Genomic DNA, 72,089 nt, shown 5'->3' with positions numbered 1-72,089 from the left:
TGGTCACCATGGACAAGTTTCCTCTCTTTATTGATTATAATACACCCTTTAGGGTTGTGCTAAAATAGGACATGACAACATAGCAAAATGACTGAAAAAAAAAAAAAACCAACCCTATAATTCCCTTATCTAGAAATAATCATTTTAACATTTTGGTATATACATTGCTGAGGTATACATGTGTTACTAAACCACATTTTACTTTGCACTTTCTTTCTTCGCCTAGTACTATACAGAGTTCATTTTTCTAAGGTAATGCACATCATATAACCACACAAATTCAGCTTTTCAATACCGAACCTCTGTTGTTGTTGTTGTTTTTATTGTTTAATAACGCTTCCTTAACTCCCTGAATAAAAAGAAACCTCTCCTTCATACATACCTTTCTGTGGCATTATCTCTTTTTTTTTTTTAAAACGTTTATTTATTTTTGAGACAGAGAGAGACAGAGCATGAACAGGGGAGGGGCAGAGAGAGAGGGAGACACAGAATCTGAAACAGGCTCCAGGCTCTGAGTGGTCAGCACAGAGCCCGACGCGGGGCTCGAACTCACAGACCATGAGATCATGACCTGAGCCGAAGTCAGATGCTTAACCGACCAAGCCACCCAGGTGCCCCCATTATCTCTTTTTTAATTCAGTAGGTTCCTTATTCTGTTAGTAACTGTGGTCTCTGAGAGTAGGATCTGTTCTCGACTTATCCTTATGTTCCTTAAATTGTAGCTGCATAATAAATACTTATTGAATTAATGAACTTTAGCAATGGGAATTGAAATCCTGAACCTTTATGTTTTGATCTTAGTTCTGCTTCTGATTTTAGTTGGTAACTGTTTACCCAGAGACAGAAGGAAAATAAAGCAATTTCTCTCATATTTGCTATGAAGTATGCTGCAGAAGGTAAGTTATTGGTATGATTAAAAATAATTTCTTAATAACCATTTTGGAATAATGGTTTTCATCAATTTATATCCTATGATCTACATCTGCATCTCTTTCTGATGCACTACAAGCTTTATTACTTTTTTTTTTTTGGAACTGAAACATACTAGAGTAAACAGTTTGAAAATATAAAGGAGAAAAAACAACCAATCTATAATTCTACTACCCGGAAATAATCTTTATTCTTATTTTGATGTGTGTTTTTCCAGCCTTTCTTTTCTGTGTATTCCAATGCATATGAGATATGATTTTCACTTAGATTTTTATCAAAATGGGACCATAACAAATTACTATTTATAAGTGCTTTTTTCTTAAAAATTTTTTTTAACGTTTATTTTTTGAGACACAGAGACAGAGTGTGAGCAGGGGAGGGGCAGAGAGAGAGGGAGACATGGAATCTGAAGTAAACTCCAGGCTCTGAGCTGTGAGCACAGAGCCTGATGTGGGGCTTGAACCCATGAACCATGAGATCATGACCTGAGCTGAAGTCTGACGCTTAACCGACTGAGCCACCTATGTGTTCTTATAATTGCTTTTTTTCTCATTAACAGAACATTTTTACATGATGAGTTTATGCCTAATCATCAGTGTTGATGGTTGTATAGTATTCCACGATGGAGATATGCCATGATTTACTTACTTATCCTCCCCTTATTGGGTATTTAAGATGTTGTCTACTTTATGCATTATACAAACAACATTGTAACAGATACCCTGGTTCATACATCTGGGCACTTGCCTACAAAAGGTTTTAAAAATCCTCTTTTAAAATATCAGAAGTTAGGGGCGCCTGGGTGGCGCAGTCGGTTAAGCGTCCGACTTCAGCCAGGTCACGATCTCGCGGTCCGGGAGTTCGAGCCCCGCGTCAGGCTCTGGGCTGATGGCTCAGAGCCTGGAGCCTGTTTCCGATTCTGTGTCTCCCTCTCTCTCTGCCCCTCCCCCGTTCATACTCTGTCTCTCTCTGTCCCAAAAATAAATAAACGTTGAAAAAAAAAATTAAAAAAAAAATATCAGAAGTTAGGTAAGCTTATAGTCCCCTTTCCTTACATCCCCAAATTAAAACAAAATATGCTTATATGTATTTCTTTAGTGTATGATATTGCTTAAGATTTAAATAATTATTATTAAACCAGGGCATGTTACCCTGGTTGGTGATAATGGAATTACTTTCTGTTTCAAATTCATTCTAGAAGACTTGTTTGGCTTCATTTGATCTTTTGTGACATACAAATTGTACTTTTTTTTTTTTTTTAGAGTTAGTCCTATATACAGAAGAAATAAAAATTTAAATGTTCACATTTTCTGGAAGAAGCTGATATATCTAGCTAAATCTTTGTGTCATTTCATAAAACTATAGGCTTGTAGGGAGATTGGTTTCTGTGATCCACTCTGTTCTCCAGTTTCCAATTTTGTAAGTAGGGATACTACTAATCATGCTTCTTATAGGGCTGTAAGAGTAACAACTAATGACAACAACAGCAGAGTTATCATAAATGGCTATGAAAATGTGGGCAGTATTACAAAAGTGCCTTCAATTAGAAAACACTGTGCAAACTGCATCCATACCGGTGGGACTTTTTAAATTCTTGAGAAAAGCATTTGCATTTGCCTCAGCTCTTGCTTTAATGCTAAGTAATGTTTATAGCTAAGCTAGTGTTTATACAAGATCGAAATATTTACTAGATCAAAACATTTGTAAGAAAGAGAATGGCAAAGTCAAGTCACTGATGTAGACTGGGAACTCTAGGGCTCCGTGTGTTGTCACACTGAGTAAGTCACATAACCTCCCGGCCTTAACCTCTTAATCTGTATTTTAAAAAATTTAATATTTATCAAGTGTTTACTAAAAGATAGGTTCTGAGTGTTTCTCCCAAATACGTATTTATTATTATTATTATTTATTATTATTATTATTACTATTATTATTTATTCCTCATTCCATTTTATTGCTTCCTAGGAGTCAATTGTAAGTATCATGGTTTATTCAGTCAGTCTTCTCTGGGCACTTGGGTAGCTTCTGATATTCTGCAAATACAGATATGGTACAATGAAGAAGTGTACATATATAGTCATACGTATTATTTCTGGAAAGGTAAATGCAAAAACCATTCATTAGACATTGGCAAATGACCCATTCAGAGGGGTTATACTATTTTCCATTCTCTGTACTACTATTTGTCTCCCCATAACCTCACCAACAGAGTGAGTCTCTAGATGTCTGTACAGTCGTCCCAAGATCATATTAAAAAGCCCTCCTTTGCCTCAGTTGTTTGCTTACCATACACTAGATTTCATATGTAGTTGGACTATTTCTCTACCTTCTATCCTCTTACATTGGTCTGCCTATTCATTTGCCAGAACCACATTATTTTCACTCAAGAGGCTCCATAGTAAGTTTTTATATTTGTTAGAGCTTCTCATCTCTTGTATTTCTTCTCAGTGTTTTATTAGCTATTTTTGCCAAATACGTATTATTTTACTTAGTCCTCACAAAACTAATGAGGTAAATGTCATGATTACCCTATTTTACAGATGAGAATACTGAGCTACATAGAAGATAGTCTACTTGACCAACTTCATAGAATGGAAGATGATGGAGTCAGGATTTGAACTCTGGCCATCAAATTCCAGAGCGTGAGCTCTTAGCCACAAGACTAGGTTGTGTGTGTGTGTGTGTGTGTATATATATATATCTTTTTTTTTTTTTTTGATTTTTAAAAATGTTTATTTATTTTTTTGGAGAAAGAGAGAGAGACAGAGTGTGGGGGAGAGGGTCGCTCAGAGAGAGGAAGACAACAGAATATGAAGCAGCCTTCAGCTCTGCGCTGTCAGCACAGAGCCTGATGTGGGGCTTGAACCCATAAACCATGAGACCATGATCTGAGCCAAAGTTGGATGCTCAACTGACTGAGCCACCCAGGTGCCTCTATCTTATTTTTTGAAAGAAGGCTAGGACTATATGATCTTTATGGCCCCTTATATCTATAACTCATATGAAACTCTAACTTCAAGTATCTTTGTGAAAAATAAAAAATGAACCAGTCTCCTGATGACTCATATGCTCCCAACATCCAGATATCTGCCCTTTTTAAGCTTTTTAATTCCGATGCTTTACATTCTGTGTCCCAGCCTTTGTGGTTGTATTGCCATGATTTTGTGTTTTAACACTGGGTAGGTCTAGGTGAAAAAATCAGACTCTGTAGGAGATGACCACCTGGAAGTATCATAGTTGAACTTCTAGAAAGAAAATGACAGTTGTTACTAGGAAAGAACTTTGAAAATCAGGATTGCAGTGTTTACCCATTTTGATGGCATCTGTCATGCTAGGTTTTTAAAGAGCTTCAGCCCTCTAATTTGGGGTAGAGGAAGCACTAAAGTAACATTATGCATTTTTGGAATGAGTGAGAAAATAAAAAGTTGCTACTATTTTTGCTTAAAATGAATCACTGTTAATTGGGGACTGTAAGATTTTACAATTGGGAGCTAGAGAATAAAGAGAGATCACTACTTTTGCTTTTTTATTTTTTAAATATTTATTTTGAGAGAGAGAAAGAGAAAACGAGAGTGAGGGGGAAGGGCAAAGAGAGAGGGAGAGACAGAATGCCAAGTAGGCTCTATACTGTCAGCACAGAGCCCAGAGCCCAATGCAGGGCTTGATCTCGAGTCAAATGCTTAACCTACTGAGCCACCTAGGTACCCAGCTATTTTTATTTTAAATAAATCAATGCTGTTAATTGAGATCTGGTTCTATTCAAAAATAGGGGGAAATAGGAGATTACTATTTAGTATTGTTAAGTAACACCAAATAATATTAAGTTTGGTTGATTAGAGACTCCCCCCACCCTACCCCCAATAACCTGCCAAGAGTAAGTGGCCCAGGCTGTGATGTCTTAGAATTAAAAAAACCAAAAACTTAAAAAACAGAGATTAAAAAAAAAAACTTTAGAAATTGACAAATTTTGTCATGGTTTCAGTTAGTAAAATCACTATGTTAGCAGAAATAAATCTACAAACACATCCTGGATTTTCACACAGCAATTTGGAATATTTAGGTAAAAGCAGTGGTCCTGGCTACCCAGGATTTTTCTCCAGCAGTTGAGCAGTTGTATGGTTGTTGACTTTAACCATTCTGTCACACCACAGAAGAATGATCTGCAAAGCAGATGCCAGATAGGAAAGAGGTAGGAGGTAAGAAGGGAAGAAAAGAACCATGGTTGACCAATGCAGTCTGAAAGGAAAGGTGAAAGATGTCTGAGCCTTAGGCCAAAGTGTCAAGGTAAACCTAGCTCTTGCGAAAAGGATCTTTGGGCCCCACAGAGCAGATAGGCCTCTGCTTTGTAGGTCTTACTGGGAGCCACTCGTGCAGTAAGTGGTATGGGACTTGAATTTGAATTTGCCTACCTTAGAAGGAAGCTATGTGAACCTTGCTTGAATCTGCAAACTGATGGCTCCAGAGAGCCAATGCTTAGAGGGCTGAATTGTGTAGAGGAAGAAGCACAGGATGGGAAGAGGGTTGGCTGGATTCTAATGTCAGTGCTGCCACTCACTGGCTGCGTTGCCTGGACAAGTCTCTTAGTCTGTGGTCAGGTTCTTCTTGCATAGAACAAGGAGTTTGATATCAAATCCTGGTACAGTGATCTCTGAGATCATTCCCAAGTTTTGGGCATCCTGGTCACAGGTAGCCTGTGTCCCCAGGACTGGGGATTTTGTTTGCTGTGGATGATTACAGTGACTAAAAGACAAACTTTGTCCTGAGGCTTACACTTTCTGTCACTGTGATACTCAAGGTGGGGTGCCTACTGACATTAATGTTGAGGTTTTTGAAGTTTATTTTGATATGTTGGTACATGTTATTCTTTCCTAAATTCTTAAACTGGTCTTGTGTATGTACAAGCAGCACATATTCCCTGTGAACCTATTTATGTTTTGGAATTTCAGTAGAAAGAAATGCTATCAGTTAATGTTTGAGGTCGATAAGGCATTCTGATAAAAAGGAGTTAATTTTGTTCTTTATTCTTTTTAAAGTTTATTTATTTAGAGAGAGTGTGAGTGGAGGGGGCAGAGAGAGAGAGAGAGAGAGGGAGAGGGAGAGGGAGAGAGAGAATCTCAAGCAGGCTCCACACTGTTAGCATGGAGCCCAACATGGACGTCACACTCATGAACCGTGAGAACATGACCTGAGCTGAAACCAAGAGTTGGACACCTAACCAGCTGAGCCACCCAGGCACCCCAGGAGTTACTTTTGTTTTTGATCTGACTCTAGAGTTATCAAGAAACAAAGAAGGTTATGCTAACGTAATCCTCGGGAAACTACTTATAAATAAACTTATGGATATATAATTTCATTAAATATTATTCTTAGCCATTTACCTTTATCATTTACCTTCTTACCATTAGAATTAAGGTATTTACAATCCTTTCTATAACAAAATGGCAAGTTATTTAAAATTTATTTAAATTATTTTAAAACAAACCATGCTAGTGTAATATCTAACAATTCTATTGAATAAATACTTTAAAAAATGTTTACTTATTTTTGAGTGAGAGAGAGAGACAGACAGAGAGAGAGAGAGTGGAGGAGGGGCAGAGATAGAGAGGGTGACAGAGGAGCTGAAGCAGGCTCTGTGCTGACAGCAGAGAGCCTGATGCAGGGCTCGAACTCCTGAACCGTGAGATCATGACCTGAGCCAAAGCCAGATGCTTAACCAACTAAGCCACCCAGGCACCCCCAGAAATACGTTGGTATTTGAGAAGTTTAGAAAGCAAATTTCCAAATAAGCAAGTGTTTCTTTACTTGTTTATGTAAAAATGGCTCATTAGTTATTTGTTTTTGAACTGGTATGGATCCAGAAATACTTCTTATGAAAAATCCTGGCTTTGCATGCAGATTCTTCTTTATCCAATTCTGCAGGTAGGAGAATAGCCAGAATCTTGTTCAGACTCACCAATGTTCCCAAAAGTTATCAATTTTACCATCAGTTCATTTGATTACTAATGCTTACAGATTCACTTCAACTGCCAGTCAGGAATATTTATGATTTAAGTCACTTCCTAGTAGTACCTGTTACTCAATTCCTATAAATTCTTATCAGTTTAAAGCAGGGGTTGGCAAACCTTTTCAACAAAGGGCCAGATAGAAAATATTTCAACTTTGTCAATTATATGGTCTCTGTTGCAACTATTTAACTTTGTTGTTGTGTAGTGCAGACTGTATTGTGTTCCAATAAAATTTTATTTATGGACACTGAAACTTGAATTTTATATAATTTTCACATGTTGAAAATTATTATCCCCCTTTGCTTTCTTTTTCAACCATTAAGAAATGGAAAGACCATTCTTGTGAACCATGTGAAAACAGGCAGTGAGGTAGACTTTGCCTGCAGGCTGTAATTTGCTGAAGCTTGGTATTGAAAATTGTTTATGAAGAAATATTTGAAAGACACAACAGATCATTTGTGGCTGAGAGTATTCTAAGTTCTAGCCAGTGGAATGTGAGCAGAAGTGATGTGTTGTTACTTCCAGGCCTGGCCCATAAAAATCTCCCATGCATGGTCCTCTTTGTCTTTTCCCATATGTTGAATATGGTGGAGACTCAAGATGGAAGGAGGCTGGTTCTCATTTTGGCTTTACATGAATGAAACAGACTGAGGCACCTGGATGGCCCAGTCGGTAGTTCTCAGGGTCATGAGTTCAAGGCCCATGTTGGGCACGGAGCGTACTTAAAAAAAGAAAGAAAGAAAAACGCTTCTATTCCCCAGTTCCCCAAATTCAGAGTTAAGCTACTGAGATTTTCAGGGGGTTCTATGTCAGCAATTAGTGTTATCTTAACTAACTTGTCATTAATTCTTCCAGATGTTTTTGGTTTGAGTCTTACACTAAATTGAAGTCTAAAACACTGCATGCTTGGATAGACTTTTCTTTGGTCTCCTTCTCTCCTCTTTATCTCCTCCTCCTCACATTTAACTGGCAGATGATAGACAGGGTTACTTTCCATGTTTGATAATATAGTTTGGTGGCCATCAGCTTATACAGAAATGTTACAAGAAATGAGATGCATTGCTCTGATAGAGATGTCAGTGAGGGAACTGTCCCCAGTGTGAAGCCCACCTGAGAAATTCTTTTAGAACTCAGAGAGGAAAAGTTTATCTTCCCCCAAGGACCTTGTATGTTTTCTTATCAACAAAGAGAGTATCGTTGACTGTGCCTGATTGTATTCCCTTTTCCCTTTTCCCTCTGGTTGCCAAGAAGCTCAGAGACAAATTTTTGGCTCAACATTAATAACTTTATCGAACCCTGTGGCCTACATGTCTGCATTCTTAGTTTCCTCCTGGTCTTGACCTTCTATTCTGCTGTGTGTTTTCCTTGTTCCTGATTTTTTGGTTATTTATATTTTTCAATTTTATTGCTTGTTTTCTTGTAAGCTTCCTCAGACCCTTTGTGGAACAAGGTTGGGTAAATAAAAAATGGCTTCAGCTTATTAATAGAATACACCAAAAGCATTCCTTAATCACCAATTTAGTGGTCTGGGAATTAGAACTTCAGATTTATTTATTATCAGGCTGTCTCGTTAGTCATTGTGTCTCATAGTTTGATGAAAGAATGGTTTTACAATTATAAAAGCTGAAGGCCTTCACATTTTTCCATTCTACTTAAAAAAAGAAAAAGAATGTCATTTTATCAAAAGTTCCTATTGTAGAAATTGTAGAAAGGTCATAGATACATTTGACTGACAGATGATAGACTGGGGAAAGATATTTGCAATGTTTAAAAGGAACCAAATATAGACCTTAATATAAAGAATATACAATGATGTACTGCAAATCAACATGAGGAAGATAAGAAATCCACCAGAGAAATGGTCAAAAGGTATGAATAGGTTATTTTCACAAGAGGATCATGGAAAATCTAACAAAACTATGTATGAACAGATGCTGAAATTTATGAGTAATGAGAGAAGAGCAAACTTAAATAAGTTATCACTCCATACTCATCCAACTGACAAAAATTAAAAGGTGGATAATAACAAGTATTGGCAAGGATGTGGGCAGTGGGAACCTCCAAGTACTGTTGATGGGAGTCTGGACTATATAGCCATTCTGGAAAGCAATCTCTTTCAGTATTTATTTAAAGTTTGTAAATATCTTAGGACCCCTTCTAGGTATATGTATTCCAGATAAATCCTTCCATAAGTCCAGTAAAGGATAAACAAAAAGTTCATCACCGTCTTGTTTGTGGTAGCAGGGTGTTTGAAGCATCTTACATGTCCATCACAAAGAGAGCAAATGAATAAAATGTGGTGGATGCATATTTTGCAGTAGTTAGGAACCATATAGACTTACAGTAACATCTTATGATTTAAAATTTTTTTTAATGTTTATTTATTTTTGAGAGAACAGAGCATAAGCGGGGAGGGGCAGAGAGAGAGAGAGAGAGAGAGAGAGAAAGAGAGAGAGAGAGAGAGAGAGAGACATAGAATCCAAAGCAGGCACCAGGCTCTGAGCTGTCAGCACAGAGCCTTACGCAGGACTCGAGCTCACAGACCGCAAGATCATGACCTGAGCTAAAGTTGGATGCTTAACCAACTGAGCCACTCAGGTGCCCCTAACATCTTACGATTTTAAAAGATAGTCTTCCGTGAAAAATGTATGAGAGAAATTTAAAACAGCCACAGAGAAAACAGGGGTGTCTGAGTGGCTCAGTCCACTAAGCGTCTGACTCTTGATTTTGGCTCAGGTCATGATCTCACTGTCATGAGATTGAGCCCTGAGTTGGGCTCTGTGCTGATAATGGAGCCTGCTGGAGATTCTCTCCCCCTCTCCCTCTGTCCTTCCCCTACTCGCTCTCTAAAAAAAAAAAAAAAAAAAAAGAAAGAGAAAAACAAAACAGCATAGTTTGAAAGGATTCAGACAAATTAATGTACCAAGCCCATTGTACTATGTAGGCATACAGTGGAGAAAAGTAGGAGGGACAGATGATCATCTACCATGAGTTCAACCATCTGTACTGAAGTTAAAGAAGTGTACGCCACCCTGTAGGAAGTGGGCACTATAGTGTTGCCTTTCTATGTCCTCCGACACTGAAATCTAATATGATAATTCAGTGGGTGTGGCAGCACAGAATGTAAGGGTACATTCAGATTCACCAGGCTTTCATCTTAGCAACAGCTTTGAATTTACCAGTGTAAATGTAAACTTTGTGAAAGTCTCTATCTTGGTAAAGGAAGCACCTCTGACTTTATGTATTTATTCCTAGTGTGGCATGATGGCTGGGGGCATGAACTCTGGGGCCAGCTCCTGGCTCTGCCATTACTTAATGTTAATGACTTAATCTGACATGCCTAAATTTTGTCATCTGAAAGATGGGCATAGGGTTTGTTGTGAGGATTAAACAAGTTGATATTTTTAAAGCACTTAGAATGATACTTGGTACATAGTAAGCCTTTTACAAGTACTTATTAAATAAATAAAGCCATTTAACAAATATTGGAGTACTTAACATAGGTAACCACTGTGCTGGGTTCTGAGAATACATCTCAGAAAAGAGGACCTTTGTGGTTGCTCTCATCCTACCCTGGACCTGCGTTCCTGGATCTTAGTACTTGCTTCATGGCTTGTCCCCAAGCTCCATCTTTTGCTATTTCTGGGTCTTTGTTTTTTTCTCTCATGCTTGAATCTGTCTTTGTTCTCTGACAAATATCCTAATTACTGAAGGTTTGGGTACTTGGGGAGGTGCACTGATGTTTGAGGACCCACTCCAGATTACTAGACTCTCCTAGTGTTAAATGCACACCTGATAACTGCTTTTGCAGTTCCTACCTGGTGGTTCCACTTGCCGCCCCTCCTTTTGCTGGGTACTTGCCAGAACACCAGCAGGTCTGTCCAAAGATTTTGTCTTTGCTAGTCTTTCCCATTACAGTAAACGGTCCTTTCCAAAGGTCCTTTCCAGAAACCTAGGAGTCAGCTTTGATTCCTTCTTCTTTGCCTACCTAATCGAATCCATCAGCACATCTTGTTAACTCTACCTCCAAAATATCTCTTGAAGCTGCCCAGTTGTGTTGACCTCTGCTGTCATCACCCAAGTTCAACTTATGACCTTCTTGTACCCGGACCCCTGAAGTAGCTTCCTAACTGGTTTCCCTGCTTTCACTCTTGACCCCAGCATTTTATTTGTTACATGGCAAAAAATGCAAATTGTATTTTAAAAATACAGATTGGATTATGTCTGACTTCTGCTCACACCCTTCAATGTCCTCCCATTGCACCAAGAATTAGTGCTACTAAATCATTATTTAATTGATAGAAGCAGGGTTTTTTTTAATGAAATAAATTTGGTGTGTAATATTGTGTAAGTTTAAGATGTCTAGCATGTTACTTTGATACATTTATATATTGTAATATTCTTGATGTAGTATTTATCATATTACAGCATTATAGTACAATACTATTGTGTATATTCATTATACTGCACATTAGATCCTATGACTTATTTATTACTCTTTACAAGTTTGTACCCTTAAACACCGTCTGTCTCATCCACAGCCTCAATCCCCTGGTATCCACCATTTTACTGTTTGCTACAGATTTAACTCTTTTAGATTTCAATGTAAGTGATATCAAACAGTACTTGTCTTCCTATGTCTGACTTGTCTCATTAACACAATGTGCTCAAGGTCCATCCATGTTGTTGCAAGTGGGGGATATCTTTCTCTCTTATGGCTGAATAATGTTCCATTGTGTATATGTACCACATCTTTTTTGATAGGAGCAAGTTTTAAAATCATTGTTTTCCAACACTTGGGTCAACCCCAGAGATTTTTGCTATGAAATTTTCAAAATTAAAAAGTGCACAATTGCAATTTTTAATAGCTTCATATTCTTCTCTGTTATTATATATTTCACTGCTAAAGTTAATTGGCATGGGAAGACATATGATTGAGGCATAGCTGCTGGCACCCTCAGGTCTGAGAGGCCAGTTTCTACATTTTTTTAAAAAAAGTTTTATTTAATTAGATAATCTCTATACCCAATGTGGGGCTTGAACTCACAACCCCGAGATCAAGAGTTGCACACTCCACCAACTGAGCCAGCCAGGCAACCCTGGTTTCTATAGTCTTCAGGCAGATAAGTATCCCTCCCCAGCTCCCCTAGTCTTTGGGGGGAAGGGTTTGTATTGTTTCTTCCTCAGAGCCATGGCCCTCAGAAAGTCTCTTCTAGTTCTGATCAGGATCGGGATAAGGACCAGCCCTGGGTCAGAAGCAGGAGATGTGGGTGAACAGGCAGAAGGGACTGAGAAGTCAGGACCTGGGCGGCAGACAGTACCTGAACCAGGGATGGATGGAACTGGAATGGAATGGACAGTGAGGGAGTGAAGGTGAAGGTTCCAGGCCAGAGTCCAAGCAGCTGGGTCGAGATCTGAGGGTGTGTGTGTGAAGGGCCAGCACAGGCCATCACAGCCGAGGGGAGAACAGCAGAAGTCCTACAAACCTGACAGGGCTTACTGGAACCCTTTCCTCAAGTTACAGATGAGCTGCTTTTTACTGACCCAGGTTCTTTTCCCAGTGAGCCCAGTCACCACAAAGACCTTGTCAGAATTTCATGCTGTCTCTGAGCATATGGGTCTCAATCTTGTGAAAATTACCCTGGAATATTTTTTAAATACTAGGATACCTAGGGGCACCTGGGTGACTCAGTCGGGCGAGCATCCAACTTCAGCTTAGGTCATGGTCTTGCAGTTCATGAGTTCGAGCCCTACATCAGGCTTGCTGCTGTTGGTGTGAAGCCTGCCTCAGATCTTCTGTCCCCCTCTCTCTGTCACTCCCATGCTCCTGCTCCTGCTCTCTCTCTCAAAAATAAATAAAACATTAAAAAAAAAATAGGATGCCTAAGTTGCACCCACCTGAAAAATGTGTCTCTGGGGGGCAGGGTGGCTTAGTGTGGGGGGTGGTTGGGTTTAGGTGGGGTTGGGCCTAGCCATGTGGGATTTCTCTTAAAACTCACACTGGGATTCTGATGCATAGTGAGGGTAGAGAACCACTACTTTAAGCACTCTTGTTTCAAGGAAACAGGATCATTCATATCATTTGAAATCGTTCTTATTTTATTTTATTTTATTTTATTTTATTTTATTTTATTTTATTTTATTTTATTTTATTTTATTGTGAGAGGGGGGAAGGGCAGAGGGAGAGGGAGAGAGAGAATCTTAAGCAGGCCCCATGCCTGGCAGGGAGCCCAACTCAGCACTCAATCTCACAACCCTGAGATCATGACCTGAGCCGAAATCAAGAGTGGATGCTTAACCCACTGAGCCACCCAGGTGCCCTGAAATCATTTTAAATTGGAGAATGCTGCAACTGGGAAATACTCTAGAGTGGTGCTTCTCAAACATTAATGTGCTGTTGAATCACCTTGGGGTTTTGTTAAAAAGCAGATTTTGGTTTAAGTGGCTACAAGTGGGACCTGAGATGTGGCATTACTCAAAGCATCCATGTGATGTGGGAACTGCTGACCAGAGGAGTACCTGGAGCACAGCAGGCCTTTAGATCTAATAGTTACGAAGTGCTGACTCTGTGTCTGGCACAGACACACTAAAGCTGAGTGCTTTATACTCACTGGATTTTCACAAGCCTGTGAGAGAGGTCCTGTTTTACAGATGAAGAAACTGACCCCTAGATAAGTTCAGCAACTTGCCCAGGATCGTAATGCTGGTAAGTAGCAGAACTAGAATTTGAATCTAGGCTGACAGAGGCACCTGGGTAGCTCAATCTGTTAAATGTCGACTCTTGATTTTGGCCCAGGTCATGATTTCACAGTGGTGATATCGAGCCCTGCATCAGGCTCCAAGCTGTGTGTAGAGCCTGCTTTGGATACTCTCTCCCTCTCTCTGTCTCTCAAAATAAATAAATAAACACTTAAAAAAATGAATCTAGGCTGACATTTTCAGACATTTTCAGAGATTGTGAGCTTAACCACAACTTCAATGGCACGATGGATTGTTCAGGGATTTGGCCCCAAAGGTGTGTTTAGAGAACATTATTCTTACAAGGTTGTGTGTTTCTTTGATATGGTGCTGGAAGAAGGGGATAAAAATGGAGAGGGGCTAAAGAACAAATCTTTGTTATGAACAAACCTGTGAAAACATCTATCCATTCTCCACTCAAACAGTTAGTAGTTATCTACTGTCAGATAATGTGCTGCACACTGGGGAAATGGAGATGAGTCCACAGGATTCCTCCCTCCCAACAGTGCACTTTCTTGTATCTGGGTAGCAACAGTGCAATGTGTTGTGCTGTAACAGAGGTCTGCCTCAGTGAGCACAGGAGGGAAGAAGTGTCAGGGAGGGATTCACAAGGAAGCTAAGTTATATGCACACAATACAGAACAATAGTGTCAGAAGGCAAGGGTAACATTTCAAACAGTACTGAAGGGATAGCTCCAGGCACATGAGGTATGATGTGTTTGTGTATAATAAAATCCATGATACATCATCGTGGAGTTTTACTAGAGACCCACTCTCAGGAAATCCCTAAAAGAAGTAATAGTAATGTTTCAAAAGGTGTCTAATTGACAAACACATGGAAAAATCTGGCTTCATATCTCTAAGTAGCAGAAACAGTTTGCTATGAAAGCATTGAGACTCTGTTGCTTATGGTTTTGTGTACTAATCAGAATAGGCTAGTTGTGCTTGCAATAAAAATAACCCCAAGTATCAGTGGCTAAAACAAGAAAGGTTTATTTCTTGATCTGTAGGGTGATGTGTAGGGTGGATTGGTACATCTGTGGGCAGGGAATTCTGCTACCTGTGGTCATCTCCTTCACAGATGGCAATTTTACCATCTTAAGATGTGACCCACCAGTATGATGCTTCAGGTCTCATCAAAGCAGGGAGGACAAGTGTGGAGTCAAGAACTGCCAATTAATGCTTTTGCCTGGAAGTGAAATACTCACTTCTGCCCTCATTTCAGTGGTCACAAATAACTACATGGCCATGTCTAAGTTCAAAAGGGTGAGAGAGTTAGAATCTTTGTGTTCCCTGAAGCGGAGAACAGCTGAATATCAGGGAATGTAACTGTGTCTGCTAAAGCCAGTCTCTTCAGCTCCACTCAGATGTGTTGGAAATAAAAGGGTTGTGCTTTTCCCACATGAAGAAAAAAATGACTTCGTTACTATTAGTTATTATTCTTTTTATATTTTAATATATGTGGAATTGTTGGCAGAGTTTTATTTAAAAGCAGTAGCCGGGTACCTGGGTGGCGTTCGGCTCAGGTCACGATCTCATGGTTTGTAGGTTTGAGCCCCATGTCAGGCTCTGTGCTAACAGCACAGAGCCTGCTTGGGATTCTCTCTCTTTCTTTGCCCTTCCCACCATCCCGTTCATGCTCTCTGTCAAAAGTACATAAATAAACTTAAAAAGGTTTTAAAATAAAAAAGTATTAGCAAGATCCTTCTTCATCAATATTAAAACTATTATTTTAAAGCTTTAAAATTAAACAACCATGGCTATTACTTGAGTCAGCATGAATACAAATGCCAAATTCCAAACAGTATGATGGCAAAAACAATTATAACATATAAAAATATAATATATTAATTATATAAATAACATTAATAATTAGATAAAATAATATTAATTATACCTGAATAAATATGCCCCTGCTAAACATCTAGGGATTACAAGAGGAACTTCCACATGGAAGCTACTCCAGTGAGCTGAATACAAGAGGTACTCACTGTTTTTGTTTTTTCAAAAATTGCCTTCAAAAAACCTCTCACACGCTGCCACCCCTGTCCTCCCCCTGGCTCAGGAAATATGGGAAAGATCTGAGGAGGAGAGAGGGTGGAACCTATGGGGGAAGAGATAGGGGTGCATTTGGAAGCACTAAACACATGCTCTGAGAAATAGTGGATCGCCCTATGTCGTCTTCTCTCCTTCTTGGTTGAGGCTCCAAGTGGCAAGGGTACTGTTATTCCCCTCCTTGGCTCTGCTCTCAAGAGACTAGTGCTGTCTGATAGACCTTTCTATGTCTGTGCTGTTCAATATGGCAGTCTCTAGGCACAGGTGGGTGTGGAGTTCTTTGACGTGCAGCTAGTACAAATGAGGAATGGAATTTTAAATTTTATCGAACTCAGCAAATTTAAAGTTTAATTATTTATTGAGGGAGAGAAAGAGAGAGCAGGTGAGGGCCAGAGAGAGAGGGAGAGAGAGAATCCCAAGCATGCTCTGCACTGTCAGTGCAGAGCTGGACTCAGGGCTTGAACCCACGAACCATGAGGTCATGATCTGAGCCAAGACCAAGAGCTGGACGCTTAACTGACTGAGCCACCCCCAGACACCCCTCCAATTTAACAAATTTAAATAGTCACACGAACCTGGGTGATAGGAGAGAGGGAGGTTGCTTTTTTTCCTGCTTTCTTGGTGTAGGTGTTTCTGCACATGAGAGCTTTTGAATCTCCCACCCGAGGAATTGTTAAGGGTGAATTTGGCCACTTTGAGAAAGGGGTAAGCGGAGGGCCTAGCAGAGGCATGAGCCTGTGGCCATGCCTCCCTCCCTTGGCCCATGTAGCCCAGACTCCCATCACGAACAGCAGGGTCCAGGGGACTAAATGATGCCTGAAGACTTGCAGACATAAAAATGGGGACTATTACATGAATCTCAGTCTTATTCCTTTTTAAAAGGAAGGCTATGGCTTTGGGCATGGAAAAAAAGAAAGAGGCAAATGAACCTAGTGTAGTAACCGTTTAATGTAGCATTACATCTATTCCTTTGTAATATATTTGGGCATAAAATCTTTATTGTGCTCGAAATTCTTATTAAAAATGCAATGAACTTTAGTTTGCACATTTGCAGCCTTTCATTCCTCAAAGCATTCTTTTGTAAGAAATGATTTTTTTTTTTTTGGATGGTAGTTGTTTAATGAAAGACATGGACAGTTGTTGAAAGAAAGCTAATGCCATCAGGCGCTCATCCAGCGGCTCCTGTATGCCCGTGCTGTGCTAAGAATGAATGCACTTTGCAACACTGTTTATGTTTTAGAAAAATGACTTCTTAGCTGTGAAGTCTCCATGAGTGTGTGTCCTAGAAGCTTATTTTTCTACTTTTGTCTGCTGTCCGTTTTGGAAAACATTTGGTTTTATTACACAACAGTAAAAATTAGTGCTCATACTAAACAATTTATTGAACTGAGGGGCTTCAGACCTCCCATAGCTTGACTGGCCTCCCCTAGACCCTTGAGCAGAGGCCAGTACAATTGAGTGTGTTGGCAAGATGCTTAGATTTTATTCTTGGGACTTCATGTGAAGGCAAGAGAGTGAAGAGAGGTAGGAAAACAAGTGTGATTCTGAGACATTTTGATTTAAAAACAAATTCTTACTTTCTCAAGTAAAACTATAATTCACCTTAAATAAACAGCACAAAGGAAGTTCTTTTCAAAACATAATATCTAACGACATCAAAAATTTTTTTCCCACCAGAGCATATGTATAAACAGGAAAATTTTTTTTTCAGTGGAAAGTTAATTGTTGACACCACCATATTAACACTGAAATGCAAGACCATTCCTAGTTCCATCCCGTGTAACATTCCACAGCCTACCTTTATTTTACTCTGGCATTGTCCCGGCATAATATTCTGATATGCTAATTACTTCTCCAGATCATACCCATGGTTCTGATGCTATAAGACAAGTGTTAAAGGTTTAGTTTTTGAATTCAGAATAATTGGGTTATTGGCATCATCCTGTGACAAGTTTCCCCTTTTCCTGAGGTCTTTTGACTAATGGCTCTATTGTTATCATTGGAGTAGGTCGAGCTCCATAGAGCCATGACGCAAAACATGATCTTTGGTAGAAATGCCTTACACATTTATTCCTTTCAGGAAACTGAAGGGCAACAAAGCCACATTCCAGGTTGAGAACCTGGCCTTTTGCACCATGACCTAACCTATTCCAGGTGAAAAATATTAGGTCAAAAATAATTTTATGGGAAAACTTTTACCTGGGTTCTTGCAGTGGTCCTTAGTCCTAACTGTACATTAAAATTGGCTCGGGAGATAAAAAACAAAAAACAAACAAACAAAAAAACTACCATTAGGGCGCCATCGGAAACTTGTTAGAAAGACTGATTCCAGGGGCCCCATCACATACCTACTTGAGTTTAGACTCTCCACAGGAGGGCGTTGGATATCTGTATTTTAAACAAGACTCCCTATGACCACAGAAATTTGACTGACCTAATTTAGGGTGTCAATCTTGGGAAAGATCACCTACTATCACATTTTTGAAATGAATTTAGTTGTCCTAAAGACATTACTAATGCCAGTGGCTTATTTGTCTTCTTTTACTTATTCACGTATGAGTACTATCAAAGAAGAGAGATTTAACGGAAGAGAAGGTTTACTGTATTAATCTCCAATCAAACCAAGTCTCTGATTCTAGGGGGGAGATTTCATGTATTAACAGTAAGTTTTCCCAACAAGTGCCCTCCTTAATGCCCATCACCCATTTAGCCCATCCCCCCACTTGTTGAGATGAGCACTGGGTGTCATATGAATCACTGGGTCCTACTCCTGAAACCAATACTAATTACACAGTATATTAACTAACTTGAATTTAAATACATTTTTAGAAAAGTGAAATTTTCATATGCCAGCTTTCAGCAGCACCAGATGGTCAGTGTGCTGTAGCTCAGAGCCCAGCACAATGGCTGTCCCCCTCTGCTTGTTTTAATAGGGAGCTTAATATTAATGGAGGGGTGTCTTGGGTTCTTGTACTGTGAGACTAATTTGTCATTCTATCTCCAACTGAAATGGAAAGAGATTCATTGGTTCACCCATAGCTTCCATTCAACACTGTTTGAATGTCTACCATACGTCAGGCTGTGTTAGGTGTTTGGGACTGAATAAAAGAAATTGAGGTTCTTCTCAAGGAACTGGTAGACTGGAGCAGTGGTTCTCCAAGTTTGATCTTGGACCAGCAACAGGGGCATTCCTGGGAACTTGTTGGAAAAGCAAATTCTCACGCTCCACCCCAGACCTGCTAAATCAGAAAGTCTGGGGGTGAGACCCGGCACTGTGTTTTAACAAGTCCTATGGTGATTCGGAGAAAGTTTGATAACCGCTGGTCTCTAGGAAGAGCATCAGTTTAGCAGACTGTGGTAAGCACACTGGGGATGGAGAGGGGGCTGGAAGCTTTGGGACTGCTTCTAGGAGAAGACAGTGTTTGGACTCTCAGAATACTTGGGGCAGAGTGGGGAGATGTCAGCAGGGTCCACACAAAGAAGTTGGTATTTTACTCTGCAGCATGGAACCTTCCTGACCTTATATCCAGGTCATTTGCACTCAGTATCATCTTTTGGGCAGTCTTTCAGCTGAGTGGTGCTAGGCTTGAGCTCGGACTTGTAAGGAAACTGTGTAACATGTACATAGAGTGATCATTGGTTTCTGAATTAACTGAAAGTCCCACGGTTTTAAAAGATTACACAGACCTTTACTAGCTGACTCAAAGAAGCTAAGCGTCTCTTCTGTTCCTCAGAGGGACCAGAATCACCATGTAGGAGGGGAATGGAGAGAGTAGCGGGTCTCTCTGCCTCTCTGCCTGTCACATCTCCACTTCCCCTGTGCATGTTTGCACAGTATAGTAACTGAGCACCAACTTGTTCCAGGAAATGTACACATACATACATTACTTTTAATATATTCAACAGTGCTGAAAAGTAGATGCTGTTGTCCTGCAGTTTGAAAGGAACTAAAGATCACAGGGTGCTGGAGTCCAAGGAAGAAAATGATTTAACCAGAAATCACTGGGGAAAACGTTGCTCTTCACTCAGGATCAACCTGAGTTGAGGACACTGAGGTGGAAGAAGGGTAAGTGACTTGTTCAAAGTCAACATGCTGGAAATTGGAATAGCTGGGATCCTAAACCAGGCTTGTGAAAGGGGAATTTGTCACACTGCTTTGTGTGACCAGAGGGGGACTGAGTGTCCTACCCCAGGAGATGGCCTGTTAAGTGTCCAGGCCCTCCAGGATGCCTTGTTCATTCTTTACTGGCTCCACAAGTCACTTTCCTTTCTTGGAAAATTCAATATCCACAAACATGTGTTTGCCTCACTATGACCACTGGTATATCTAAACATGCAAAAGATACAACTTGTGTGTTTTCAAGTATATCGCACATTTGACTTTTTTTTTTTAATTTTTTTTTTCAACGTTTATTTATTTTTGGGACAGAGAGAGACAGAGCATGAACAGGGGAGGGGCAGAGAGAGAGGGAGACACAGAATCGGAAACAGGCTCCAGGCTCCGAGCCATCAGCCCAGAGCCTGATGCAGGGCTCGAACTCCCGGACCGCGAGATCGTGACCTGGCTGAAGTCGGACGCTTAACCGACTGCGCCACCCAGGCGCCCCAGTCGCACATTTGACTTTAATCTTTAACTACATTGTAGCTAATGATTTATAGGACTTGTTTGTATGGTTTCTGTCCAAATAATAAACACTGTTTTATATTTATAACAACATAAGGAACAATCTTCACAGATCTGAATTGCCAAATTTTTCATTTTATTGCCCCAGCATTATATGACTCTTTGTCTCTTCAAATGGCATGTGGACTAGGCAGAAAGTGGACTGACTTCTCATGACTAAGATTTTTATAAATTAAATTTAATGGTTGGCATTGCATAAATGTTGAAAAAACAAGAAGTATTTACACACATACATTTACATACATATATGTACATATATGTATATACATTTACATACATACATACATTTACATACATATATGTACAGATATGTATATGTGTGGATACCAGAAATCTACCTTAGAGCATATTCTTCTACCTAGCATGGATAATGTACCATATATTGTAGGTTTTTGTCAAAATTAAAAGGAAAGGGTAATGAATAATTGTTTAAAAAGTCTCACCCATCTAATTCTGTGTTTTGTTCTTCCTATACTTACATGATTTTTGTTAGAAACTAAGGCTTTCTAGAGTTTTATTTCAAAGACTATTGGCAAAATTTTATACAAGAAATGTTTCCTAACTTCTCATGTCTGTGTTCTGGCTTATTAAAAAAATATGGCATGATACAAGCTAAGCCCTTAATGTTACTTTCTATCATTTCAGTTGGATTGTAAGCTTTTTTTCCCCTCCCCAGACAATTGTAAATGTATTTTTTTTCCCTGTATTTTTCTGCTATAGCCAATTGTGGGGAAAATATAATAAGAGGCTTAGAGGAGGAGGAAATCAAGAAAAATAACACCTCTTTCAAATATTGGAGCAGCTGTTTCTTGGATGTATGATGGAGTCTCCTGGGAACCAAGCAGAATTTGAGAAGGTCTGCCCCTGTCTCTAGAGGCCCTTGTCATGATGGATAAACTACAAATTGACTCAGTACAGTTTAAGAGAAGAGTTCCCTCTCCTTTCCTTATTTGTTTTACTTTCTCTTAGTTAAAACCAGCAGATAGTAACTCAGATTAAAACGCACTATCTCGATATAAACAGCAGTGCTGATTAAATGGATCACTTTGCCAAGGGAGATTCAGCTGGAGTGTCCATTTTTCATTCAAATGTTCCAGCCTAGTAAAAGTAGCTTCCAGCTCTAAATATATTGAATCACCATTAACCTACTGGAAAAATGGGAACACAAATACACACTTTTCTTATTCGATGAACATGGCAGGTTGTCTGATAATGCAAACAATTAAATGGAAGAATTTATTTATAGCTCTCCAAGGGTCTTGACAAAAATCCTTCTGTCAGAGAAATACAATTTGCTTCCCTTGCAGCAGCCCAACTAGAATCTTGAGATGTGATCTTTGGAGTTTGGAGATTGTGTGATTTGTTTGTAATGGATATTGGTTAGAGTGCTCCATGAGGGGTAAATATTCTAGGTTTTCAAAACCCTAAGAATGGCCCAAGACCTGCAGCTTCTAAGGTCATGTGGGAGCTTGTTAAAATTGCAGAATCTTGAGTTCCACCTCTCACCTTCTGAACTAGAATCTGAATTTTAAAAGGTCCCTTGGGGATTTGTATACATATTAGAATTTGTTAAGTATTGTTCTAGCAATGGTTCTCAAACTTTAACCTGGATCAGACTCTTTTGGAGGGTTTACTAAAAAAAACTGCAGGGTTCTATCCCTAGAGATTCTGATTCAGTAAGTCTGGGTGCTCTCTGAGAACTTCTGTTTCTCACATGTTCCCAGGTGATGCCAATGCTACTGGTCCAGAGACCACACTGAGAACCTTTACTCCAGGCAATGCTGTCTGATAGAATTACGATGTGAGCCACATATGTAATTAGAAATTTTCTAGTAGCCACATTTTAAGAGTAAAAAAATGAAATTATTTTTAATATCTTTTTTTAAAAATTTAAATTCAGGTTAGTTAACAAACAGTGTAGTTTTGGCTTCAGGAGTAGAACCTAGTGATTAATCTCTTACATATGACACCCAATGCTCATCCCGAAAAGTGCCATCCTTAATGCCCATCACCCATTTAACCCATCCCCCCACCCACCTCTCCTCCAGCAACCCTCAGTTTGTTCTCTGTATTTAATAGTTTCAAAAAAAAAAAAAAAGAGTCTCTTATGGTTTGCCTCCCTGTTTTTATCTTATTTTTCCTTCCCTTCCCTATGTTCATCTGTTGTGTTTTTCAGATTCCACATATAAGTGAATATCTGTCTGTCTTTGAGTGATTTCTTTCGCTGAGCACAATACACTCTAGTTCTATCCATGTTGTTGCAAATGGCAAGATTTCATTCTTTTTCATTGCTGAGTAGTATTCCATTGTATATATGTCATATATATAGATATATATGATATCTATTTATATCTATCTAATCTCTCTCTCTCTCCACACCACATATTCTTTATCCATTCATCAGTCAATGGACATTTGGGCTCTTTCCATACTGGGGCTATTGTTGATAACACTGCTATAAACATTGGGGTGCACGTGCCCCTTCGAATCAGCATTTTTGTATCCTTTAGATAAGCACATAGTAGTGCAGTTGTTGGGTTGTAGGGTAGTTCTGTTTTTAATTTTTTGAGTAGCCTCCGTACTGTTTTCCAGAGTGGCTGAACCAGTTTGTATTCCCACCAACAGTGCAAAAGAGTTCCCCTTTCTCTGCATCCTTGCCAACATCTGTTGCTTCCTGAGTTTGTTAATTTCAGTCACTCTGACTGGTGTGAGGTGGCATCTCATTGTGGTTTTGGTTTGTGTTTCCCTGATGATGAGTGATGTTGAGCATCTTTTCATGTGTCTGTTGGCCATCTGGATGTCTTCCTTGGAAAAGTGTTTATTCATATCTTCTGCCCATGTCTTCACTGGATTATTTGTTTTTTGGGTGTTGAGTTTGGCAAGTTCTTTATAGATTTTCAGTACTAACCCTTTGTCCAACATGTCATTTGCAAATATTTTCTCCCATTCTGTCAGTTGCCTTTTAGTTTTGGTGATTGTTTCCTTTGTTGTGCAGAAGCTTTTTATCTTGATGAGGTCCTGCAGCAACTTCTTACTTGACATGGTTCCGGAGGCAAGGGAAATAAAAGCAAAAATATCTTTTATTTAAGGTAATATATCCAAAATGTTGTCATTTCAACATCTGATCAATGTAAAAATTATTAATGAAATATTTTACATTCTTTTTTGGTATTAAATCTTTAAAAAAATCCAGTGTGTACATCTCAATTCAGAGTAGCCATATTTCAAACGTTCAATAGCCACCTGTGGCTACTTAGGGCTACCTTACCAGACAGCATTACCAGTACCTTACCAGTACTAAGACATTGGCTTTCCAGTGTTACTTCAAGGACTGTAACTGTGAAACTTGCACAGACCTCGGGAGAGTTGAGAAATGTAAATTGAGTTTAGTCCATTTAAATGATGCTCCTTTATTCCGAGGTTTCCTTTCCTCCTATTTGCCGTTGAAATGGCCTCTCTTCAGTCCTACTGAATTAGCAACTCTGCTAGGGGGGCCCACCGGATCTGCGTCTTAATAACCCTCGAGGTGTTTTGATGCATGCTAAAGTTTGAAAATCATTGCTTTAATGGAATGATGACAAAATAAGGGGTAGGTTTTAATTATTTTTTATAACTGTAATTGGCAAAACAAGAAATTGGCAACTTTATGATAGTCCCTCAATTAAAACATGTATTTTTTGTTAGTTCATGGAATCTGAAAGTCAGAAACCAATGTACTGGAGGTCAGTTAAATAATATTTTGTGCTGCTGTGGATAATAAATAGTTCAAAATTAGGAAAAGGCCAGGAAAATGATTGTGTATATAAGCATACAAATGAGTCCCAGAAAGTCAATGCTTGATTCTCATTAGTAACACCTTCATGCAATTACTGCTGGAAAATAAATACACTCACTAAACAACACTTCCTAAGAAAATACACATTTCCTATGCAAAATAGTGAAATTAGAAGAAAAATCCCATAAATATTGATGATCTCATTCTCTCCTTCTCTGGTAATTAGTCAGTATTTGGCTTTTATTGCAACAAAAATTGTTCTACAAAAATTATAATATCTGATCCTTAAAAAATCAGGACACAAAACATTTACCAATTGTATATTTCCTTTTAGAAACCTTACTAAATAAAGCATAGTGTTAGCATATTATATTTGGTTCCTGCAGCCAACTGAGGGCTGGGAGAATATTGAAATGAAATAGAGTAGGTGAAATATGAAAAATAATGGAAAGAATTAAGCATGAATAATTAGACAAGTAGAACCAAAAGAAAATCTAATAACCGTCAGAAACATGGACATATGCTCAGGAGACTCAGAATCTCAGACCTGGGTTCAGTTTCTGTCTCTATATTTGATGTTAATCATTCTATTCTAAGGCTCAATTTTCTTAAATATACATGAATTGCAATGGCATATTGTATCAAGATTGTTGATTAGTGAACCAATGTGGGTTTTTTTTTTTTTTTTTTGTAACCCAATGTTCTTAAAATTTTTTAGATCCCTGAGGAAAATGGGAAAATGTGCTTAAGAAGTCCAAAGCATTATTATTTCCCTTTTACAAGAAGTTCCTGTTAGGCCTAATCCAGAGGAAATTCAGGGATATAAAGAGAAAAGATGAGATAAAAATGACCGGTTCTATTGTTCTCTATGAATAAGGTACCTACCTCTACTTAATGCTAAAATTAGAAATCTCCTTTGTAGTTTGGAGGTCTAAAAGGCCTCTCGGTTTGGTGCGTGGGTCTGTTTTTAGACTTTAAAGCTGAAGCCAAGTGGATCTTTATTCCTTTGGAGACCATAAAGCTGTGCTGTCCAGTGTGTAGTCACAAGCCACATGGGGCCGTTGAGCACTTGAAATGAGGCTAGTCCTAAAGCATAAGAGACTCTTAAAAACTGAGAACAAACTGAGGGTTGATGGGGGTGGGAGGGAGGGGAGGGTGGGTGATGGGTATTGAGGAGGGCACCTTTTGGGATGAGCACTGGGTGTTGTATGGAAACCAATTTGACAATAAACTTCATATATTGAAAAAAATAAAAAAAAATTAAAAAAAAAAAAAGAAATGAGGCTAGTCCTGATGGAGATGTGTTTTAAGTGTAAAATACACACTGAATTTTGAAAATTTAGTATGAAAAAGAATGTAAAGTGTCTCATTAATAACTTTAAAAATATTGATCAGATGTTGAAATGAGGCTACTGCAAGTTTAAAATTACATCTTTGGCCTATGCTATATTTCTATTGGACAGCACTGCCATAGAGTGATATTTCTTGAGTATTATGAGTGCTGTTAAGAATTTAAGGGATATGCCATAATTTTCTACCATGCTTTGAGTGACTGAAAACCTACACTGTTTAACTGAAACCTGTTACTAAATATAGAGGGGTTGTGCATAAGATAGAAAGCTCAGGTTCCAGGACTCCCTTTCACAGGTGTGAAAGAAAAAACTGAAATAATTATTCTTCTAATTCAGGAAAAAAATAGTTTTGTCTGAAAAATTCAGGTAATCAAGGCAAATGTCAAATGTTTTTAATCTCATTTTTTACTATAAGATATAGTGGCATACAAAAGAATGTATGAAAATATATGTGTACAGTTTAAATTCTTTTTTTTTTATATTTTATTTTATTTTGAGAGAGAGATAGAAAGCAAGTGGGGGAGGGGCCGAGAGAGTGGGAGACAGAATCCCAAGCAGGCTCTGTGCTGTCAGTGCAGAGCCCGACGTGGGGCTCAAACTCATGAACCGTGAGATCATGGCCCTGAGCTGAAGTCAAGAGTCAGACACAACCGACTAAGCCAACCCGGTGCCCACCCTTATCTGTGTACAGTTTGAAGAAAACTAGAACAGATTCCTCTGTATCTAGCACCCAGTCTGAGAAATAGAACATTACCGTAACCTAGAAATACCCATGGTGTCCTGCTTCTCCTCTGGCAGTATCTGCAATTCTGACTTTGTTAATCCTTTCCTTGCTTTTCTTTGTGGTCACCACTGACTATTTATATGTTCCCTGAACATTATATTGTTGAGTTCATACCATTTAAAAATTTTACATAAGTAAAAACATACCATACAGATTCTTCTGTGTCTTGCTTCTTTAAACGTTTTATTTATTTTTGAGATCCATTCGTGTGGGTTTGTAGCTGTAGTAAACTAATTTTTATTGCTGTATGGCATTTGATTATAAAAGTGTACCACAACTTACTGATCTCGTCTGCTGAATATATTGAAGTTGTTTTCCAGTTTTCACTGCAATAAACAATGCTGTTATACATATCCTTCTACATGTCTCCTACACACCTACAGATTTCTCTAGGATACACACTTCCGAGTGTGAACATGAGATCATAGAGTACATATGCATGCTTAATGTTACTAGGAAATGCCTAGCTATTTTCCAAAAGCATACCAATTTCCTTTCTTGCCAGCAGAGTATGAACATTCTTATTCTCATTCTTGTAAAGGGCTGGAACAGTTTTGGAACAGTCTTTTCCTGGTTTGAAATTCCATGATTTGCAAGGAAGGAACACCTTTTCTTGTGTTTATGGGCTATTTGTGCTCCATTATTCTATTTGGTTGTTTGTCATTCTTGCTGATTTGTAGAAATTTTAATATATATTTTGCATTATGATGCTTAATGTGTTACAGTTTTCTTCTCTCAGTTGGGCTTGTCTTTTCACCTTTTATAATGCTTTTCAATCAACAGAAGACATTAATTTCCATGCAGTGAGTATTTTCCTTTAGATTTTGAACTTTTTATGTCTAGTTTAAGACTTCTCCCTACTTGAGACCATAAAGATGTGTGACTACATTGTCTTCTAAAAGGTTTATAGAGTTACCGAGTTACCTTTCACATTTAAGTTTTTAACTTACCTGGAACTGATTTTTATTTATGTATGAAGTAGGAGTTTAATTGTTTCATACTGATAACAAACTGCTCCACCACTATTTACTGAAAAAAATCCATCATTTTGCACTGATCTGCACTAGCACCTCTGTCATATATTAAATGGCAGTTTATGTGCGGTTTGTTTCTGGACTCTTTATGCTGTTGCGTTGGTCTAAGATTCTAACCCCCCTGGATTCTTAAAAATTATATGCCACATTGTATAGCTCTTCATTCATTAAAGTCTTCTTTAGTATCTGTCAATAAAAATTTGCACTTTTTCCCTTAAAGATCTTGCACATCCATTGTTAGATTTATTTCTAAGCATGTTGTAGTTTTGATACTGCGAGAAATGACACATTTAAAAATTTTTTTCTGCCTGTTACTGGTATATAGAAATACAATAGAATTTGCATAATGGTTTTACACTTAGCGTATACACTGAATTTTTTATTTTTATAGCTTGTATTTGTAGACAGTCACATCATTTTCAAATAATGAGAGATTTGTTTTTTCTTTCTGAATCCTTATACCTTATTTCTTTTTCTTGCTTTATTGGTCTGGACCTCCAATTTAATTTTGCACAGAAGTGGGGAAAGTAGGTAAACTTACCTTATTCGTGGTCTTAAGTGGAATGCTTTGAAAAAAATTTAAAATTGAATATGTTGTTTGCTATAATTTTGAAGGTAGATATTCTGTATCAGATTAAGGGAATTCATTTTAATTCATGATTTACTAAACAATATTACTGTTTAGGAATATTGAATTTATCATGTGCATTTTATGCATTTGTTGAGATAGTCATAGTTTTCTCCTTCCATAGATTAATGTAGCCAATAACATTACTTATTTTTCCTTCTTTAATTCACTTTTATTCCTGAATAAAACCACTTGCTCATTTGTGTGTGTGTATTTTTTTTATTGTTAAATTTTTTTTTAAAACATTTATTATTGAGAGACAGAGACAGAGCATGAGCATGGGATGGGCAGAGAGAGAGGGAGACACAGAGTCCCAAGCAGGCTCCAGGCTCTGAGCTGTCAGCACAGAGCCCGACGCGGGGCTCCAACTCATGAACCGTGAGATCATGAGCTGAGCTGAAGTCGGACGCTTAACTGACTGAGCCACCCAGGCACCCCAAGAACCAACTTTTGATAAATCTTTCATTTTCTATGTACTTAGTTTTCTCCTAGCTTTATTATTTCCTTTCTTATCTTTTCTTTGTTTTTTTTTTTCCGTCCTTTTACAAACTTTTTAAGATAGGCATAGTTTTCATTTTTTTTTAGATTAAAAAATTTTTTAAAGTAGGGGCTCCTTCAGTGGCTCAGTCAGTTAAGGGTCTAACGTCAACTCAGGTCATGATCTCACGGTTTGTGAGTTTGAGCCCCACGTCGGGCCCTGTGCTGACAGCTCAGAGCCTGGAGCCTCCTTCAGATTCTTTATCTCCCTCTCCCTCTGCCCTTCACCTGCTTGTGCTCTGTTTCTCTCTCCCTCAAAAATAAATAAACATTAAAAATTTTTTTTAGGGGCGCCTGGGTGGCGCAGTCGGTTAAGCGTCCGACTTCAGCCAGGTCACGATCTCGCGGTCTGTGAGTTCGAGCCCCGCGTCGGGCTCTGGGCTGATGGCTCGGAGCCTGGAGCCTGTTTCTGATTCTGTGTCTCCCTCTCTCTCTGCCCCTCCCCCGTTCATGCTCTGTCTCTCTCTGTCCCAAAAATAAATAAACGTTGAAAAAAAAAAAATTTTTTTTTACTTAAAAAAAACTTTAAATGTTTTATTCGGTTTTTGAGAGAGAGAGACAGAGACAGAGAGACAGAGCATGAGCAGGAGAGGGGCAGAGAGAGGGAGACACAGAATCTGAAGCAGGCTTCAGGCTCCAGGCTCTAAGCTGTCAGCACAGAGCCCAACATGGGGCTCAAACTCATGAACTGTGAGATCATGACCTGAGCTGAAGTCAGATGCTCAACTGACTGAGCCACCCAGATGCCCCCACACACAAAAAATTTTTTTAAGTAATCTTTATACCCAACTTGGGGTTCAAACTTACAACCCCGAGATCAAGAGTCGCATTCTCTATGGACTGAGCCAGACAGGTGCTCCAGTTTTCATTATTTTTTAGCTTTTCTTATTTTCTATTTTAAGTTTAAAGCTGCATATTTTCCTCTAAGTTTCTTTAGCTCTATAATATAATAATTTGTATGTTACCAATATTTTGATATGTAATATTTTGTTATTCAGTTCTAAAGGTTTTCTGATGCCATTGTAATTTCTTCTTTGATCCTTGAGTAATTTAAAAGGTTGTTTCTTAATTTCCAAACATATAGGAATTTTTATAATTATGTGTTTTTGGTTGTAAATCCATTGTGGTTGGGGAATGTCATCTGTATGATACTATTTGAGGGGAGGTAGATTTGTTGAAACTTTTTTGAAAACAGCATTTGACTAAAATGTTTCTTTTTTTTTTTTTTTTTTTTTTTTTTTTTTATGAAGTTTATTGACAAATTGGTTTCCATACAACACCCAGTGCTCATCCCAAAAGGTGCCCTCCTCAATACCCATCACCCAAGAAAGTTTGGGAAGAATGTACCTTATGAGCCCTGAAGTGTAGTTTTCATATGTATTCATTAGTTTAAATTTATTCATTGTGTTGCTTAAGTTTTCTATAAAACTACTGATTTTTATGTTGATATCTCAACAGTCAGTTGTTGAGAAAGTGTGTTGAAATCTTTCAGTATGGTGGAGGATTTGTCAATTTTCCTTGCTTTGTGTATTTCAGGGCTTTAACTAGTTGTAGGCAACTCAGAATTGATATCTTCCAAGTGAATCAAATTTCCAACCATTATATAATTTTTGTTTTTGTGTCTAAAAAGTTTGTCTATAAATGTATTCATCCATGGAACTGGCTACATCAGATTTCTTTTGTTTGGTATTTACCTTGTATATCCTTCTGTATCTTTTTACTTTTATATTCTCAGTCTGCGTTTTTCAGCTTTAACCATTTCCCTTATAATAGCATAAAGAAAGATCTAAAAAAGTTTAGCATCTTTGTCTTTTAACTGAAGCAATTAATCTGCTTATATTTGATGTAATTTCAGAATATTTAGATTTATTTTTATTGTCTTCTACATTTCCATTTGTCCTACCTTTTCTATACTAATGTTCTGTATCTGATAATTTAAGAATTTGAAGTGTTTTGGGTTTGATTGTGCTAACTTTTGTTTCTGTTGGCTCTTACTCATTGCTTTGACTCTTTGTTTAGTAATTTTGACCCTTACATTCTTGAGTTTTCCTTGGAAAATTATCCACTGAGATTATTTGTATCCTAGAGTGAAAGAGACAATTTCCTACAAAGTATTTTCATTTGCCTTTGTTAGACACCCTGGGGCATTACTAGTCCAGGACCACTTTGAATAAAATTGACAGGTTTTATTTAGTTGCTTCAAAAGTGAAAATTTGTTGTGCAAACTTGTGGGAGGGTAGTTTGTGGTTATAAATTCTCAGGATATAATTTCCCCCACTCTACTCACTGCCAAGTTTTGAGACTGCTAGTTTTCCATGCAATCTTTTCGGAGGGGTGGTGGAAATGGGTAGTTTATTTTAGTTCCCTCTTTCACTGAGTTTCTGTGTTTGGGCCCCAGTTTTATGAGGGTTCTAATATAACACACTCCGACGTGGGTGGTCCCAGGGTTTTGTTTTCTGTTTCCAGAGCACAAAAATCTGTGCTCAAGTTCATTGGGTTCAGCAAATGCTGTGAGGGTAGAGTTGATTGAGTAATGCCTTTCTAGATATTCCTTACTCTTTTGCTCTCATATGGATGCATTCAAGATGTTCTTATATTATATCCAGCATTTTTAGTCACTTCCAGGAAGGGTTGGTACTGATACTTAGTCTGATATGTTGCCAGAAATTCAATTATCTTTTTTGAGTTAGAATTATGCAGATAAATTCTCACTTTTGATAAAGGTTTGCTTATCAATTATGGATTTGTGGAGGGTCATCTTGGTAGGTAGAGTTTACATAATCATTGACTCCCTTCATTCCTTGAACTTCCAGGTATAGCTGGCAAGGGAAGGAAAGGCAAGGGCAATTTAAAAAGACATGATATACAATTCCATACAGTTTGAGAGGAAAGTGTGGAGAGGAAACTATCAACCCTCTGCTTAATAAATATTAAATCATTTATGCTAGTCCTTCACCCATGTTATCTCACTATGATACTCTTATAAGGCAGACATAATTATGGATCATTTTACAGATGACATGGCAGCTAATATTAGTGTTTACTATGTGTTAGGTCATTGCCAAGTAACTTACATGCATTTTTTTTTCAATTAGCACCATTTTATAGATGAGGAGACAGAGGTTTAGAGAATTACTTGCTCAGTGTTACTCAGCCATGAACCAAATACCCGGAAAGTCCGTTTAGATAATGGTATTTGTACTATTCAGAATCTCACCTGCTTTGCCTCCTCATGTCTTCAACAGAATAGCACTAAAGTATTAACAACAACTAATCCCTATTATGCACCAGATACTCTTCTAATGGCTTTATGTGTATTACTCATTTATTCCTAATAACAAATCTGTAGAGTGGGTCTTATTATCATCTTCATTCTAAAAATAAGGAAATTGGGAGTTTAGAGAGTTTAAGTAACTTGCTCAAGGTCCTACAACTAATAAATGAGGAAGTGGATATCTGAGCTCAGGTGATCTGTGCCCATTGTCTGTGCTCTTGAGTACCATGCTAGACTGCCTCTCAAAATGTGACCCAAGACTTTGAGAATGGAAAGGAGATTTTACTTTCCAAGAACATCAGTATTTCTTGCTAACAAGTAGCCCAAACATATTCACTGGAATCAGGGGGTGATTAAATAAGTGAGAGGATAAGGAAAAGACTGGTATCATGTTTTAGAACTCTTGATCTGAGAGTGAATTATGGAATGGGAAGGCCATCTGCCACTGCCAAGATTGATAACCAGTGAGAAAACTGTTGTGTTGGGGAGAACAAGTGCACAGAAATGAAGAGATCATTGGAGAAAAACAGCTCTCCTGAGACCCACTGTCAATTTCTTCTTGTACTTGCATTTAGCCAATTGAAAATTATCCAGTGAAACAGGAAAGAGTTACTGGAACTCTGGGGTATGTTACCAATCTTAGAAGTAGCATTCATAAGCTACTCTTTCATCCACTGAGACTGAGGGCCCAAAGAATTACCAATGGGTTAAAATATTTTGCAATCTGTTTATGACACCGTTAAATATAAGTGGTTCTGTTTGCCTGGCTTAAATACTCATTTACTTTGTGAGAGTGGACAACTGGGAATTTTAGCATTCATGCTTTCAATTATTTTGGTGAAATTTTATACCAAAGGAAGAAATATAATGACTTGCTCTGAATAAAAAAATTATTTCTCCCCAAATAATAAACCCAAAACTTGAACCATGGAAGCCTTTTCTAGAGGAAACTGAAAGAGTATTTTTTCTTCCATAGTTGGCACTTTCATTTAGCCTTCCAGTAGATGTGATTAATATATAGGGGGATCTCAACTTGAGCCTGAGCTGGGGTTTGACTATGTGTGGATATGTCTGGTAGATGCATGGGACAACACCTTAAGGCTGTATGAAAGGGGGGTGGGGAGCTACCCAGGGGGAGAACTCATTTTAAAGAAAGGAGGAGCCAGGCACACCTGGCCCAGTGATAGAGTTAATCTGCTTCCTGTGGGGGAACATGTTGCCTATAAAAGTCAAAACACAAACAAAACCTAAAATTCTTTTTTTCCCCCATTTCTATTTATTTCTCTATTACATTTTTATTTTAATTTCAGTGTTGTTAACATACAGCATTGTATTAGTTTCAGGTGTACAATATAGTGAAAAACCTAAAATTCTGCATGGCTCAGTCACACAAACATCACTATGTTGGAACTTTTGAACAGGTTGTAATGTCAGCGTTCATCAACATCACGCAGGTGTTGGGCATCATCCAGATCCCACTGCACATCTCTGGTTCCTCTGGTGGCAGAAGAGCAGCAGTGTGGTCTGGCAGAGAGTGCAAGCCTGGTGACATGGCAGTCGTGCCTGGTGACCTGAAAGTACCCAGAGAGGGCCACAGCAGATTCTCAGATTATTCATGAGCATGCCTGAGTTCCAGAAGCACCTGACTTTGGGGAACACTTGTACTTCCAGAAGCACTTGAGAAATTGTATAGGTTGTTGAGGTCCTGCCGGGTGGACCCCAGGACCATAGAATTTGAGTTCTAATCATTAGTATGATTCCGTTTATATTCACAGGTTGATGAGGCCTGGGGGAGCTCAGGTTGCAGTCTTATTTCACAAGAAAATTTTTCAGCACAACTAGAGGCCACCAAACAGATACAGTCATGCTGCTGAGCATATGGATGCCATAGGATTTGTTATCCTTAAAGAGCTTTCTAAAATAGGCAAAGGTGATCAAAAGCTACAAACTTCCAGTTATAAGATAAGCAAGTTCGGGATGTCATGTACAGCATGGTGACTATAGTCCACAGTACAGTATTGCATAGTAGAAAGCTGATGCTTACTTAAAAAGAAAAAGGGGGCTCCTCGCTGGCTCAGTTGGTAGAACATCCAGCTCTTGGGGTTGTAAGCTTGAGCCCCATGTCGGACATAGAGATTTATTAAAAAAAAAAAAAAGAAGAAGTTGTGAAGAGAGTAGACCTTAAAAATTCTCCTTATGAAAAAATATTTGTAACTATGTAAGGTGATAGATGTTAACTAAACTATGGTGGTAATTATTTTGCAATATATACATGTATCAAATCATTATGTTGCACACCTAAAACTAATACAGTGGCATATGTCAGTTACATCTCAATAGAACTAGAAAAAAAGGGCTTTCTAAACATGCATTAATTGACACATCACTGATTCGAAGTGTGGCATTGTTATATATATTCTTAGGCTTTGTGAGAATAGAATCAGAATATAAGAGTAAGTTAAAGACTTAATGATCCTGTAATATTTGGATTTTATTACTTTTCATCTCATATTGGGTAGAGAAGGCTTTGAGGAAGAAGGGCTAATCGTCAACAGTTAGAATTAATGGGATGCCTGGGTGGGTCAGTGGGTTGAGAGTCCAACTCTTGATTTGGGCTCAGGTCATGATCCCAGAGTGGTGGAATTGAGCCCTGCATGGGCCTCTGTGCTGAGTGTGGAGTCTGCTTAATATTCTCTCTCTCTCTTTCTCTCTCTCTCTTTCTCTTTGCCACTCTCTTCAATTTGTGCTCTCTCTCTCTCTAAATAAAAAAAAAAAAGAAAAAGAATTAGTAGTTTTAAAATTTCCACTGATGAAATAGATAGTTCTTTCCTTTAAAAAAATTTTTTTATGGGGCGCCTGGGTGGCTCAGTCGGTTAAGCGTCCGACTTCAGCTCAGGTCACGATCTCACGGCCCGTGAGTTCGAGCCCTGCATCGGGCTCTGGGCTGATGGCTCAGAGCCTGGAGCCTGCTTCTGATTCTGTGTCTCCCTCTCTCTCTGCCCCTCCCCCGTTCATGCTCTGTCTCTCTCTGTCTCAAAAATAAATAAACGTTAAAAAAAATTAAAAAAAAAATTTTTATGTTTTATTTATTTTTGAGACAGAGAGAGAGAGAGAGAGAGAGAGAGAGAGACAGAGAGTGAGCAGGGGAGGGGCAGAGAGAGAGGGAGACACAGAATCCTAAGCAGGCTCCAGGCTCTGAGCTGTCAGCACAGAGCCTGACCTGGGGCTTGAACTCACAGACTGCGAGATCATGACCTGAGCCGAAGTTGGATGCTTGCTGACTGAACCATTAATTTACAACTTTCAGGTCACTTAACAATGCTGAAATTTAAAAACAAATTAAGAGGGGTGACTGGGTGACTCAGTAGGTTAAGCATTGACCTCAGCTCAGCTCATGATGTCACACTTTGTAAGTTCAAGCCCTGCATCGGGCTCTGTGCTGACAGCTCAGAGCCTGGAGTCTGCTTTGGATTCTGTGTCTCCCCCTCTCTTGGCTCCTCCCCCACTTGCACTGTCTGTCTCTCTCTCAAAAACAAATCAACATTAAAAAAATAATAAAAAAATAAAAACAAGTTAAGAAGGCTAAGTGTGAGATCAGAAAAAATCATGAATGTGCTTGACTGCAAAAACATACCATGTGACATTTTTTTGTTAATCTCTCTCCATATTCTTTAAAAAAAATTTTTTTTAATTTACCTTTGAGACAGAGAGAGAGAGAGATAGCACAAGAGAGAGCGGGGGGGGAGGGGCAGAGAGAGTGGGAGAAGCAGAATCCGAAGCAGGCTTCAGGCTCTGAGCTGTCAGCACAGAGCCCGACACAGGTCTCAAACTCGAGAACCCCAAGATCGTGACCTGAACCGAAGTGGGAGCTTACTTGACTGAGCCACCCAGGTGCCCCCTCCATATTCTTATTGTACGTCCATTGCTACTGCAGAAACAAAAGCTCTATAGGTGTGGTATAAACTTTTCTTAGTTATTAGTTTTTGTTAGTGAAATTAGAACATGTCTCATTTCTATTTAATTTTACTTGATTTTATTTGAGCTTTACATAATTACCCAGAGAAATTCTTGTGAGAGTGGACAGGAAGCTCTGGGTGGTCCAGAGGTGACCATTTCTTCTGGGGGAAGCAGGGGGCAGGGAGAAAGGCCACAGTCAATTTTAATGAAGACTGTGGGCAGGATTGGGTTAATCCTAGCCCCATCAGACACTGTAAATTTTTATTTCATTACCATTTGGCTTAACGACTGAAATAATAGAAATAGAAATTTTATGACAAAATGAAATTTACCTGTTGACTATTTTGGTGGAAAATGGAGAATAGACTGCTAATTTAGGAGACTCTGTCTTCATTATTATAAATCATTACAGTAACTTTATAGTCCTATTAGCATTTATGAAGTAGTTACAATGCTAGGATCTATAGCATGATGATTTGAGAACTTGGTGTAAGTCAAGGATGGGTCTGAACTCCGTGCCCTTCAAAAAATGTCACAGCAATATTGTGTAGTTTTCCTCTCTTTATTGTTTTGCTTGTTTTGTACTAGTAATTGCAATTTTGAAATGTTCTTGTATTGCATTACCATACTGACAGTGCTGATTGAAAGCTATGTTGGGAGTTTTGGGAAAGGTTTGGTAGAGGGAATGTACCTTTTCACTTTTCTACTTTATTCCACACAGATTTTTTGGGAAAAGCTCAAGAAAATTACCTACTTGGGTTTCTTTTTTTTCTTAAAAAATTTTTAACGTTTATTCATTTTTGAAAGACAGAGACAGAATGCGAGCAGGGGAAGGGCAGGGAGAGAGAGGGAGACACAGAATCTGAAGCAGGCTCCAGGCTCCAAGCTGTCAGCACAGAGCCTGATGTGGGGCTCGAACCCATGAACCCTGAGATCATGACCTGAGCCGAAGTTGGACACTTAACCGACTAAGCCATCCAGCCGTCCCCCTATTTGGGTTTCTTTAATGTCTATAATCCTCTTTATTTGAAAAGTCTATGAAATATCTATACAACTGTAAACTGTTATTTATCAAGCCTTTATGTCCTGAATTAGAAGGCACTTCTCAATCTTCTTTTTCTCTCTTCCTGCATTTTATAGTATTAAGCACTTGCTCCTTTATTTAAACAAACAAAAAAACCCAGTTAAACAAAAAAATTTTCCCCTAATTTTCAAAGTAATACATGCTTATTAACATAACGGTGAAACGCATCACCTGTAGTGCCATTTCCCAGCGATAAGAGCGATGACTTTGATTCCTTTCTTTCTAGACCGATGTGGATGTACAACTTTTGGTTTTGTTTCTAAATATTGGTATTGTAAGGGATCTATGAGCAGGTACTGGCTCCCTACCGGTTCAGTGTTGTTTTATTAGAAATGGGTCTTACCTCTTAAAAACTGAAAACAAACTGAGGGTTGATGGGGGGGTGGGTGTTGGGTGTTGGGGAAGGCGCCTGTTGGGATGAGCCCTGGGTGTTGTATGGAAACCAATTTGACAATAAATTTCATATTTAAGAAAAATAAATCTGTAAAAAAAAATGGGTCTTACATTTCATTGGTTTATTTACTTCTAAGACCTACTCAGAGAAGTGGAGTCTAATTATTATAGGCTCGTCTCCTTTCTTATGCTTAGGAAGATAAACCTGAACTAATAATAGGAATCAAAACATTCCTTTAGCCAAATCATGCTGATACATAAAAGTTTTCTGTAATTTATTTACTGAAAGCAGAGCATTATAAACTAAAACATGTTCATTATGACTAATGGTCTTTTCCTAAGGCAAGATAATCACAACAGTATTCTTAAGGAAATTCTCTATATAATTGGGGTCAAGCTCATATATAGTTTTGTGTCTGTGTTTTCACTCAACGTTGCATTACCAGCATTTTTCATGTCACTGAGTGTTTTACAAAAACATTATTTTTAATGGCTTCATGAAATTTCATTGGATTGGGGATACCATCATTTACTTAACTATTTCTCTATTTTTGGATATTTTGGTTGTTTCCATGTTTAGAAACTTTTTTGCTTTTATAACACTGTGGGGAAAATACTTGTGTATAAACCTTTGACCTTATTTAAGACTATTTCCTTGAGAATATGTGCTTTAAGGATCTAATAACTTCTTAATTGGTCTCCATAACTTCAGAGTCTATTCTCCTGCCTACTGCTGCAAGACGAATTTTCCTCAGACATCAGTCACGTCACCCATCCCATGCTCAGCCCTCAATGACTTCTTGTTGCCTCCAGGAAAAATTCTGTGGATTCTTCAGCTTGGAGATTGGAGTACTTGACAGTCTTGTTCCTTCCAATTTCTATAACCTATGTACCCTAAGTAACTAGGCTCTGTGGGATGATTCTGCTCTTCCGCAGCACCCACCATGAGGACTTTCACTAATTATTTTATTTTTTTTATTCTTAATGTTCATTTATTTTTAAGACAGAGAGAGAGAGTGCAAGTGGGGAGGGGCAGAGAGAGAGAGGGAGACACAAAATCCGAAGTGGGCTCCAGGCTCCAAGCTGCCAGCACAGAGCCCGACGAGGGGCTTAAAGCCACTAGCCGTTAGATCATGACCTGAGCTGAAGTCGGATGCTTAACCAACTGAGCCACCCAGGTGCCCCTCATTAATTATTTTTAACTCTCTCCCTCCCTCCCTGTCTCAACCAAACATAAATTATAACTCTGACAGCTCCAATAATGTATGGGTTACATTGCCTGTCACAAAATATTTATCCTCAAATCTCTCAGTGCTCTCCCCAAAGGTTCTCTTCTTCCAATAAATCTCCTGCCCCCATCCCCAGCTTTTCTGGTTTTGCTAGTACTCGTGTGTGTGTGCATGTCCATGTATAAATGCATTGTGTAAGGTCTGAAAGGGCACATATGCCAAACTTTACCTATGAGAAAAGGCTCTGGGATAGAATTTATTGACAGGATTAAGGGAAACTTTCACTTTTTACTCTGTGTACTTCTGTATGGTTTTGAAAATTTTTACAAGTGTTCATTTATTTTTTTTTAATTTTTTTTCAACGTTTATTTATTTTTGGGACAGAGAGAGACAGAGCATGAACGGGGGAGGGGCAGAGAGAGAGGGAGACACAGAATCGGAAACAGGCTCCAGGCTCTGAGCCATCAGCCCAGAGCCTGACGCGGGGCTCAAACTCACGGACCGCGAGATCGTGACCTGGCTGAAGTTGGACGCTTAACCGACTGCGCCACCCAGGCGCCCCAAGTGTTCATTTATTTTTAACTTAAAAGCAATAAAATTGTATATATTTGTTTAAAAAAAAACCTTGCAGGGTTATAAGTTATAATGGAGGTAGGGTTTATGAAATTGCTTTCTAAAGTTTTAAAGCTCAGGGCAAGTGCTAATGTGGTTCCATCCCTAGCTTTGTTCTGATCACCTAGGAAGCACTCTGTGCGCACTTCAACTCCTACCTATCTTTCAAAGCCCAGTTCAGTCTTCATCAAAGCCTGCTGAAACCCACAGTTGTTTCTACAAACTTAAATTCCTATGACATCGACTTCCTTGATCTTCAGTCTGGGGCATATGATGATGCATAAAGAAAGGTATGTTTAGCAGCAATCTAAACCATGAAAAAATGGTTCAGGATAGCTCTCTCTTCATGTTACTCTTTTCTACAATTTTTTTTTTTTTGTGCTTCATATATAAAGGTTATTTATTTTTGCTTTTTGTGTTTAGTGAGGGGCAATGATTGCAAGTGCACTGACTTCTATGTGATGTTGTAAATGTCACAAGTGCTTCCGGGATTTCTTCATCCAGAATATGAAGGGATTGAATATTAGGGATCTTCCAATGTATCTCTGGTTCAAAAAGATTCTGTTAGATGATATGATCTAACAGATCATATCTGTTAGATCTAACATCATCTGTTAGATGATATGATCTTACCTGATAACTGGCTTAATTTGAAAATGGTTACTTTCTCTTAAAAAATGTCATTTCAAATCTTTTTATATGAAGAGATTAAATAGGACAATTCAAAGTAGTAATCTATTTGGTAGGGTGGGAAGGATATTGAAATGCAAAACACCTGCATTTGAATCCTAACTCCACCATTACTAAATTCTGTTATTTTATTTATTTATTTATTTATTTATTTATTTATTTATTATTTTTAACATTTATTCACCTTTGGAGACAGAGCACAGTGGGGGAGGGGCAGAGGGAGAGGGAGACACAGAATCTGAAGCAAGCTTCAGGCTCTAAACTGTCAGCACAGAGCCCGATACGGGGCTTGAACCCACAAACTGTGACATCATGACTTGAGCCAAAGTTGGACACTTAACCGACTGAGCCACCCAGGTGCCCCAAAATTCTGTTATTTTAGACAAATCACTTGACTTCTTTAATCTCAGTTTCCTTATTTATAAAAATGAGGATAATAATCTTTATCTCCCTTAACTATCCATGTGAATGTACCCAAGACAATTCCTGATACACAGTATGCTCTCAGGAAACATTAGTTTCCTTTCTTTTTTCATTAGTAACTTTGATGTGTGAAAGGTGCATCGGGCTCTGTGCTGACAGCTCAGAGCTGGAGCCTGCTTCAGATTCTGTGTCTCCCTCTGTCTGCCCCTCCCTGCTCACACTCCATCTGGCTTTCTCTCAAAAATAAACAAACATTTTTTTAAAAAGCAGCAAATGCTACTTTATATATTTATGTATCTACAAAGGAAATTCAAAGAGAATGAAGTAGGTGCTTTAAAACTGAGGTGTGGCTGGGGCGCCTGGGTGGCGCAGTCGGTTAAGCGTCCGACTTCAGCCAGGTCACGATCTCGCACTCCGTGAGTTCGAGCCCCGCGTCAGGCTCTGGGCTGATGGCTCAGAGCCTGGGGCCTGGTTCCGATTCTGTGTCTCCCTCTCTCTCTGCCCCTCCCCCGTTCATGCTCTGTCTCTCTCTGTCCCAAAAGTAAATAAATGTTGAAAAAAAAATTAAAAAAAAAGAAAAAAACTGAGGTGTGGAGAGGTGCCTGGCTGGCTCAGTCAGAAGAGCAGGCATCTCTTGATCTTGGGGTTGTGAGTTTGAGCCCCATTTTGGGTGTGGAGATTACTAAAAAAATAAATAAATAAACTTAAAAACGCTGAGATGTGGTAAGTATGAATATGTGCACAAAGTTTGTGTAACCCTCCTCCAACTGTGTGCTGGAATTGCAGAGCTGCAACCGGCCTGCATATTATTTTCTTTCTTATAGGACTTTAGTCACAGGAGGGTTAGAAAAGTTGAATGCCTCTTTGATGTCATTAAATGAGTTGTTTAAGTAAGTCATATCAAATATGATAGTACCTCAAATACTTTCAGGACTGACATCTGCTGGACACAGTAGACACAATGCCTGTGGCCCACAATAGTTTAGGGACCCATGATATTTCTTTTAATTTCTTCTAAAATCAGAAGAACAGAGGTGCCTGAGTGGCTCAGTCGGTTAAGCGTCCGACTGGCGCAGGTCATGATCTCGTGGTCTGTGAGTTTGAGCCCCACTTTCGGTTCTGTGCTGACAGCTCGGAGCCTGGAGCCTGCTTCGGATTCTGTGTCTTCCTGTCTCTCTGCCCCTTCCTTGCTCGTGCTCTGCTCTCTCAAAAATAAAAATAAACATTAAAAAAATAAAATCAGAAGGACAAAATGAGCTTTTAGGTCAAAAACTATTTTAATATATAACATTAATATATACATCTTTATACCAATCAATTGAAAAATGTAATAAGTATGTATGTATGTGTGTATAATGAGGGAAGGAGACCACAAAAGTCATAACATAGTCCTGGATGCTGTAATGAAGTTTTAGATTTTCTCCCAGGAAACACATCTTCTGAACAGGCTGAGTAGTGTTTGTCTATGCCATTTTCATCCTTTCCTGAGCTGCACCAGGAGAGGAGTCTCATTGGGGTGCTCAGAGACCCATTCTACTGCATGGGTCTTTCCGTTTTTATTCCTGCCCCATATGAAGGTAGGAGATAAACCAAACAGAAAAACAAAACAATAAAAACAGGTATTTATCCCAAGCCTCCGATTCTCCTAATATGAGGTTAGAATCTTAAGAACAGAATCTTCCTTTTTATCCCAGGTTTACATAAATTTAATATATAAAGTCCATGAATATTAGTAAATTTGTAAAGGAAGTTTTTGGGAAAAAAATTCAACAACACACACACACATATACACCAAGATTGATAATCTAATTTTGGCTGAATAAAAGAACATATGAACTGCTTACAAATAAGATACATAGAGTAGGACTGACCTTCTGAGATATGGAAAAGCAGATACTGTGAGAAGGAAGCTGTGTGGCATAATATCTCCTGCAGAGGACTCATGTAATGTAGGACGTTGGGTCAGTAAATGAGCTGGCCTCAACTCTGTCTCTTAAGAGATCTTTTGGCAGTAGTCAGTGGTGTTGTAATAGTGTTGTATGTTGATAGAGGGTAGCTTCACTTGTGGTGAGCATAGCATAATGTATAGAGTTGTTGAATCACTATGTTGTACCACTGAAACTAACGTTATAATGTTGTGTATCAATGGTACTTCAACCGAAAAAAATCATTATGCTGAATAAAAGAAACCAGATGTAAAAAAAGAGAAAGAAAAGGAGAAGGAAAAGGAAAGAAAAGAAAAGGAAAGAAAAGAAAGGAAAAGAAAAGAAATCTTGTGTTATTAAAGAGTGGGGCAAAGTGGAGACCAGTCACTGTAATTCTGTTTGTTTGTTTGTTTGTTTTTAAGGCTATTTACTTATTTTGAGAGAGAGAGAGAGTGCAAAGGGAGGAGGAGTAGAGAGAGAATCTTATGCAAGCTCCACACTGTCATCACAGAGCTTGACGTGGGGTTCAATCCCACAAACCATGAAATCATGACCTAAGCCAAGATCAAGAGTCAGACACTCAACCTACTAAGCCATCCAGGCATCCACTGTCATTGTAATTCTAAGCCAACTGTTCCTGACAGTGTGGATCTGGGAGTCTGTCTTAATTTGAAAGGCAGCCTTATGTAAAGGGGACTTTAAGGTGGTTGGAGAGGAAAAGGAGAAACTGTTTTCTCTCACCACTGGGTTTATGACCTTCGCTTTTCAGTTTAGATTGATCATTTTGGTTAATAATAATTCATGCTAATAATAAGCAACATATCAGGAGCACTTACTATGTGCCAGACACCGAGCTGAGCACTTCACATGGATTGACTGTTTAATCCTCACTGCAATCCTATCGGGTAGAAACTATTACCATTCCCATTTTACAGATGAAGAAAAGGACCTTAAGGAGGTTGAATGACTTATTGGAGTTGTCACAGCCAGCCAAGGGCTCTGATTGGACAACTGGAAACTGCATTCTAACCTCTGCCATTACCAGCACGGAACCCATCTTTGCAGACTATATAATCAAGATGCAAGAGTGTTAGAGTTACGGGCTGAATTGTGCTCCTTTCCAAATTCACATGTTCAAGATGTAAAGATTTCTTCACATGCCTAGTACCTAAGAATGTGACTTTATTTGGAAATAGCATCTTTTAGAGGCAATCAAATGAAAATGAGATCATTATAGTGGACTCTAATCCAGTATGACTGTTGTCTTTATCAAAAAAGGAAATTTGGACACAGAGACTTCCATAGACATAAGATGATGTGAAGAGACAGGGAGAAAACAGCCATCTGCCTCCCAAGGAAAAGATGCCAGGAACAGATCCTTCTCTCACAGCCCTTAGAAGGAAACAACCTGCTAACACCTTGATTTTGGTCTTCTAGTTTCCAGAAAAGGATGCAATAAATTTCTGTTGTTTAATCCACTCAGTCTTTGTGTGGTGCATTATTATGGCAACCCTGGAAGGCTGGTACAGGGGCTAAGACATCTTTTGTATGGACCAGTCCTACAAGAAGATAAGGTCCCAGTGCTATTTTGGAGGGCCTGAGCAGACTTCTTATTTTCCTTGTAGGTAGAGAATAATCAAATATAAGTAACAGATATTTTTTTCAAGAATTTTGAACAAAGTGAAAATAAATGTAGTCCAAGGATTTGGGGTTAATGGTGTAAGACCCCTGAATGGCTAATTCATGGCAAGTTAAGACTTGGTACACAGTAGAATTAAGTTGTCTTCTGTGCTTTCAAATAAATGACTTCTTTAACATAAGACATTATTATCCAAAATGAATTTTCAACTCAATCCAAATACTTAATGATGGTGGTAACAATGGTAGAGTCATTTGTGCTTAAGGACATTTGGACACCCTTGGGACCGAAAGAAATTAGACTGAGCTGAAGTGTTTTAATCACAATTAAAGATGTATCCAATGACACTTGATTCAGATTTCATCAGATGCACAGTTATTTTGGCATAAACAATTTAGTGGAAAATATGGTAGGATAAGAAGAAAAAGTTTTTTTAATTTTTCCAGGCAGATGCATTTAAAAAATTTCTTTGTAAGAGACTTTCTGCATTATAACTCATTTGCTCATATTCTTTGTGTATAAATAATTTATTTGCATACTAACAAAGAGAGTGATTTATTTTTCCTAAATTTCTCCCCCTTCTCTCGTAGCACTGGATGTCGTGCTCACACTACTCTGTTGAGAAAGTCAGTCGTTTGTGTAACTGCCTTCCTGGCACAGTGACTGCCTAGAGAGCTCGCTTGGTTTCTTAGTGTTTCCGTAGAAGCCCTTATTTGATATTTATTTAATTCTGCTAATCTAGAGGCGCTTCAGCAAGCAAAAGTTATCCAGAAGATCAGCTGTTTCTTTCTTTGATGAATGCTTATTGTTTGTAAATGAAATTCATAGGTGAAAACAAATCCTTAAAAAATTATATACTATTATTAGATAATGTTTTTTTTTCAAAGGAAACCAGTGATCAGGAGGTATTTTTTCTTTGGTTGTGACTTGAAAACAGTTCAGACATATTTAACTGTAATTTTGGTAGCCACATTTGAGTAGGAAATAGTATACAAGACATTTCATTGCATGTGGTAAGTGTATCAGAAATCTCTTTTGTGCCACCTCAGATGCTTTGCCTGTCTTGCTGGAGCTCTGGACATCTCCCACTGCAGTTGCTGGGTGGTGACTGACTTGGTATGGCTCCAGGATCTAATAGATGGGAGGGTGCTGATGGGTAATTTATCTTTCTACCCCTTGATGGACTGTTCTGAGGAAAGCTTTCTCTATAGCTTATCCTGGGAGACTGTCTCTTTGTGAAGGGGCTAATTTTGAAAGACAATATCTTGCATTTGCTTCCCAGTCTTACCTGCCTCATCTCTCTTTTCCATTATCACCCTCACCTGGGATTCCATCTCCTTATGAAGCTTAGAATTTAAGGCTCAACCAGGCTCAATTTTCCAGGGCATTTATTCCAGGACTGTAAAAGTTCTGTAAGTGTTTAGTAAATTGAAATGAAGAAAAAATAGAGTCTGGGCTAAATGGGGGCTTTTGTTTAATCATTTTCATCTTTCTGTGCTTCAGAAGCGCTTGGTCTGCGCCTCTTGACCCAGTCACCTTGTGGATTAGTAGGGGTGGTGCCTGGAAAAAAAAAAAACAACCAACATATTAAAGTCTATTTCACTGATAGTAAGGGGTCTACCAGATGAATTGAAGAGAAGTTGCATTTCCAAAAGCCTGTTTTAATAAGGGAAGAGGAAGGGCAAATGATTCAGAGTGAGAATAGTCCAGACTGGGGGCCCGAAGCCCATCTTTCCTCAGAAACACAGTGTACTTCTAGATAAGTCATGGTTGCCTTCTCTAGGTACTTTCCCTGTTAGAAAAACCCCTATGTCATTTCTGGCCTTCATTCTTCCTTAAGAAGAAAACGGAAGTGTTTCTCCAGTGTCTTTTCAATTTCATTGAATTTATGATTGATGTGTATATGAGACTTGAAAGACTGAAAATGTGAAGCTTCTGTTAAAAAGGTCAAAAGGGGGCGCCTGGGTGGCGCAGTCGGTTAAGCGTCCGACTTCAGCCAGGTCACGATCTCGCGGTCCGGGAGTTCGAGCCCCGCGTCAGGCTCTGGGCTGATGGCTCAGAGCCTGGAGCCTGTTTCCGATTCTGTGTCTCCCTCTCTCTCTGCCCCTCCCCCGTTCATGCTCTGTCTCTCTCTGTCCCAAAAATAAATAAACGTTGAAAAAAAAAATTAAAAAAAAAAAAAAAAAAAAAGGTCAAAAGGAAATTATTATTATTGTTATTTACCACTCTCTTGCCTTTAGTAACTGGGAATTGTTAGAAATTTCATAGTAACTAAGGGAAAATTGTTTCAGACATTCAAGATGTTAAAAAAAAAAAAAGATACACAGCCTCTGTTGTATATTTTAGTGCATGTTGGTACCTAGGGCCAAGACCTTTGTGCTCTTGGGAAGAAATGTAGACATTATTATTACTTTTATTGCCATAACTGTTATTAATAATAAAGAGGATTGTTACAGAAATTAAAGTAAGGAGGCACCAGCTATGCTGACCTGTATGAAACCTTTTGCAATTTAATGAAAAAAGACAAGAAGAGATAACATTTAGAGTATTATCTATTTTTGTGTGTGTATATGAAATTGGGGTCAAGCAACTATATCTGCAGGTAACATCTTTAAGGACTATGTAATCGATCAAATCCATAGTAAATGAGGAAAATTCTAATTTTGTATAATTTGGCAACTGAAAAGTATGAAAAGGAAAGCTGTGTTGGGAACTTTAAAAAACTCCTGAAAGGTCTGCTTTTATCAAGATACATGTTGGGGAGGTTTATTATAAATCAACTGATCAGACCATGACTCATCTTCAGGGATGTTACTGGAAGTGGCTATTTGGATCTTACCATCACTGGAGGTAATGCTTGATCTTGTCACTGACCATAAAGATGTTTCAAAAGCAGTGACATAAGCTGCACTCAGTAGAACCCACCAAGGCCACTGCAGCAGCAGTGTATTTAAGTGTTTAGTCCAGCAAAGACATGATGTTCATCTTGTCTTTACTTCTGCTGTAAGGGCAGACATGAAGAAACATTCATTTTGGCTAACATAAAGTCATTACAAATGAGGCAAGAGAGCAGTGGAGTGTAAAGCAAGCCGTCAGTCCCTATTAGTGGGAAAATTAAGAGAAGTTGTGGTGCTTCATGTTTGTGGATGTGGAAGGAACAGGATTCACATGTGCATTCATCGCCGTCATTTGTAGACTGGCAGGAATCCTGGACTGGCATGGCTGACCCGGGGTGGGCGTGGGGATTGTGCTTCCAGGCTGCATCAATGTTGGGGGGAGGGCTTCTAAATGCCGTATGTGGGGCAGAGAAGAAGTGTAAGCAATAGGTAACACTAACAGGTTTTGGGTTCAGATAGAGGAGAAAAAAAGTAGAGGAAATAAAATGTAAAGGCTGATCATCCAACCCAGACTCCTCTTCAGTGAAGAAATCCCTTTCATTGTGTCCTGAAAAAAACCACAGTCAATAGTATAGTGCAGGGGGACCCTAATGTCAGTCTGGGGATTGGCTGCATCAGAATTTTCTGGGGAGCTTTAGAAATACACCACCCAGATGTTCTGATTCACTAATCTGAAGTAGGATTTGGGATTCTGTATTTCAAAAAAATCTCTCCAAGGGATCCTTCTAGCCAGTCATGTTTGGGAATTCCTGAACTTTATTTAAGCACCAACAGTAACGCTGAGCTCATTACTATTTCGTTCCTGGTTGACCGATGTGATTATAAGTTGTTATCTTATTTCAAACCCAAATCTGCATCTTCAAAATTTCCACCCATTTTTTTAAATTCTTCCTGGAATTCTTGGAGTAATTTAAAAGTCTTGGGTCAAGTTGGAGAACTTGAATTTGTGATGGACCTCGTCATCATAGATTTATGATCTTAACCAGCAGCAAGGTAATATTGGAGCAAAGAATATGAATGATGAATCGACTCAGATATGGGGATTGGAAGATCAGCGAACTGAAGAATTTTAGGATGCTGGAGAGGGTAAAGTTGAAATGACCATACATTACTGGGGGACTGTTGAGGCCTTCAGAGCAAGTGTGGACTGGGTATGGGGAGCTGCCAAAGGACTAAGAGGTCAAAGGGTAGACTCGGCTGATGGGGGAGATTCAGTATAGGCTGGGCTGGTAGTTAACTAGCCTGCCACTGATTTCCCAGGCCTGGATGCAGTAGGTTCTCAATAGGTGTTTATTGACTGACTGACGATGGCAAAAGGCAGATAGAGTAGAGAGGTGAGGATGGAAGAAGAAAGTGAGGAGACTGTATCAGAAAATAATTGACTAGAAATCTTAGAGGTGGAAAGTTCTTAGCGGTGGGAAAACCCAAGTTGGGGCTAAAGTGTGATGGAGTTGAAAGTGACAGCAGTTGAGAAAGGTTGTGGTTGTCATCATGGGTGATTCTGTTACTGAGAATTATGGCCAAAGATTGGGGAGAGTAACTGTCACTAAGATGTGAGCAAAGTGTTTGGAGATGATACAGACATGAAATAGAAATGGCAAAGGGCATGAGAAATGGCAGAGAGCATGAAGTGTGAGGGCCTGGCTCTGTCTTATTGGTGAGTTTGGGCATGTCCCACATCCATTCTGGACCTCTGTATTCTTTTGAGTTAATAACATCTTTTCTACCTCTCGTTCAGAGTTGTTGGAAGCTTATATGAGATACAGTGATAGGTTTGTAAAAGTCACTTTGAAAGGTTAGATGATCTCAAAGGACTGTCCTAGTTTTGAGATCATGCAACATAACTATTCCAGTTAGTTATTACAACATATTGATGTTATGATATGTGACAAAATATGTATGTATGATGAAGCTACAGTTGAACTTGAAAGAAAAATATCTAAAACTAGTACTCTAGCACAAGTAGCCAAACAACAATTAAGCTAAATGACTTCTATCTCTGAAATTAATAGGTCAAGTTTGAGGAAGATGATTCTAATATTTCTTTTTCTTTCATCAAGCACCTGCTGGCACTTTTTGAAAGATCCAGAAATCTACATGTTGGACATGAATCTTGCTGTTGCTGTAAATGCACCTTCCACAACTTGATTTTCTGTAATATCCATTACTCAGGTAAAACTATGTTGCAACTAAATGCTGCTTTGATGCTGATACTTCATTTTCAAATTTATCACAATTAGTTATAATTCTATAACTCTATAAATTCTAGTGAGTAGGCAGTTTTCCATAATGTTTCTTTACATCTCTCTCTCTCTTTTTTAAAAGTAAGCTCTATGCCCAATATGGGGCTTGAACTCACGACCTCCAGATCAAGAGTTGCATACTCTACCAACTAAGCCAGCCAGGTGCCCCTATGTATCTCTTGAACCATGGCTCCTCTTTTGACTTTGGAATATTCAAAACTCAGCACCCAATCTAGGAGGAAGATTGCAGTTAAAAAGATGAGTCTATACAGTTCTTACATTGGCTTTACTTTCTACATTATCGTTTCTGCTGTGGAGCACAATCTCAAAGTCTCACGTATATCCAAAGTTGGATTCAGGTATGGTTTCTATTAAGTGGTCTCTTGCCCCTCATTTCTAACACAGTATTTGCAGCTAGTCCTTTAGGACGTTCAAAAGCTTAAAATATGTTCTTTTGGTAAAAGAAGGAGATATTCCCAGATTCATAGTGTTCTTCCTTGAAGTGTACTTGAGAGAAACTGGAAGTCCATTTCCAGGAGTCTAGTCTGTGGCAGAGGCATTATTTATGGCCTAAGAACATCATAAATACTGTAGGTTCTTTATATAAACCTTTACTGAGTGGTGTTGGTTCTAAGAAGTAGAGGCTAGAGGTGAAGAGAGGAAAAACATTCTTCTGAGAAGGATGAGGTCACTGTTCCAGCATTTGGAAGGGTTTTTATCAATTTACAACTAACGCATGTCTAATGATAATTACCATGCACATGTATTACTCTTAGCAAAATAAGATACAAAGCAAGGGGCTGCGAGTTATTCCAAATTCTCTTGCTAAAGAAATAACAAATACAGAAAACTCAGGGGAACCTTGTACCTAACAGATGAACCTATTTGGTTCAGCTACATTTCCCAGAACAGAACTGGGAGAACTGTTTTCTTTGCTTTGAATTACAGAGATTGAAAGTGGAATGATGTACATAGTGGCTTGCAGAAAAGGAGACTAACCAATGGGGAGATGGTTTTAGAACAGTAGAATGGGAATATTTTATATTACTTTGGCATTTTTCCTGGGCCCCCCATTGCTGTAATATGACTGCACCATTTCCTTATTCTGTTTTGCTCAAAGTTTTGCCTACTATATATTATGGATTAAATAGTGTCTCCCAAAAAGGATTTGTTGAAGTCCTAACCCCCAGGTCCTCAGAATATTTGGAAATAGGTTCTTTGTAGAGGTAACTGAGTTAAAATGAGATCATTAGACTGGGCCCTAATCCAATATGACAAATGTCCCTATGTAAAAGAAATTTGGACACAGAGATAGGCATGCATGGAGGGAAGATGATGTAAATCCACACAGGAGAAAACGGCTATGTGAAGATGGGGGCAGAAATTAGAGTTAGGAAGCCATAAGCCAAGGAATGCCTGGGGCCACCAGAAACTAGGAGAGCCATGGAACAGATTCTTCCTCATAGCTCTTAGGAGGAACCAATCCTGTTGACACTTTGATTTTGGACTTGTAGCCTTCAGAACTATGAGATGATAGGCCACTCAGTTTATGGTACCTTGTTATGGCAGCCCTAGGTAATTAATACACTCTACTTACACCAAACCTAGGAACTTTTCATGTTTCCTCCAATCCTTTGCTGTCTATTGAGAAGTAAAATTTCAGACTCCCTAAAATGTCCTTAACTCTATCCTCCACCCAGTTTCCTCTGCACAGCTGTAGATGAATGGTAGGTAAATATAGTCCTTGTTGGGAGGATTCTTACTTGTCCAGAAAGGTTGAACTGTGTAAGTGACATGAATTGTAATGCAGATTACTTCATGTCAGGACCAGTAAAACCTTGAACCTTAAGCATCTCCCAGATAAAGGAATATTGACAGATCTTAACTATGGAGACAGCGTTGTGATAATAACCAATTCAACGCAGAATATTGCTTTTTTCCAAGGAAGATTCAAGTAGGGAGTCAATAACATGAACTTTCACATCAGCTAGTCCAAGATGAAATACTAGCATGGGCATCGATTAATCAAGATGGTCTTGTCCCTTGTGTTCTTGTCTTGGGAAAGAACTTAGTTCAGTATCTTTAAGATTTATTCACCTTGTATTTGCACTGATCACATTCATTGAACTGCAGACTGGAGCCAAGAACTATATTTTGAAGCTGAGCTGGTGATAGGCAGTCTGTCTCAGTCCTTGGAGTAAATCCAGACATCTTAAATACTGAAGTGTTACTTTATGATGCCCTGGAGACATTTTCATCATGCCATATTCTTTGTGATCTGCTGAGACCAACCACTGAATTTGAATGCTTTTCCAAGACAGGTAGATTCTCTCAGTAAAAATTACTTAAAAAGCTGGTGTGAATGACTGATAGAAAAATGCCTATCTGGACATTTAAGAAATATAAATAAAATATACCTGGTGGAAAGAAAAAATTATTTTGACTTAACACGTGTATAATTATGTCTATACCCATATTCGTACACAGATTTTCTTTGAGTCCAGTTTATGCACCTATAGAGAAAGGACTGGAGCTTTAAAAACTCATTTGCATGTTCATGAGTACTTTATTTTGTATCGTCATGGTCCTTTACCAGTTAGATACTGTTAATTACCACTGCTACTACTCCTAACATTAGCATTTAGTGGGTATTTACTGAGTAACAGGCAATGTGATAATTGCTCTTTCTACATAGTCCCTTTTAATTCCTTTGACAACCCTATGAAGTATATCTCTTTGTCTCCATTTTACAGACTAGGAAACCAAGTCTTAGCAATATTAAGTAGCTTGGACAAGGTCACACGGTGAGTGATGATGCAGGGATTAAAGATCCAGATATTTCTGATCCCAAAGCTTGTATTCTTATCCACTTTGCACTTCAATCTCAAGTGTACTGTTAAGTACAAAACCTCTTATTGGTAAAGGCTCAACTCTGACAGTCCACTTTCAATTGGCAGAGATCAGTTCAGAGCTGACATGTGTACAAGGAAGTAGCAGGATGCCTCAGGGACTGAGTAATGCAAAAGCAGCACCAATGGAGAGAAAAGCCATTCCTGGCACTAAACAGCCAGCAACAGCACCTTTAAATAAACGTAATGGACACCATATGCTAACTAACTTGGATGTAAATTAGACAATAAAAAAAATTTTTTAAAAGGAAAAAAAAAGGAAACGTAATGGGGACTCAGTCCCTTGTGTATACCTCATGTAGCCATAGCCAGTGACTGAGAATCTTGTGTAATGAGGGTACAATTCAGGAGGTGACCATCCAATGCAACACCACAAGGGACAGGAACATTCAGAGTGTGCAGAACAGGTAGAGGAAGGCTAGAAAACTTGGGTGACTGAGAAGAAGAAATGGGTGGGATGGAAATGGAAATAACTCTTGGCCAAGAAAAGGAATTATAAGAAACCCGTATGTATTTTAAAACATGGCCATGAGTCCTTTGATGCCCTTCTTATGAAGACATAGGGGTCTATGCCTCTTCTGTTGAATTGGGACAGGCTTGTGACTGCTTTGGCCAAAAGAATATTATGGAAGTGATGCTATGTCACTTCTGAGGCTAGGTCACAAAAGACATGGAACTTCTACCTCTCACTCTTGAGCCCTGAGACTCTAGGCAAGAAGTCCTATTACCCTGAAGCTTCCATACTGGCAGGGTCATGTTCAGGTGCTCTGGCTGATAGTCCCAGTGTTACAGCCACTTGCCTTCCCCTATAAGGTGCCAGACATGTGATTGAGGCCATCTGTCAGCTGAATGCAGCAGCATGATCACCATCAACATCATGTGGAATAGGTGAATCACCCAGCTGAGCCCAGCCCAAATTCCTGATAGACAAAATCATCAACAACAGATAAGTGGAATCCCTAAGTATGAATTCATAGTTTGTTAACCATTTCTATTCATTGACCTGGCAGAATAATTGCATGTGGAACTTTGGGGCAGATGTCGAACGACAGAGGTCTCCATTGTGAGTGGGATTATGAGATCTCAGAATATATGCACAGTTTTATGGAATGACACTGGTTATATGGGAAAGCAATCTGCCTGGAGAAGGAATGGATTGTGAAGATTGTGTCTCAAGTACTGGGCTAGATCTTTGTGGTTTGGATTCTAGTTTTAGGTCTCCTACTGACACACTGCCAGAACTTGGGGAAGTTCTACGGCCTTGTTAATACTTGCTAATAATACCTGCTGTACTTACCACCTAGGGAACGAAATGTGGCCTTGAGAAAAACATGAGCTAGTATGTGTGAAAGTAATTTAAAAAATAGGAAGCGCTACAAAAATGTACTACTTCTTTGTTCATTTGTAGATCTTCACTGATACTGCTGCTCAGCACTTATCACACTGTATTCCCTACTCCTTGTACCTAGAATAGTACAAAGCTCAGAATAAGTGCTTAATGAATATTTGTTGTAAGGCTTCTTAGACTTAATGCTAGATAAGGCAGACTGGAGAAAATTTAGTTGGACACTAGTGCAGATTTTTTTTTGTAATGTTTGTGGTATAAAAAAATAGAGATAAACCATTCCCATCCATCTTAATTTTCTAATGCACTCAATAGAATACCATATGTTTGAGCTTGACAAATATTAGTAAAAAGTCAGATGAGATCTGTCATCCAGAGGTTGTAGTAGGTATAATACTTACCAGTTCTGCCTTAAAGTAGAAAGAAGCATGGTAGGAGAGAAGGATAAAAGGAAGACATAAAGAGGTGCATCATCTCAATGGTTAATAAGACAGCATTGTCCAGATGTTTATGGCCTGGAAACCAACCTGCTAGAAGCACTGAGTGTCCTTTACTGACAGGGAAATGCCTGCGTGCCCTGAAGGGTTACACAGGAAGTTCCCAGGCTGGTACTGCCCTAGTTCAGTTAAACAATCACTGTGAGCCTCTTCTGTTCCAGACCCTGCTCTGGCTGCTCAGGAGTATAGACATGCCAAAGATGCGATCCCTTCCCGCGGGAGGCTTATAGTCTGATGCGAGGACGCTGCCTTCAAGTTGTTTGCGAACTTAGTCTGTGAAAGTGTTTCAGACGCCCTCCTTCCTCTGCCCAACACTTTCTTCCTTTTAGGATTTGGGAAATCTACTTGTAACAACAGAAAGCCACGGTGAAGTTGCACAGATGTGGAAAGCCCTCCATGTCATTTTCTTTTTTTTTTTTAATTTTTTAATGTTTATTTATTTTTGAGAGAGAGAGAGAAAGTGGGAGAGGGGCAGAGAGAGAGGGAGACACAGAAACCAAAGCAGGCTCCAGGCTCTGAGTTTTCAGCACAGAGACCAATGTGGGGCTTGAACCCACAAACTGTGAGATCATGACCTGAGCCGAAGTCCGGCACTTAACTGACTGAGCCACCCAGGTGCCCCCCATGTCATTTTCTTAATCATTTTTGGCACGCAGTTCTTCCTTTATAAGGGAGAGATCATAGTTTCTTTACTATGTCTGGAGTAATTAAAACAAAACACCCAGAATGCATCTAGAACTCTGCTGACAATGTCAGCCAGGTTAAAAATATCTTTTTCATAATCTCTCTTTTTCTTTCAAAGGTATTAAAGCATTCTGTCTGCCCACACATTCTGTAACTTGTGCAGCCCTTACAGGGATTAGGGATAGATTTCTATGGTTTGACCCTGTTCCTTACCTCTCTGCAGAAATGGGGCCGTGAGTGAGAAGAGTCACTGGTATTGCAAGATGTAGAGAGTATCTAAAGACTTCTCATTTCTGAATAGCTCTACCTCTGATCATGCCTGAAATTCCATTACAAATCTATTTCTTTTCAACGTTTATTTATTTTTGGGACAGAGAGAGACAGAGCATGAACGGGGGAAGGGCAGAGAGAGAGGGAGACACAGAATCGGAAACAGGCTCTAGGCTCTGAGCCATCAGCCCAGAGCCCGACGCGGGGCTCGAACTCACGGACCGCGAGATCGTGACCTGGCTGAAGTCGGACGCTTAACCGACTGCGCCACCCAGGCGCCCCACAAATCTATTTCTTGAAGGTATTTGGTTTTTATACTCCCTATTAAGATGCAAAATTTCTAAGTCCAAAGGAGACAGTGTAAGTAGTGGAAATGGGAAGAAGCTTTAAGCCATATAGACCTGAGTTTAAATACCAAATCTTCTGCTTTGCTGCCTTGGGAAAGTTATTTAACCTCTCTGAGCTTCAGTTGTTTCATTCATAAAATATCTTGGACGGTTGTTATAAGGCATTCAAGTAATGTATGCAAAATGGTAGACAGTCAATGAATGGTGGTTATTGTTCATGAGCCATTACATCAGCTAATCGAAACTATCCTAGGGTAGGTGCTCTGGGAGGGAAGAGTCAACCAGAATAGTAAAGAGGGAGAAAAAGGAAGGTAGAAAGGCCTTCAAAATATTTCCTGAATCACAGTTTATTTAGAGCAGGGTATCCATGAATTTGGATGGGGAAAAAAAAACAGAAGTCTTTATTTACACTAAGCTCTAATTGAAATGTAACATTTTCTTTTATTATATATATAGCCAACAAACGCCAGCAATATTGGCAGTATCTGTGAATCATCACCAAATTATATATATTTTATAACATATTACAGTTGTTGCAGGTATTTCAAAATATCATTTACACTAATTACTACTTTATATATTTTTAAGTGTTTATTTATTTTTAGAAAGAGAGGGAGAGAGAGTGAGCAGGGGAGGGGCAGAGAGAGAGGGGGAGAAAGAATCCCAAGCAGGCTCCACTCTATCAGTGCAGAGCTCGGCACAGGGCTCAATCCCATGAACTGCAAGATCATGACCTGAGCCGAAATCAAGAGCCTGATGCTTGGCTGACTGATCCATCCATGCACCCCATGACTACTTTAAAATTATGATAGATATTATTCCAGGATAATATGCTTATCCTGCTATTTAATACATTTATTAAAAAGCACATATATTACTATGTCACAAAATTGCTTTTAAAAATATTTTGATAACAGTCTTTTAAGATATTTATCTGCTTTTGCAATGTTACTCATTTGTTTTATGTATTCTGAGAAGAGGTCTATGTAATCACCTCCCAAAGAATTGAAATGGGGATCCTAAAGAGATATTTGCATTCCCATGTTAATTGTAGTACTATACACAATAGCCAAGATATGGAAATAACCAAAATGTCTATTGGTGGATGAATGGATAAATAAAATGTGGTATATTTATGCAACAGGATATTATTCAGCCTTAAAAAAGAAGAAAATCCTGCCATTTGACTTGAATGGATGGGTGGATTGGGAGGGCATTATGCTAAGTGAAATAAGCCAGAAACAGAAAGACAAATACTATATGATCTCACTTACATGAGGAATCTGAAATAGGGTTACAGAAGCAGAGGGTAGAATGTTGGGTAACAGAGGCTGGCAGTGGAGGAGATGGAAATGGGAGATGGTGGTCAAAAGGCACAAAGTTTTGGTTATGCAAGATGAAGAAGTCCTTGAGATCTACTGCACAGCATAGTGCTTATAGCTAACAGTCCTGTACATGCATCATACATCAAAATTCACTAAGAGGGTAGACCTTATGTTACATGTTCTTTTTAAGTGTATAATGCAATACAAATGTTCTTTTTAAGTGTATTGTACACGTAAACAATTTTGTTAAAAGGTACATCTCATGTTAAGTGTTACCACAATGAACAAAAAAGTATACAGCCACACTGGGGGAAAAAAAAAGAAGGATTCACCAGATGACCAAAGGGGCATGGGATGAAAATTTTTTAAATTTTGTCTAGAGCAAAAGCCAACTGGCTAGTGTAGCTAATCAGAGCCATCAGGAGTTTATCTCCTTTTCTGAGGTTTGTTGATAACAATAGACATTCTCATCATTCCAGCCTTCTATAAAGAAAGCAAAGGGAATTGGAGATATCTCTACCTCTGCCTCTACATGTATCTATCTTTATCTATACATCTAAGTACTTTTTTCTTCTTATCTTTACATCCAACAGTGGTCACTGTGGACAAAAAAAAAAAAAAAAAAAGAGAAATGTGTCACTGGAATGCATTACAAACAAAGTTAAAAAGAAAGGTTGCATTCTGGAAAACAGTGAGGAACTTCCTCAAAAACCTAAAAATAGTAGTACCATATGATCCAGTAATTCCACTTCTGGGTGTTTCCTTGAAGAAACTGAAAACACTATTTGAAAAGACATATGCACCCCTGTGTTCATTGCAGCATTATTCATGATAGTCAAGATATGAAAGCAACCTAGATGTCCATTGATGAATGACTGGATAAAGATGTGGTGTATTTACATGATGGAATATTACACAGCCATTAAAAACAAGAAAATCTTGCAATTTAGGATAACATGAACGGACCTAGAGGGTGCTATGTTAAGTGAAATAAGTCAAAGACAAATACTGCATGATTTCACTTATATGTGGAATCTAAAAAAACAAAGCAAACAAATAACAAAAACCAGAAACAGACTCATAAATACAGAGAATAAATGGGTGGTTTCCAGAGGGGGAGGGGATGAGGGAATGGGAAAATAGGTGAAGGGGATTAAGAGGTACAAACTTCCAGTTATAAAATAAATAAGTCATGGGGATGACAAGTACAACATAAGAAATATAGTGGATGATATTGTAAGAATTTTGTATGGCCACAAATGGTGACTAGACTATGGCTATCATTTTGTAATGTCTGTAAATGTTGAACCACTATGTTGTACGCCTAAAACTAGTATTAAATGTCAACTGTACTAAAATAAAAAAAAAAGAGACTAAAAAGAAAAGTTGCTACTTTGTTTGGCCTTGAATATCATATCTATCTCTTTTGAGTGGGAAGGAAATATTAAATGAGTCCAACGGGGAGATGGAGAACAGAATGAGTTCATTATATTTTTATGAAACAGTTGAGATATCCAGTCTGTTCTTCCTGGTCCCCTCATCTGTAAGATGGTCGAATTATTTAGGAAATATTTTGGGGACTTTATGCCCGGCTCCCACAGTTTCTCCCTCTTCTTTTCTGTTTTTTTTCAGGTGTGTTTTAATTTGTGGGGGCTGAAAAGGATACTGAACACTAGTGACCAAGGACTCTCAAATGCTATGACTGAGAAGGCAGTAAAGCAAGGTAGGGAGAGTGAGGTATGGAACTGGGTGCAGAGAGAGGGGGAAAGAGAAGATACCAAGAAAATTCACGAGCACTCTGACCTGGAAAGAACCAGCTTGACTAGTGGCATCAGTCTTGTTTTTTGCTCATATACTCCATGAAAGAATTCTGCAAGGTTCTTTTTGAGTTGACATCTAAAATTTTTTATCATAAATTTAAGTAGTTGGAAAGTACGTATTAGATAATGTCCTGAATATCATATCTGTGATTAAAATATATTTTCATCAAAACTTAGGAGCTGCAGATTTAGCTCATTAACTTTATGGAGAGTGTCCATCACATAAATTAATTGGCAAAGCTAGTCCTTATTGTCAAACTGTTCTGCCAAATTGGACTTGCTTTATGTCAGAAAAAAAATCTCACTTCATTTTTTAATTCAAAGAAGGGTGTTAGCATGCAACCCTTTGAAATCTTCTTGCTCCTGAATTCTGACTCTTAAGAAGTGAAGGAAGAGCATCTCACACTCATTACATGCCAAGTAAACTATAGAACATATAAAGTTAAAAAAAAAGAGTGGAGGAAGAAAAGAAGGAAGTGAGGGGAAGGAAGAAGGAACAAAAGAGGCTCACAATGAGTTTTTCTCCTGCTTTCAATATGTTTCTGAATCTCTCTTGCCTTTCTCTCAAAGGACTCTCCCTCAGAAGGAAGCCATGGATGTTCTGACACCCCAGGACAATGCACCTGAGTAGGACCATGGTGGGCGAAGGGTATGCTTTCCTTGCAAAGTAGAAAGAGAACTACTGGGGGAAAAAAGTCCTTGTGGCATGATCTTAGACAAATTAATTTCAGAAAAGAGGACTGAAGATTTAGCAGTTGATTCCCCAAAGTTATCGCTTCCTTTGGAAAGTCTTCATGCACCAGGGCAAGTGTACCTGTACCTCAACTTAAACACCCCTGAACTAGTTCAGCTCCATCACACTTATTGCAATTTGCCCCCAGTTCGTCTTGATATTAGTGGTGGAGACCAGAACAATCTACTGATCCTGAACTCTTTCCACCACTACATCTGCCACTGTCCCAGCGTGCCTATCAGAATCCATATGGGTGGGTTCAAGCACTGTCGTCCCCTCCAATTAACCAAAGTTAGTGAATGATGATGATGATGATGATGATGGTGATGATTTTTCTCTGTACACTCCACATGGTAAACCAGCCTTTTTGGTTTCACAAAACATGAATGCCCTGACTCTTTCTTTCTTAAAAAAAAAAAACAACAAAACACTGCCTTTGTTCTTGTGATCCCGCTGAGAAGGAGGGGGAACTTGACTTCCCATTTCCACGCAGTCCTTGTCATTGAGCAGCAGTGGGGAGTAACACCCCTTCGAAACACAGGAGTCGTTTATGTTTGGCACGCTCAGAGGGAGAAAAGCTGAACAGATAGATCTCTTCCTTCAAGCCGTGCCTCTACACCCCACTGGAGTGGGAAGGGGAGGTCCCATCAGTGTGGTTGTTGGGCCAATTGCATTTTCCCCCATAGGCATGAATTTGCATGGAAATTGCTGCTTTGTGTTGGCAGGACTCTTCTAAACATTTCACCCAAAGAATTATACCCACCATGGGAGTTTGCCCTCTGGGTTGTATCTCTGTTGGACGAGGAAAGTGAAATTCCTCCGCAAGAAAGGGCTTGCCTCAGGAATTAGCAGCAGAACACTCCAGCAGATTTCATCTGTCTCCTGCGTTGTCTGTGTCCGCGGCCTGAATGGTGGTGTGGGGGTCATGGGGCTGAAAGGTGGGTTAGGGTTTTGATCTTGCCTTAGGGACTGGAGGAAATATTAAAGTATTTCCCCAAATTGTCCCCAACGGGCAGGCAAAGGTCCAGAGTATGCTCCAGGGTTGCTGGAGGAGTGAAGTGGGAGGACAGTAGGAAAGAAATCCAGGCAAAATTGTGCAGTGGCCGCCCAGTCTCTCTTCTTAGGTTCCTCGTCCCTTCCTTGTGGGGACTCCCACTGACTTCATGGCCCCTATCTTTCCTCACTTGCCTCTTGCTTTTTCAGGAAAATGCCTGACACCTGGTATCTACCCCTCAGGATGGACTGATGTTTGCCGATGCTTTTCCCTGGGGAACAGTCTCCTGCACTTCCATGGTGGAATGAAAAACTTGGCCTGAGGTTTTAGCCATCGTGAACAGGTAGGGAAGTTTTTCATTTTAATTGTTTTTTTTTTTTTTTTTTTTTTTTTTTTTTTTTTTTTACTAAATCTTCAGCATATAGGTGATCACCTACTCTCTCTTGATGCAAGATTGGCCCTGTTTTTGACATCTTCTTTCTGTGAAATGGCCAAAACTCAGGACGAATCCAGAAAATGTGGGATGAAAACACCTCTCAGCGTTGGCATAAAGTTGCATTGCTGAGGTGCTAGGTAAATATCTGCAGAATTCCCTCAGAGAGCTTCCAGTCACAGTCATGGTTCCTCAGACAGGTTAGAACCCCCAGAAAGTCCAAAGGGGCTTCTGGAACCACTGTCAGCTGGCTCCAAAGAGAGAGGACTGGAATGTTAGCATGTTTACGTTTGTGGAGAGGAACTGGGGGGCCTCTGGGAAGTGGTTGAACAGGAGAAGCTGAAGCGACCCTTTCACCTCAAGAATTTAAAGAGAAAAAGACCACATATGTATGAGGCAATATCAAATAGGAATAACAAATAAATTCAAGTATGAACCTTTGAAATATTAATACATCTAAAGTGGCTTCAGGAGACAGAGGAGTCTACTAGGTGGTTTTTAATGCCAGGTTTAAAATTTTTTACTCATTTTGATTTTCCATAAATTGCTGTGTTTGATCCGGGGGGTTGGGTCTTTTTATATAATCATGAAGTGGAATTTTGCTAAAAGGACAGCATTAGCGAAGGGAGCAAGGGTTTGGATGGAAGGATTAGGATGATGTGAGCCAGCACAGAAGAGGAGAAGGCAGAGAAAAAGCAGTAAGAGCATGTAAAGAAAGAAGAAGCTGACCTTGATTTTTGGGCACCACGCAGGGGTTGCAAACTGTCAGTCTTTAGGTCACACCTGCGTGTCAAGGGCACATGTAGTTTAAAAATAGGTAAAGATTGCCAATAACATTTCAAAACTGGCAGACTTCACATGAAAATCTGGGTTTCTGAGTTCTCTGGGAAAATCAGAGGAGCTGGCAACACAGACCACAATCCTATGTGGTAATAAGTGGGGTAAACTGAGAAGTGGCTGGCTCTTTCTGCTGGGAAGGAACACTACAGTTTGCAGGTGTACTCCTGATTGTCACACTCCAGATCACCTCACTCATTTACATCACCTGCTCTGCCTGTGTGGCACTTAGTTTGTAAGCTCTGGACTCAGACCGTCTTGGCTGGGGGAAGAGAGACTGGGCATTGCCTGGCTTCCCGAGGGAATTGCTGGTCTCTGCTGATGTTCCTGTTGACTCCTCTGGTCAAAGTCATCAGTGTAAAGGACATCGACACTGGCTGCTCTACCTTGCTTTCATCACGACCTGCCAGGCCAGGCTACCTTTTCCAAGCATAGCTCTGTAATACAGAACCTTGGGCTGGAGTCTCTGGAAGGCTGAGCCTTTAAATGAGGGAGGGTGTGGGCATGGGCTGTGTTGCTATACAGTATGTAAACCAATTTTGGAGTCAGCCTCTAGGGCACTGGGTGGCCTGAGTCAACAGCTGTTATTATAACTCCCCAAGTACCTCCCTCTGCTCGACACACCTCGCCACCTTCTTTACATCTTCTATACTCCTATGGTGTTGCTTTTCTTTCCATGTTTAGTCCATTAAATTATCATAATTAGGGACAAACTAATAAAATGCTAATGGGTACAGAAAAATAAGCAAATGGTACGTAACATCAGAGTAAGCAGTGAATAGTAATAGAGTATAATGTCAGGGGTACTCTCTGCATTGACTGGAGAGGAAAGGCAGGAAAGATGTTCTGTTGAGCATTAAAGGGATGGAGTTGTAGTCATTTAGAAAAACGTCTTCAAAAAAGAGGTCATACTACAGTTGAGTTGGTCAAGGGCTGCTGCTGATGTCTATGGATCTGAGAAGGCAAAGAGTGTGCATCACAGTGGGGTGTTAGAAAGCTAGGAAGACGTGTCATGACATCTTGGAGGGCCCATGTGGACAGCAGCCATGAGCTCTGTTGGACACACTTAAGATCAGAAACTGGAGGGGCATCTGGGTGGCTCAGTTAAGCATCCAACTCTTGATTTCTGCTCAGATCATGATCTCATGGTCCAGGTTCATGAATTCGAGCCCCATGTTGGGCTCTACGCTGACAGTGCTGAGCCTGCTTGAGATTCTTTCTCTCCTTGTCTCTCTGCCCCTTCCCCCACCTCAAAATAAATAAATAAGCTTTTAAAAAAAGATCAGAAACTGGAAATGGCGCTTTAGGGAAAGGACTTTTCCAACTTAAACACAAATACTGAATTAATAATTTTTATAATAATTAATGTACCAATGAGGCTGTGAGATGAATAATTTTTCTGAACTTTAAATAGTTCCAGAAGTGCTGTGAAAGGCAAATATGTAAATTATGTAGTATTCCAAGAGAATAATGCATCTGAGAAATGCGTCTGAGAATACACAGATATGAATGAGGTGAAAACTCAGACCCACATGCCTTGTTTACTGAGACATTTTATTTTCACATTCATGATGCTATGAATTCCATTATTTGGAATTGTTCTTTACCTGTTTACTGAGGTAGAGTTGACACAAATGTTACATTAGTTTCAGGACATTATTATTGTTTTAAATGAATATATTCCTGTTCCTCTGCATAGTAAGACGCATTGGTCCTCCCTTACAGCAGAGGCTCATAATGGGTCAGGAGGCATTTCAGGAACTAAGATTACCCTGTCCAGGACACCCGAATTCAAATCCTGTCTTTACAATTTACTAGCTGTTAATCTTGGGGGCTATTTATCTAAACACTCTAACCTAATTTCTCAAATGAAGATAACAATACATAGTACTTTGGGCTGCTGTGGAGGTTAAAGATAAATGTATAAACCACACAGTTTAATGTATGGGACCTAGTTAGTCTCAATAAATACTGACTTTTTATTATAATGGTAACAATTTGTGTTGCTATTCCAGAAACTGCTTTTGGAAGGTCCCAGATTCTCTTATGAGCCTATCAAGCTGTGTAGCATGAGACAAAGTGAGACTATGAGCACAGATGTGATTGCTGCCACCAATTTAATATCTTTTGACATCATGTCACCTTTGCAAAGCATTCATGACACTTATGTTTACTGAAGAACCCTAGTGGGTAAAGGTAGTGAAGGGAAAATCAGAGATGGATATTTAGCACCAGGACTGCAATATCAAACAAGAGAGAAGACAGAGGTTCTTTGCAGCTCTCCAGGTGTACCTGGTAGAGAAGGAAAGCAAGAGAGAGCTGAGGTGCTGGGGGCTCCACGGTGGGACCCTGCTGATTGTGCTGGGGGAGTGGCAGCCTTGAATCCCTTACTGTGGTCTGAACTTTTACAGCCTAGAAGCTAAATAAGCCTAATTAAGCAAGCAGGCAAGCAACTTTTGCAACTGGGGGAGCTGGAAGGGAACCCATTGGCTGGGGAGCTTTAAAAGAAAGAGACCAGGGAAGTGGCAGTAGCCTTGGCCATGGCCAGCACTAGCTGTTTACATGTTCTCTTCTCCAGCATCAGTGGTGACTAGGGAAGGGCAGCAGGAGGAAACAGTCTAGAGCAGTGACACCTGCTGGAGTCAGTGGCACCTGACCCCCCAGTGAGAACGGCTCCAGCCCAGGGGGAGGGAGGTGCCAAGGTGTGCTCTGTGCTGGTGAAGGAGACTTCCCCAGGCTCCTTTGAACAGAAATTTCTTCTAATGGTAGTAGATTTTCTTCTAACCAAATTTCTTTGTGATTCATGTGGCCAATATGCTGCAAGTGGGGGAGTTGGTGCAGCTTATTGGGCAGTCTAAATTTCCTCAGCTTTCTGAATGGTGCTTAAAACGTGAAAATGCTGACCTGACCCGCTAAAAGGTGCCCTGAGAATCAAGTACAAGTATTAGAATGGACATACTTTTGAGATTTGTCGGGTACTGAGAGCTGTATTGGCTGGTCACCCCTCTCCTACTTTCCCTGCCTCCATCTCCTCTGCTTCACTATAAATGCAGTGATGATTCCCACCTGTGAGTTCAGACCAGCTCCAGTACCTGGGTCCAACTGGAGGGTGGGGGAGGGGAAAGAATATAATCTAGATTATTAAGAAACTCCCTCCCACCGGAAGCAGGTGTATCTCCACGGACTCACATTGAGGAGTGTAAAGTGCGACTTCTGGGCATCTGTGTCCTTCTCTCCCAGGGTGTGCTTGTATGTTCTCAGTTTGTCCCAGCAAATTCATTCGCCATGCATGTGCGTCCTGAGCTGTGCTCTGAGGGCTGTCTAGTGTATCCCCTCCCATCCCCTCTGCTGCATCTGGCCACGGAACAGAAGACAAGGAAGTGTCTGTGTGTGCCTGGGCTCACTCCCTGCCCGGCCTGCGTTGGCAGTGGCTCTGCTCCTCCTTCAGGGGGCGCACCTTCTGTTTGGTGGCCCTCTCTTATAGCCACCCCGACAGCTCTCTATGTCAAAACCCCCTGAGAGACATTTCCCACAGGCCCCTTGCCCTTGACCCAGCAGGCCCAGTGTTAACTCCTCCCTCAGCCTCACTTGGCAGCACAGTGGGTCCCAGGTCAGTTTTCTTTAACCCCGTCCCCTCCGTTGAAAATACTCTCTTCATGAAACTCTCCATTTCCCTTTCTTGCATGCATCTCTTTTCTTCCAGGACCACGACTATCCATCACCTGAGCCCTGGGAGCCCTAGGTGTGGTTCCCCTAGCCACAGGGTTATCTGCCTCCACTGTCTCTGTCAGTCCAGGGGCTAGCTGCCTAGTTGCTCTTCTGTAAACCAAAGACTGCTTGCCTGACCTGTGTGCAGTCCCTCCCCCAGGGTGTTGGCTGCTTGTGCAGAACTGTACAGACAGATCTCCTACAGCTGCCGCTGAAGCCCTCAGACCCCTAACGCTCGATTGCCATCTGCTTCTCTAGAGGTTCCCTGCCCTGCAGATCAGATCAGACAGCCTCACACCCATCTCAGTGCCCTCATCATAAGGGCTGAGACCACTGCACCGCTCCTCCGTTGCATGCCTCCCCGCCCCCCCCAGCCTAGTCTAGCCCCCAGTCTGTCTTCTTCCATCCAACTATTTCTCCTGCCCCCTGCCCTCCCTTGTCTTAGTGAGCCTGTGTCACCAATGGCATGAACCCTCCTCCCCTGAGCTGTGAAGGAGAGCTGTCTTCCAGAGGCTTCCCACTGAAATAACACAGGCAGAGTAAGAGCTTTGCTGATGCAAAAAGTGACCTCTGAAACTGCCCTTGAATTTGGAATGAAGATTTAAGAGGCAGAGCTGAAGAGTTAGACTGTCTTTCTCAAAAATCTGAAACATTTTCCAGGGAGAATACGCATATCATATTTTACATCACCTTGATTTGGTATAATAGTATGTGTTTCTGAAAATATTTTCCTGAAGTTTATAGAACCAAATAAAAATGTATAATAAATATAAAAGTATAAATGTGTACATATAGTAGTCTTTTAGAGTATACTGTTAATGTATATTTTCTCCTTATCCAAGTATGATTGTATGATTATGTGCTTTTAGTCAATGAAAGCTATCAGGGCAAACTATACTGTACCTTCTCAGCTAAGGAGCATTAGCTCACCACACTGCATCTGTGGTCAGCAACGAACCCTCCACCTCCCTAACTTGAGTGGAGAGTATTCATCAATGCCTGTGTTTACTTTGTGCCACTTAATCTAAAGAATATGTTTAATCTCTAATTGATGATACAAAGCCACCAAGGGATAGTTCTGGACTTGCTGCAAAGAAACACAACATCCTGGGTGTTTGTGACTGGAGGAAATGTCAAGTAAGTGGTTCGGAATGAACAGTCAGTTAGGGATGGGTGAGAGGCCTTTGCCATCTTGAGGAAACTCAAAAACATTCCTGTAGCCTGGGAGGGTCATCCAAAAATGATAGCCATGGTAGCTGGAAGAACAAGGTAAGAGACTTCTCATGACTTGAAGGGGGTTGAAGAGAACGAAGGGAGGGTCTGTCTGTGGATGGTGACATTGGTATGTTATTCCTTATTCTATAAAGAGACTATGCTCTAAGCACCGGGTCCAGCCACCCTGCCCGTTTCCAGCATGGTACCCAACCTCTGTGCTAAAAAGACTCTAGGAACCATTTCTTTTCTATTCTTTGTAACAGTTACCCTGAATATATTCTGGTAAATGAAACAAAGGGAAAAAATGGACTTTCTATCTAGAGCTAGCTACAGCTATGCAAAAGAGGCCAAACAATGCTAGCTACAGCTTTGCAAAAGAGGCCAAAATAAGCAGCTGTCATGCATTTATCAAATTCAGGACTCTCTCAAGTATTAAATCAATCCCATCAAAACAGTTTTATTGCTGATGGATGAATGGATTGAAGTAGATGTATAGCTTTAAAAGGGCTTGCCATTTGGAGTAGAAAACTTGCTGTGAGGCCCAGTGGCTTGGTGCCACTCTCTCAGAGCCCAACAGTATTTACTGAGTAGGTTCCACTTCTGTTGCTCCTGGGCTTACTTTTCTGAATTGTGCTATTTTAAGAGTATTCTATTTTCCAAGAACTTCAGATCAAATTCAGAACATTTCCGTAATTCTGGTGCATTGTAAATAGCCACGGTCATTCACTCAAAATCATTTCATGTCTAGGCCAGTGCTTACCCCAGGTTAGTTTTTTGGTGACTATAGCAGAAGGAATAGTATCTGGGTCTAATTGTATTATAAATTATTTTACTGTTTCTCTAATTAGCAATTTGACTCTGTAAACATGGTGACACAGTGGAGTCTCTCATTGTAATTATTGCTGAAATTAAAAAAAAATTTTAGTGTTTATTTATTTTTGAGAGAGAGAAAGAAAGGCAGAGAGAGAAGGAGACACAGAATCCAAAGCAGGCTTCAGGCTCTGAGCTTCCAGCACAGAGCCCAACATGGGGCTCAAACTCACGAACCGTGAGACCATGACCTGAGCCGAGGTCAGACGCTTAACTGACTGAGCTACCCAGGTGCCCCTATTGCTGAAATTTAAATGGAAGGCCCTGTTTTATGTATAAAGACAAGCAAAGCGTAAGTTGTGTTTCTTTCCCGGAAACAATGATGAGTTTACATTGATCTACTTATTTTCTTTCACCTGTCTTCATGCTGTGTAGTAAGTGGCTGGGGTTTGTGAGTTTATCTGGGACACAGTGGCTCAACCAAGTCTAGCAGCTTCAAAGAGCCAGGCTCTGTTCCCTTGATTTCTTGGGTCTCTAGGAGTGTTTGTATTTCCAAGGGACCAGCAAACTGAGTAGTGAACAACAAGTGGGCAACAAGAAACCAACTGTCACCTGTATGGTCATCTGTATGGAACAGCTTCTCGTTAGACCACTACACCTTCAGTATCTTTAAAAGGACATTCAAAGGACTTTTCTGAGGAACTTTAATGTGGGAATTAATTTGTGAGAATGAGCAGAATTCCCCAGTATGAGAAGAATTCTCATAGCACATTTGTTCATTATGGAAGTGTTTCTTTTATTAGCTCAAAGAAACCAAAAGATTTAACCTCCCTACACTTGCTAATCACAGAAGCATGTTATTCAGAGTTGAGAATACTACAAAGTACTTGTCACCTCCCTGAAGATAGGTAGAAGTGAGTGAATTTAAACAGAACAAGACAAGGGAAAGGGCTTTCTCATTGGAGAAATTGGTGGACGTTGAAATGAGCTACTTTTAGAAGACTATGGAGGTTTTTTTTGGTTTAAAGACCTTTAAAAATAGGCATAGATCCCTATTGGTCTGTAGTTTATTTGATTTATAGACATAAAGGAATGGACTAGAGCAGTGTTTTTTTTAAAAGTTTGTTTGTTTATTTTTAGAGAGAGAGTGTGAGCAGGGCAGGGGCAGAGAGATAGACGGAAAGAGAGAATCCCAAGAAGGCTCCGCACTGTCAGTGCAGGGCTGGACACGGAGCTCGATCCGACAACCCACGAGATCATGACCTGAGCCAGAATCAAGAGTCAGATGCTTAACCAGCTGAGTCACCCAGGTGCCCCTAGAGCAGTACTTTTCAACTTGTGCTCAGTGAAAGGTTTCTCAGGGTTGGGTGGGAGAAGGTCAAGTGGAGGCTGGGATGAGCTGGTCAGACACAGGCACATGCCTCTTCTGTGAGGCATGTGCTACTAAACCCAGAAGAGATACAATCTTCATCTAGTTATTTAGTTCCAAACTTTAAATTCAGGCAAGGGATGATCAGGAAGCAAATATTAATGGCTATAAAGCATTGAAAATTCACTTTGGAATGAGAGCATTTCTTCTTTAAATATTGTGGCTAAGAGAACTCTCACCGAGTTTTAGTGTATGTACATTAGAGATCTCATACAAAGAGGTCACTGTGTGTGGCTTATAGTAGGAACTAAATAAATGTTGAATGAATGGGTGCAGAGGAAAGCAGATATAGCAAAACACATTTAGCTTATTTATTACTTGAATATTATTGGTAGAAGAAACATTGAACATATTTGTTGTGTAGAAAAGGGGTCAACATATCTTTTGTTCTGTAAGTATTCAGTTTTGTGGGTCACTCTATCAATGTTACAACTACTCATTTCTGCCACTGTAGCATGAAAACAGCTACAGGTAATATGTAACTGAATGGGCATGACCGTGTTCCAATAAAACATTATTTGGAAAAATCAGCATCATGTCAGATTTGGTGGGGGGCCGTAGTTCGGTGACCACTAGTGTGGAGCACAGATATGATCAAACCTCTCAGCTTCAAGGTATTTTGTGGGTAATGAATAAGAATATTAGGTGTTAGGGGTGCCTCATTGGTTCAGTCAGTTAAGCGTCCAACTCTTGATTTTGGCTCAGGTCATGATCTCACAGTTAGAGCCCTGAGTTGGACTCTGTGCTGATTGCATGGAGCCTGCTTGAGATTCTCTCTCTTACTTTCTCTGCCTCTCCCTGATTGTGTGTGTGTGTGTGTGTGTGTGTGTGTGTGTGTGTTTGTGTGTGTGCACGCACACATGCACTGGCTCTCTCTCTCTTTCAAAATAAGTAAATAAACTTAAAAAAAGAATATTAGGTGTGAGTATCATCAGTAATAGTGGCTTATTGTTGGATCAACATTTTGTGTAAATTTCTATTTCAGGATAGCCGAATAGAAAGCAACTGCATGTATATGTGGACAAATGTTCATTTCATTTTGCTATCATTCAGCAAACTATTTCTTTCTCCTATTTAAGCTCCTGTAAGGTGCCTCTAATAATAGAATATTAGAAAAAATAAGTATTTAACAGAATAAAAAGTCTTATTTATGAAAAGCTTTGTGTGCCATAGATGCAGAATTTTTAACCTATGGAATTGATTCCTTTTCTTTCTTTAAACAAAAATTTTTAAGCTTATTTACTTTGAAAGAGAGAGCACAAGTGGGGTGGGGCAGAGAGAGAGGAAGAGAGAATCCCAAGCAGGCCTTGCACCATCAGTGCAGAGCCTGACACTGGGCTTGAACTCATGAACTGTGAGATCATGACCTGAGTGAAAACCAAGAACCAGATGCTCAACTGACTGAGCCACCCAGGCACCCCTAATTCCCTTTCCTTAACACTGATAAAACCTTTCTTTAGGAAGGACCCAGTAGTAATGGAACCAGATAAAGTCAGTGTATTAATGGTAGGCAATCCAACATGACCAAATGCAAGATGTTGAACACAGCAGAAACAAAAATGGCTGACTCATAAATCAGCACGGATTTTGTAAATGTCTCATGTACTACAAAGCGACTCTCTTTATGGAAACCCTGACATATTTATTCTCGTCCTCTCTCTGTCTCTATCTCTATCTCTGTCTGTCTTTTCACACACACACACACACACACACACAGAATTTTGTATAATTACTGGCACTTTTAAAATATTTTATTATTATGGCATCTCAATACTTATATTGATTACAATAATTGCATTAGTTCAAATCATTTCAAATTTGAACTACTTTATAAGAAGATTAGGACATTAATTGTTTTGGAATTAGAACTATAAAAGGAAGCAATCTTTATGCAGGGTGGATTTACAATATAATACTAATTATCTCATTAACCTTACCTGTAGAACCATTAACATGGTCAAAAAAAAATCCGGGAAAGTATAATATTTCGGTGCACAACATTTGTTAGAAAAACAATTTATAGCTAACTTGGAATAAATATCATTATGCAAATTCCTTTTTAAAAAATATCTGAGGGGCGCCTGGGTGGCGCAGTCGGTTAAGCGTCCGACTTCAGCCAGGTCACGATCTCGCGGTCCGTGAGCTCGAGCCCCGCGTCGGGCTCTGTGCTGACTGCTCAGAGCCTGGAGCCTGTTTCCGATTCTGTGTCTCCCTCTCTCTCTGCCCCTCCCCCGTTCATGCTCTGTCTCTCTCTGTCCCAAAAATAAATAAACGTTGAAAAAAAAATTAAAAAAAAAATATCTGAGAAGTAGCAAGAAGATAATTAATACAAACTTGCATGGTTGGATCTAGAAAATATCTGGAAATTTAGCAAACTTGGTCCTGGGATTTGTGTGGCCCTAAGTAAATCTTTTAGCCTTTACCTCAGATTTTCCACTTATAATGCAGGGTGTCATTTTTTAGAATCACAAATGTAAGATAATGAGAAATTAGGTGAATTTATCTGACAATAAGCTTTTATTTTTATTTTGTGTTATTTTTACTAATAATGTTCCTGAAACTCAGATGAAATGATCTGTTTATGGTCTCATAGCTCACCGGAGCTTTCGGGGTGCAGGGGGTGCTTTTCTATGCCAGTGTGGCCTGACTTTGACAAGAATGGGGATTTCTTGGTGAAAGCAGGTGGTCCAGGCTGGGGTGGTGAGATCATTTACTCAGTAGTCTCATCCGGCTTCCCTCTGGCTCCACCATCCCTACAGTTCTCCCTGAATTCAGCCTTCTCTGGCAGAGCTGGAGAGACAGTGGGGAGGTTCTGTCATAGCTGTTCATGTGAGGCTGGTGCCTTGGAGTCCATCTCAGAGAAACAGAAGCCGTTTCTGGCTTCTGTTCTGTAAAACAACATGACGGTAAATAGGACGTTCTGGGAAACTGACGGTTCTGTTTCTTCCTTGTGTCTGGCACTGTGCTACTGCTCTCGGTTCTCACCAATTATGCATGCCCTGCACATTTTTTAAAAGGCTTAGACAAGAGCACAGCAACGTATGTTGTTCTCTAAGATAATGCACTTTCTTGGAGTAAAATCACCAGATTTTGGGTGAAGAGACCCGGTCCCAATTGTGGTTCTTCTACCCCAGATCTTCTATTATTTGCAGCCTTGGGCTCATCGCCTGGCCTTTGAGCCTCGCCTGTAAGGAGGGGATACTGCTATCTACCTTAAGGTACAGTGGTAACGAGAAAGCGAAATCCCAGCTCCACCATTTCTTAGTGGCAAGTGATGGAGGGAAAGTTACTCAACTTCTCAATGCCTTGGTTTTCTCATCTATAAAATGAGGATAATTACATAATATCTACCTCATAGGGTTGTTGTGAAGATTGAGTCACTACATGTGAAACACTTAGAGCAATGCCTAGCACATAGCAAGCATCAATATGTTAGCTATTCCAATTACAGTTATAATATAAAACTGCTTTGAATAAAAGAACTAAATTAACGTAAATAATTATTTATTAGTGCCCAAATAAGAGTTGGCTTTAAATGCATTTCTCAGAGTGTGGGAATCCATCGATACTTGGTAGAAAGGACTTGTTCCAAATATTACATTCTCTCCATTTTCCTTTTTGTTTCTTTTTATTATGGCTGATTTTTCTTCTCCTTATCTTCAATTTCTCTTCCATACTCTGGGAAATGAAAAGTGATCTTGAAGGGAGAAGATGAAATTCTTTCTACTCCTCAGAAAAAAGAGGCTATAAAACTGCAACATAATAATGCTAACAATAAAAATAATATGTAGTCAAATCTGCAAGCAGCAAAAACAAACTCAGCTTGGCTTTGTTTTTTGGTGTGG

This window comes from Lynx canadensis, chromosome C1 (assembly GCF_007474595.2).
Source record: "Lynx canadensis isolate LIC74 chromosome C1, mLynCan4.pri.v2, whole genome shotgun sequence".
NCBI classification, from domain to species: domain Eukaryota; kingdom Metazoa; phylum Chordata; class Mammalia; order Carnivora; family Felidae; genus Lynx; species Lynx canadensis.
Note: the sequence above shows the minus strand (reverse complement) of the source record.